Source organism: Equus asinus, chromosome 3 (genome assembly GCF_041296235.1).
Source record: "Equus asinus isolate D_3611 breed Donkey chromosome 3, EquAss-T2T_v2, whole genome shotgun sequence".
Lineage (NCBI taxonomy): Eukaryota > Metazoa > Chordata > Mammalia > Perissodactyla > Equidae > Equus > Equus asinus.
Genome location: NC_091792.1, coordinates 107,992,935 through 108,065,023, shown reverse-complemented (window position 1 = coordinate 108,065,023; position 72,089 = coordinate 107,992,935). Strand labels below are relative to the sequence as shown.

At 35.8% G+C, this 72,089-nt stretch overlaps 1 protein-coding gene across 2 annotated transcripts; it reads right to left on the bottom strand.

Annotated features, from left to right (window-relative positions):
- Positions 1-36,282: 36,282 nt before the first annotated feature.
- LOC106826098 (UDP-glucuronosyltransferase 2C1-like) lies at positions 36,283-66,251 on the bottom strand. Of its 2 annotated transcripts, XM_044766097.2 has the most exons (7): positions 65,981-66,251; positions 65,675-65,781; positions 57,699-57,847; positions 51,827-51,958; positions 45,106-45,193; positions 43,546-43,765; positions 36,283-39,092 (listed from the first exon to the last, which is right to left on the bottom strand). In XM_044766097.2, exons 3-7 carry the CDS (start codon positions 57,819-57,821, stop codon positions 38,813-38,815), a joined length of 843 nt encoding a protein of 280 aa, XP_044622032.2. In that variant the 5' UTR covers positions 57,822-57,847; positions 65,675-65,781; positions 65,981-66,251; the 3' UTR covers positions 36,283-38,812. The 2 variants fall into 2 exon arrangements, with proteins under 2 accessions (XP_044622032.2, XP_044622030.2); XM_044766095.2 differs by lacking the exons at positions 65,675-65,781; positions 65,981-66,251 and adding an exon at positions 64,237-65,039.
- Between the last annotated feature and the right edge of the window lie 5,838 nt (positions 66,252-72,089).

Genomic DNA, 72,089 nt, shown 5'->3' with positions numbered 1-72,089 from the left:
GCTTTTAAAAAAATACATAAGCTAAAAATATCAAGAAAATTTCATTCTAGGTTTAGGATGGACTCTAAACCCAATGGCAAGTCTCCTCATAAAAGGAAAGATGGAGGGAGATTAGAGACATATAAAAGGAAAAATGATATGAAGACAGAGATTAGAGGGAAGTCATAGCCAAGTAACACCAAGGATTGTCAGCAGCCACCAGAAGGTAGGAGAGAGGCATGGAATGTTTCATTGATCCCTTCTACTGCCCTTTTTGTTTCAATTTCATTTATTTCTGTGCTAATTTATATTATTTTCCTCCTTCTACTGACTTTGGGCTTTGTTTGTTCTTCTATTTCTAATTCTGTTGGGTGTTGTTTGAGATTGCTTATCTGAGATTTTTCTTGTTTATTGAGGTGAGCCTGCATTGCAATGAATTTCCCACTTATGACCGCTTTTGCTGCATCCCAAATGACTTGGTATGGCTTGTTTTCATTTTCATTTATCTCCATATACTATTCGATTTCTTCTTTAATTTCTTCAATGATCCATTGGTTGTTCAGTAGCATGTTGTTTAATCGCCACATTTTTGTCCCTCTCCCAGCTTTTTCCTTGTAGTTGGTTTCTAGTTTCATAGCATTATAGTTGGAAAAGATGCTTGTTGTTATTCCAACCCTCTTGAATTTATTGACGCTTGCTTTGTTTCCCAAGATATGGTATCCTTGAGAATGCTCCATGCATACTTGAGAAGAATGTGTAACCTACTGTTTTTGGATGGAGTGTTCTATATATATATATCTATTAAGTCCATTTGATCTAGTTTTTCATTTAATTCTACAATTTGACTTTCTGACTGGATGATCTATCTACTGGTGTTAGTGGGGTGTTGAGGTCCCTTACTATTATTGAATTGTTGATATCTCCTTTTAGTTTAGTTAATACTTGCTTTACATACTTTGGTGCTCCTGTGTTGGGTGCATATATATTTATGAGTGTTATATCTTCTTGGTGGAGTGTCCCTTTTATCATTATAAACTGCCCCTCTTTGTCTCTCTTTATCTGTTTTGCTTCAAAGTCTACTTTGTCTGATATAAGTATGGCAACATCTGCTTTCTCATGCTCATTATTAGCTTGGAGTATTGTATTCCATCCCTTCACTCTGAGTCTGTGTTTGTCTTTGGGGCTGAGGTGTGCTTCCTGGAGGCAGCATATTGTTGGGTCTTGTTCTTTAATCTATCCTGCTGCTAGGTGTCTTTTGATTGGAGAGTTCAATACATTTACATTTAGATTGATTATTGAAATGTGGGGGCCTAATGCTGCCATTTTATCTCTTGTTTTCTGGTTCTCTTGCATTTCCTTTGTTTCTCATCCCATGATTTTTGGACTACCAATTCAGGTAGGTAGTTTTGTATATTGCTTTTCTTCTTATTTATAATTTGTGTCTTTATTCTTGTTATTTGTTTAGTGGTTACCATGCGGTTTGTATAAAACATCTCATAGATGAGATAGTCCATTTTCTGGGAGCCTCTTATTTCCTTAGACTAAGACCTTCCATTCCTTTCCTCTTCCCTGTCTAGATTTTTATTGTCATACTTTGTTCTTCCTTCTTGTGTTGTGAGTTTGTGGTTAAAATGACAAGAATATATTTACTCTTGGTGTTTCCCTTCCTTTTATCTGTAATGTTATGCTTAGCCTTTGCTAACCTGTTCTGATGGAGAGCTGCAACTTTCTGATTTTGTCTTTATATTTATCTCCTTTGCTCTGGGTTTTGTAACCCCTTTCCTTTTTTTGTTTTTTCAGGTATGAGGGTCTTACTGAGCATTTCTTGTACGGGGAGTCTTGTGGCCATGAACTCCCTTAACTTTTGTTTATCTGGGAAAGTTTTTATTTCTCCATTACATTTGAAGGATATTTTCACTGGATAAAGTATTCTTGGCTGCAAGTTTTTGTCTTTCAGAGTTTTGAATACATCATTCCACTCTCTTCTAGCCTGTAAAGTATCTGCTGAGAAATCTGCTGACAGTCTTATGGGGGGTCCTTTGTAGGCTATTTTCTTCCACCTTACTGCCCTTAATATTTTCTCTTTTTCATTCACATTCAGCTTTCAGCAAGCTTCACTACTATATGCCTTAGGGTTGGTCTTTTTACATTGATAAAATTTGGAGATCTATTAGCTTCTGTCACATGGAGTTCCATCTCTCTCCCCAGGTTTGGGAAGTTCTGAGCCATCATTTCTTTGAAAAGGCTTTCTCCCCCTTTCTCCTTCTCTTCTCCCTCTTGGATATCTACAATTCTTATGTTGCATTTCCTAATTGAGTCAGATATTTCTCAGAGAATTTCTTCATTTCTTTTTAGTCTTAGTTCTCTCTCCTCCTCTGTCTGCAGCATTTCTATATTCCTCTCCTCCAAATTGCTAATTATGTCTTCTATGTTATCAATCCTACTGTTCAGAGAGTCCAGATTTTTCTTAATCTCCTCCATTATGTTCTTCATCTACAACATTTCTTATTGGTTCTTCCTTATAGTATCAAGCTCTTTTGTGACATAGCTCCTGAACTCATTGAGTTGTCTATCTGTATTCTCTTTTAACTCATTGAGTTTTTTAATGATGGCTATTTTGAATTCATTGTCATTTAGCTTATAGATTTCAGTGTCTTTGAGATTGTTTTCTGGGTACTTGTCATTTTCCTTCTGATCTGGAGATTTAATATATTTTTCATACTGCTTAATGGTGTGGATTTGTGCCTCCGCATAGACATAGAGATTGGTTACTGCTTCCACTTGCTTCTACTGGTGGAGGGTGGGCAGCAGCTGTGTAATCTGCACTGACCAAGATCCCTGTCAGCTGTTCCTCACCAAGCCTGGGCCCTCTTCATGATCACAGTGGCCCTGTGGGGTCTCTCGTCAGCTGTGGGGACATTTGCAAGGGGGCCTAAGGTTGCTGGGGCCTACTGTCACAGACCACCTAAACATGCTCCCTCCTTAGGGTCTGCAGTGGTGTTATGGGCTTTCATAGTGTCTGGGTGCAGGTTCACCTAGACTCGCAGTTCTGCCACCATCAGGTCCTGCAAGATCTCACTTGTCCACTATGGGCTGCTGCAGAGCTATGGGTATCTACTGCAGTCTGCGGTTAGCTCACCCAGCTGTGCCATTTCTGCCCCAGGGCCTTCCAGCCTTGTGAGTACTGGGAAGGGCTTCTCCACTAACACTGAGCAGAGCCTTCCCTGTGGCTGCTGTGGGACTGTGGATTTTTCCCCCTGGACGAGGGACCAGTCAGGCTGGGGCTCCAAATTGTCATTGCCCACTCACACAGTTGTGCTGGGTCTCCCTTGCCCCCTCCAGGCTGCAGCAGGGCTGTGTGTGTTAAATGCAGCCAAGGGTTGCTCAGCTGGAAGAGCCTCTTTTTGCCCCAGGGCTTCCCAGCATTCAGATTGCTGGGTGGGGCCTCTCCATTAAGGACCTAGTAGAGGATTTCCCTGTGGCTGCTGTGGGACTGTGGGTTTTCTCCCTGGGCCAGGGAGCCTTCACGTTGGGATCCAAATTGTCACCGCCCCCTCATGCGGTCCCACTGGGTCTCCCTTGTCTCCTTGGGGCCACAGCAGGGCTTTGTATATTAAATACAGCAGGTGGGTTGCTCATCAGCCAAGCCCCTTTTGCCCCAGGGCTTTCCAGTTAGTCTGATTGATGGGCAGGGCCTCTCCACTAAGACCAAGTAGAGGCTTTCCCTACAGCTGCTGTGGGACTGTGGATTTTCCCACTGGGCTAAGGAGCAATCGCAGGGGGTTTAGGGCTGTAGTCACCTGTTTCCACAGTCATGCTGCTGATGTACACGCCCACCCTTGATGCTGTGGCGATGCGACACTGTGGGCGTGTCAGCCAGTAGAAAGTCGCTTGCAGGTAGTAGGCTGTCTGGGGGTCAGAGAGTTTTCACCTGTCTCCACTTCCTCTTGGGGGGATGTCCATCCACCTTCCGATGTATAGCAGCACGGGTCTCTCAGGCATCCTAAGGTGCTGTGTGGATGTCCTTTGTTGTAGCTCAAAGGGGGAGAGACAAAGAAAAACTGCTCAGTCCACCATGTTGCTGGTGTCACTCTGGCAAATGAATATATTTATGCTGTGGCAATAATTTTACTCTTCAAAAATAAAAAATAAAACAGTACAATTGTCTGCCCTGAGAGGTCTCAAACTAAGATCTGTTTTCAACCCATATTTCCCTTCCCAAAGACTACTACTGCCATTGTGATCTTAAAGATTAATCTTTTTTCAAACCACAAATGTCACAAAAATTGCTTAAGAATAAAGTACACCTATGCTGGTTGGAAACTTTTCTCTAAATGCATTCTAGAACCTACCCTCATGACAGATAAGCTTCAAATTTCAATCATCAGCACTTATTTTCTTCATGATAGAAGCTGTATAACTCACTGATATTTTTCAGCTGAGATAAATTCTCACTCTAAATCTTGTTTGCTACAAGAAATATTGATCTGCAAAGAATTCTGTTTTTAAACGTAATTCTTGAATGTAGCATTTAAATGTGAATGTGATTCTGGAGATACAGTTTGTTTGATACAGAATAGAATCGGCTCTTGTTTGCCATATTAAGGTTTGATTCAAGAGACTTGATTCAAATTTATAGTTATCGAAATGCTTATAGGTAGGCAAGAAATGTCAGCAAGATGGCATAATAGGAGGTGTATCATGCATGTCCACCCACAGTAACGATAATTTGGCAGTCACCCATGGACAAAAGTGCTTTTGTGGGACTTTGAGATCATGATAGGAAGTTGTAAAATCCTGATGGAGCCCAAGACTAAGGATGACCATTTTAAAAAGTCAGGCCTGCACCCAGGTGGCAGGCTGGCTGATCATAGTCCCAGCTGCAGACCCAAAAACAGCCATATACTACTGTGGGCTTGTCTAGAGCCCTGAAATGCCTTGGTCCTGCCACTGGTACAATCTACCAAAGGGTCTGGGTGGAGCCACACCTGCTGCTGCCTTGAGTAACAAGCCTCTTGACCTTATTCCCTACTGCAGATCCTGAAACAGCCCTGTAACTCAGCTCCAGTCCTTCACAGCTATGATACGAGACCACTGCTGCCAACACAGAAACCAAATGGGAAACATGCCCATCTGTAACTTGGAGGCTTGTCCACTTGCCTCACCCCAAGTGTGGGTTCTAAAACAATGCTTTGATTTAGCTCTAACCCCTTCTAGTCATAGTCCAGGAGCTGCCTTGCCTTACCAGGGACCCAGTAGGAGAGGCACCTTTTTGTGCCCCTAGAGGCAGGCCTGCAGACCTTGGACCCAGCTATGGACATTAAAAGAATTCTCTGTCTTCTTCCAGCCATACTCAGCTGTGAACCAGGGCCACTACTGCCTTCCCATTGACCTGCCCAGTGACCTAGTGGGGGTCCTCCCAGAGACTTGGGGAGAGCTTCACCCATGCAGCTCCTGGTAACAGGCCTGCCTTATGTGGACCCCACTGCAGACACGTTAGAAAACAATAAGAATTAGGTGCACATGGTATCCGAGCAGGGACAAGCAGATTGAGCAATAGAGCCTAATATAGAGCCCAGAAAAACATTTATGCATGTGTGAGTATTTGCTGTATGATAAAGATGGTTAGAGACCTCAAAGGTGAAGAGTATAATTTTCATTATACTGCATTGGGACAATTGCTTATCTTTATAGAAAAAAAGAGAGACAGAGAGGGAAAGAGACTGGCCTCTTGTCTGCCAGCATACATGAAAATAAACACTAAGTTATTGAAGACCTAAATGTTAAAGGCAAAAGTATCAATTATTTTTAAAACATATTATAGAGTAGCATTTTCGTGGTCTTGAAACTGGGAAAAGTCTTTAAAAACAAGACGGTAACAACGCTAATTGTAGAAAAAAGAAATAATGATAAATTTAAGCATATGAAAACAAATAACTTCTACTCATTACAGACATAATGAAAAGAGTGAATAGATGAGGTACAGAGTGACCAGGGAAATTTGCAACGGATTGTATCAAATGTCCCATCACCCAAAATTAGGTGGTCCAACTGAAGTGTGGAATGGCTTACTGATGACTAAGTTATAGCAATACTTGGGAGGCAACACCCTGAAAGGATGAAGTTCTGTTTTATAAGAGGCAGTGCACGCTTTGATTTAGAGACCATTATATAGTGCTGTCTTCCTGTAGCCAGAATACTTCGGTGCAGGAAACAAAGAGTAGAAGTGGGATTACACTGTTACACCTGCAGATTTTTTGCTCTGCATTCCAGCAACTCATCTTAAACTTAACAGGGAATGCTTCCACCATAGGATACAATAATGGTTCCATTGAATTGGAAGATAAAACTACCATCTAGCTTTTGGGGCTTTTTATGCCACTGAAACAATAGACAAGAAAAAAATTAAAAAGTTTAATCTGCTGTATGAAGTGATTCATTCTAGTTACCAAGGCAAAGTTTGGTTGCTGCTCCACCACGGAGGTGAGTAAGACTGTGTCTGGACTTAGGGGATTCCCTGGAATGCTTCTTTTACTTCCACACAAATTTTAAATGTTAATAGAACAGTGATGCAATCAGAAAAAGGCAGGATGATTAAAGACACAGACCTTTCAGGAATGAAAATTTGGGTCACTTCACCAGGTAAAGAACCCAGAGAAGTTTATGGTTGAAGGCCAGGGAAAAATGAGGTGGAAACTAAAGAAGGAAGCCATACTTATCAACAAGGATATCATGAACAATCTACATGACCAGTCTACAGACTATAGTAGCCTTGATATTTTCCCTCTGCTTGTCACATGCATGTTTTATTTGTGTACACTATTTCTTCACTCCCCTTCACATTTTATTTCACATACAAGTTGTTAGAGGTTAACTCACAATTCCATCTGTGGATAACAGAATCTTTATTGGAACTGTAAATGAATTTGAAAACTGTTTTTTAAATATTTATTTTGGGGAAACAATATATACACAAATTCAATTATTTATATACAATTGAATGTAAAATTCGTGGGAATAGAAGTCAATTCACAGAATACATAGAATAGGATTGAAGTAAGAATATTATTATGTGCTGAATAAGTCTAATTTTATGGAACCATTACCTCTAATGATTAATTATCTTGGTCATATATCTCCATTCTGGAATCAGATGGCCAAGCAAGAGACAAGTTCTCTGATTTGGGGCAAGACACATTACTACCTATAAAATATGGATGGCTTAGTGCTGTTATGATTAAATAGTGAAATGATGTACACAAAGAACTCATTTCAGTTTAATTTGAAGACACTCAATAAATCTTATATTTTGTAAGCCATCTATTCATTTATTTATTCATTCAACTCACTTATCTCTCATTTACAATGGGACAGACAGTGTGGTAGGTAGTGATGGATGCCTGTTATCATGAAAACTAAATTCATTTGGGGGAGAGGATGACAGATATTAAACTCCCATTTCAACAATTTTTATGTAAAGTAATCTCACCTCTCCAATTCTGTGTGTTCCTTTTGCAGTACTTGTGATGATTTTTTCCTTGCTTTTATTTTTTTTTAAAGGTTGGCACCTGAGTTAACACCTGTTGCCAGTCCTTTTTTTTTCATTCTTCTCCTCAAAGCCCCCCAGGACATAGTTGTATATTCTAGTTCTAGGTCCTTCATTTTTGTTATGTGGGACGCCACCTCAGTATGGCTTGACGAGCGGTGCCATGTTGGCTCAGAGGATTCTAATGGTGGAAACCCTGGGCCACCGAATCGGAGTGCGTGAACTTAATCACCTAGTCACCAGGCAACCCCCTGTTTGTTTGTTTTTTCTATCTCCTCTTGTAGACTGTAACTCCTAAGAAGTAGGGGCCCTTTCTGACTAGTGTCTCTCTGTCACCAGTGCATAACACAGTATGTAACATCTGTCAATAATTTTTGCTAAAGATTTTTAAATAAATTATCATTCTATTGCACTTAGAAATTTGATAAGTACTCAAAAAGATAAGAACAAGAGACTCTAAAAAATAACTGAAAGAAGTAACAATTGAGGAGAAAGAAAGAAAAGATCCTAAACTTCCCAGTCTAAAGGGGAAGCCTGAGGAAATAGTTTTAGAGTTCAGAGCACCCAGACAAAGGATTACTCTATCCCTGGAAAAGCTAATGAGAAGTGTTTTTAAGGTTCACAAATGTGCTGTGTCCCGCTTCACCACAAAAGATCTCCTGCAGTTCTATGAGTACATCCTGCAGCACACATCCGACGGTTCTTCCTGCCAGAGCCCAAATGTGGCCTCTGTTATATGTCCCATGTCTCTCTGTCTAGGCACCTCTTCAGCGTACACAAGTGGAAGGAACCTCAGCCAGTGCCCGAGAAGAATGGGTCTGGGGAAGATGAGGAGGAGAACAAACCCAGGCACAAGGATAACTCATCTGATGATGTGTCAAACATAAAATGCAAAGTGTGCACAAAAATTTTTGTAGCTGAAGCTGCCATAAATATCCACACTTGGCGTGGCCTTCATTAAATCCAAAAGAATGAATTCCATGGAGAAATAGCTACAGACGTCCATAAGGAAAATCTCTGACCACACAGGAATGAAAAGGCATTTTTGTTACAAAACATTTGCAGCATAATAGAATTAATAGTACTGTCGGGTCTGTTGCAATATATTCTCTTTCAATGTGCTTTCTTCATGTCATATATGTCCTTGATGAGTATTAAAACAACATTTGAGTTTAAAAGAGTTTGCATATATCGAAATTAATAACTTTTTATAGTGTTGGTTACATGTTCATATCAGTATTTAGTGGAAAATATTTTGAATTTTTAGAGTTAATTCTTTTATTTTTTTAAATATTTTTTATGACAGATCTCTTAATAGCAGGAGCAGTTCCTAAATTCAAATAAACCATTTTGTATGTTACAAAAAGTAAGGAGTTAACTAATTCCAGGTTAAGATAATGCCTTTTTTAGTGTTTTTAATGTTTAGAACTTACTAGATAAATTACAAGTGATTGTGGGTTTCAAAAACACTAGGGACTTTTAATTATCTTAGCACTATCCTCAGCATGCCTGCTCTAAGTAAGAGCTTCCACATTTGAGACACAACTGTGGTCATGGGTTCATCACAGTGATTTTCAAGGCACAGAAGGCAGTGTTTAAAGCAGACTTGCAAGTAGTTTCTCTCCCTGTGGTGGATAAAAATTTAGGCTAAGAATCTAGTAAGAGATGTATATTTCCTTAATTTAATCTCGAGGAATGGGGAAGGATGTTATTATAAAGTAAAAGAGAGGACTGATTGTTTTCTGGGCAAATTTGCAAGCTTGATTTAAAGGGCATGAGGAGACAAAGTTATGAAAAGAATGGGACTACTGTAAAAGTTACAATTATGTAGTTAGATCAATAAATTTGTATAGGCAAGTTTTTGTCATGTAACTTACTTAATATTACAGGGAAACAATAAGCGACATCAAATATTCCTCTGACTCTTGACAGTAAAACAAGATAGAACTGACTTAACTGTTTAATGTTGAAAGAGTTGGCATTTCCTTTCTGGGTCCAACTGCCACACATTCTGGTACCTTGAGTTGGTGTGCACAACTTCAACAACTGACTTATGATGCCACAGTCTGAGTCTGACAATTGGTTGCTAGAGTAAGCACTGAGCCAGCTGGTTTTTGTTCAATATTTCGATAAGTGTACTTATTGTTTGTTTTGCTTTATTGAAGTGCAACAATGGTCCTCTTATGTCTCTTCCATTTGTAGTTCTCTAGGAGAGTTATAGTATATTTTAGGGGTTTTTCTGAATGTTTTTTATTTTACATTTTATATATTGTATTTATCCCTGAAACTGTTATGTACTTAAAAATAAGTTCTTTTGTATGTGCATAGATACTTGTGTGATATAATGTAGTCAACATTCAATGCCTCAAAAGGTCCTGCTGCCATTGGGCGTTATGCACTATGTCCATCATAATTATGTTATACATCTTTCATATGTAAATAAACATAGGACATTAGCCTCCAAAATAATAATAATAATAATAACGTAGAAAACTATATTAGATAGTAAGGTCGAGGAAAATCTGCCAAAGAAGATGAACTTTAAGGTGAATTTTGAAAGATGAGAAAGAGATCAAAACAGAAAAAAACAATTGCAAGGCTACTGAGAAAGGAAGAATTTCTCCCCCCCCACCTTTATTGAGGTATAGCTGACAAATAAAATTGTCTATATTTAAAGTGTAGGATGTGATGATTTGATAGATATACACCTTGTGAAGTATTGAGCACAATTTGATTAACTTATCACCTTTCATAGTTAGGTTTTTTTTGTGTGTGCAAAAGATCCCTTAAAATTGGTTTTAGAAGACTTACACTACACTACTGGGGGCTGAAACAATAGACACCTTAGGCACCTCTGTGCAATCCCTCCACCACATTGAACATAGTCTCAGTCTCAGAAACTTCGGGTGTGGCACAGGCCTCCAAAGTGAGTGGACAGAGAGAGAGAGAGGTACGGACAGAGAGTGAGAGAGAAGGAGACAGTGACAGAATGGATCACATTTTCTAACCAAGCTTGGAAGATAAGCTGCATCACTTCTACGGCATTCTTTTCGCTGAGACAGCTGAAAGATCTGACAAAGCTCAAAGGGAGGAGACATGATGGGAGATTGTAAAAGTATTTGTAGTCACATCTCAAATTACCACAAATATAACTCATTGCATTAAGCCACCAGAGGTCACTAAGCTGCTGTGAAATTTATTAAATATGACGTTAGAAACACAGTAAAGCTATTAGGAATTGTAAGAATTTAGAATTTTACAACTATTGAAATTTTAAACATTGTAATATATTTATCCCTAAATATTTTCAATAAAAAGTATTTGTCCTAAAAAAGGGTCCAATTCAATAAAATTGATACTATACCAAAGAAAAGTAGTGGTGTTTTCTTATATCATATTCAGAAAAAAACACTGATAGAAGCCAAGAATGTAGTCTGACATAGGAGAACACGGAGGTAAGAACACCAATCAAGAATCTGTTGAAAATTTGTAGGTGAGGCATAATTAACAACTGATACATGTAGTGATTTATTTATCAGTTCTCAACAAGAGATGACAGTAAAGAGAAAGTCTTCATTGAATAAACTGTCACCATTGTGGCAACACAGGTTTAATTTTCTTAAATGAGTACAAAAAAAGAGCATATATTCTATCTCATGTGTCAAACAACACCAGGACAATAAATTTTTCTCCTAGTCCTTTGTTATTTAATAGTGAGATGCAGCAAATATAGTTTAGTAATTTGTCCCAGAGTGACAAGATGTGACTATTTTATAGTGTGTTTATTAAAACATGTAGATTTCTCACTAAGACACGATTGAAGACTTCACCTCACTGTGTCAACAATCCAAAGTTTTGTCATAAACTTTGTTCAGTTACAACCAGTTGCCTTCTTTACAACGCTCTCCTTGATAACACCAACCCAGGCTCCAACACCTTAGAATCATCTTCCTCTGACTTCCCTTTTCTGAAACAGTGATAAAACCCTGTCAAGGAGCTATTCCCTATTCCCGTAATAAGACAAATAATCCTAGCTTTGTTTGATCCGCAGATTTTTTTTTTTGGTGTTATTTTGAGAAATAAACACATGAATTTAAGAATTTAAAAGGATCTAAACTCCGAACAGAATTCCTTCAAAGCAAAAAGCTTTCTTGAATTTAAATGTCACTCCGTGTCCTATATATTTGTTACTGAATTGATCCACTTTCCCTCTTGGCAGTTTTTCAGGAAGTCTCTTTTGGTGTGTAGACTTTCCTGATTGTGAAGGTTATGTGTAATATGACTGGATTATGAGGTTGCATATACTTGCTTTGGTAAAAGAAGGAAAGCGCTCCTATTAAATCATCTATATGTACAAAAAAAAGACCCTCAATTTATTTGCCACAACCTTTCCAGGTGTTTCAAATTCCCACTACCCTAATGCTCCCTAAATGAATCCTCAGATGAGACACTGATCTATTAACCTTTTTATCTGGCAATATTACATTAATTGAGTGAAAAAGACACACATTTATGAATTTACGAAATAATTTTCCTTTTCTTGAAGTCTCATATTCTTTTTCTTTCTGGCACATCCTCTGCTAGCATTCGGCATGTTACGCTAATCTCAGCTCTCATTAAGGAAATAACTTTTCAAAACTTCCTGTAGTTACTTTCTTTCTATTTTCATTCAAAGTCCTAATGAAAGCACAATGACATGTATTGATATTATTTTTGTACAGAAGGTTTCGAGCATAAGTACAAATTTGCTCTTGACTACAGGTGCTATCTTATCTGGGCCCAGATATCGCAAGAGAACTAAAGCCTTGACTGACAATGAACATGACAAATTTTGCTTGTAAACTAGTTATTTTGGGTAGATTTTACTCCTTGAGACTGATTTAATGGGTGAGACATCTGATCAGTGTGTGTGTGAAATAATTGGAGGCCACAGCATAAAATTACTGAAAACTTTCATTTATATTTCTAACTCTATGGTCTGTTGCGTAGGTGAATATTAAACTAGGCGTTTCCTCCCTAAGACGTTACTTACTATATTTGTTTTCTAGACAGCTAGTGAGATCAGACAATTTAAAAGTTTGAAATAGAATTATATCTGGTTTATGCACCACTGAATAATTTTTAATGCACCATTACCACTAATTACTAAGAGATGCTTATTTCCACAAATTTTATTATCAGGCTACAATTATCTCTGCTCTCTTTTGTGCTATGAAGTTCTTTGATCTCATATAGAACCAGACCAAATGCTGGAGTGCATTCATAAATATTTGCCAGTATCCACTTATATATATACATACTCATATATGTATCTCAGAAGGAATCCCTCCAGTCTAGATACAGGTGAGACTGCTTAAAACTTCAAGCAGATTTTAAAATTTTCATCTGCTTACCTTGTTTTCTAAAATTAATTTCTTTTGCTAAAAGGGTCAGTAGTTGAATTGAAATCACAATAGCTAATATTAATCATTATGTGCTTGGCACTGTGTAAGGGCTGTCCATATTTAGTCGATTCTTATTATTCCCAGCAGTTATGTTCTGTGAAGTTGCTGCAAACACATCATTAGTGAATACTGAATCATTGCTCCCAGCAGAAACACAAGCTTAGGCTCCTACAAGCCTCTCATTACAGGATTTTCATCAACTGATCAACACATAACCTTCTTTGATGTGTGCTTCTGCTGAAAGACACCTTGTTTAATATATGCTGTTGATTCATTAGCATTGAGATCATAGCCAACACTGCTACAACTCATGGAACTGAATGAAGCTTATCTAACAAACATATTTTCTCCCTAAGGCATGACATAGTCATCTTGCTTCTGCTGAGGAACATTACAAAGCACTACAGCACCATCCTTGCACGTCCTTCTAAACAGTGCAATCACCAAAAAAACCACAAAAATGCAAAAATGTGGCATTAAATAGATTGGGAAGGGACACCTCAGTCGTAGTTATCATATGATTTGTACTTCATTGTAAGTAATTTCATATATTTATTGAACAGTTATCATTTTTCTGACCAACTAGTCTATAAGCTCCTCATGGGGTGCAACTGTGTCTATCTCAATCACCTCTTCTTCTTCAGTGCAGAGTATAGAATCTAGCATCTAGTGGACAAAAAACACACATTTGTTGAAAAAACTACTCTTTCTTATGTGTTGGACTCTGAAATAATATTTTATAGTGGCTATATCCATATGATCCTGTATTTCTCTCATCCTTGTAACAACTGTTGTGTAGCCCAGAATCTTCAGTAATAATGAAACATGAAACACATAATATGTATGAGAATGGTGTGAAGAAATTTTAGGTATTGCCCCATGTATTTCTATAAGACAGTATCTGGATTGGGAAAGAAAAATTCTTTTCCAGAGGCCAATGTTTTATCTTAAGCAAGGGTTTAGTAGATTTGCACTGGAGTCCTCCAACAAATTCAAAATTAGGTAAGAGTGGATGAGAAAATTCAAAATCCCAATAGTTTCATATCAGCCATATATCAGCTTTCCCCATCAATACATACAAAGTAGTGAGTCTTCCTGAAAAGAAATTAGGAAAAGGAAAATACATAAATTCATGAATTGATATCTATTTAATTTAATTTTTTTTTTTTTTGAGGAAGTTTAGCCCTGAACTAACTACTGCCAGTCCTCCTCTTTTTTGTTGAGGAAGCCTGGCCCTGAGCTAACATCGTGCCCATCTTCCTCTACTTTTTATACGTGGGACACCTACCACAGCATGGCATGCCAAGCGGTGCCATGTCCGCATTTGGGATCCGAACCGGCGAATCCCAGGCCGCTGAGAAGTGGAACTGCGAACTTAACCTCTGCGCCACTGGGCCAACCCTGATATCCATTTTTCTTGGAAAAAATAAGAATAAAGTTTCAGGTCTCTTTAGGCCAAGATGTTCAAGATATGCCAGTGTTTTAAAATTTAAGCAAGCATTTAAATAACAACCACCCCCAAAATTGGAAAAAAAAAAAAAAAAACATGTTAAGTGAGAGAGTTAAATAGTTATCAAAGTATTCTCACCTCTACAGGCTGTCCAAGTTCAAAAATTTATAAATATTCATTCCTCTTTTCATGTATTATAAATTCAAGATAACTGATACATTATATTTCTAAGTGAGTATATCTCTGTAATCATTTAATTATACAGGATGGATACTACATTTTAAATGACCATATTCTCATTTTCCATCTTCATAGTATTAGGTTTATTCTTCTTTTCTGATATTTGTGACAGTTTTACCCAATCCTAGGGCATTTTAGACATGTTTTATTTTCTTTCCTAACTGATGATCCCCAGTCTCCATGGAAAACCCATGTGACAGGGTTTCACATGGGACATGTGCCAGGCTCAGAACCCATTTTATGCTCATTGAAATGAAGAAATGCCCTAAGGTCCACATAAGTGGTTGAATAAGAAATTGTTTTCTAAACACCATAATGATCTTCCACATAAAATATAGATCTCTAACATGAGGATTTACATTGTTCACACTTGTCTCAATCTCTTCTCCAGTTGCCCACAGAATAAACAGTTTACCCATGGGAAGCTGAATACCCTTTAGAAGTCCAGAGAAAGCAAGCAGAGAAACCCCAGTCACTCAAGAGTCCTCCTTAGTGATGCTGCTCTCACCAGGAAACAACAAGCCTTCCCTTCCATAGCTCAAAGACTCACTCTCCCTTGTGTATTTTATAGAAGAAACTACGTTGCAGGACCAAAGTCCTGGACCATCCGTGATCAGGAAAGTGCATGTTGAATCAGATGCACTAAGCGAAAGCATGTCTTTCACCTCCATCTCCATGTCATCTATTTTTTTTTCCTGAACAAACTTGAAACATTCTAACATGGATTCATTATTACAATTTAATGTAAAGGGGTTGCTGCTTGATAACTGCATGGAAAGCATGTGAGCATGAGGCACTATCCCATCATCCAGTCTATTAAATATTTTCCCATACCTAATTTGTGTCTCTAGTCTACAGACAAGTTATATATATGGAAAAACTAAAGTGAGTATTACCCAGCATGTAGGAATGGGCGGTAAGGGAGCTTCACCTGCAGAAAACCTGAAAATTGTCCCTTTTAAGTATTTAAAACTTAGCCAAGAAATCTCCTTTGTCAATTTCTATCCCTAGAATAAATCAACAGTACTGTGATGGGTGACCATTCAAGGAATGACACAAAATGTTTGGAAAGTCAGGATGGAAAATAGACTTTGTTGTAAAAGTCTATTTGTATCAATCGTTTGTACTTCTATCCCTTTATTTACCTAAAATGTTCCCTGAGCTTGTTTGTGCCTTTAGATTATTTGCTTATTCTTACCTCCCACAGACCCTCCAACCCACTCACCCACCGCATTCACTGTCCAGCTTTCTACTTTGATTGTTTGCCATTTTATGCCTTCTTTTCCTTCACATTACTGTGCATGCCCTTACTATGGAATCTCATCTAAGAGCATATTTTCTATGACTTATTATTTCTGATTAATTTTTAGCAGGTTAATCTTAGACATTTTGTTAGTTCAATTGTTTACTTAGTCTTTTATTGTGGGCAGACCTACCCACCCTCCCCCTACACTTACCAACCAGTTTTCTTCTCTGATTGTTTGCCATTTGATGCCTTGTTTTCCTTTGCATTGCTTTGTATCCCCTTGCTCTGGAATCTCATCTAAGAGTTTATTTGCTATAACCTGTGGTTCTTTAGTTTTTAGCAGATTTGTTTTTGAGTCTTCAGTCTTTGGTTTTATTCTCCAAGCCACTGCCTCCTGTGTCCTCATAAATTATGCATACAGTCAAAGGTTATGGTTTTAAAACTCAGATCTTTATTTCCTCTGTAATCTTTAATTGACTTTACATACCTTTGTCTATTGAGAATAATTGTTACAGTTACACTAATTATAGTCAAGTTCAATTAGAAAGGGATTTCTTTTTTCAGATTTCAAAATATTTTCCATAGTGCCAAACAAAAATATTCTTTACATATGTGAGTAAAACATGATGAGGGAGCACCTTTCTGGTAAAGCTAAGTTTGGCTAGTTGAAAGATGTGTACTGGCAATGGAAAATGTCTGTTAAATAGGCCACCTAGATCAAGAAAAACTAGCTTTCTTGATCTTCTGTGTTGTAGTATCTTTGGTGCTTAGCAATGTCTCTTTAAGTTATGTGTGGATTTTTGAAGTCAAAACGTCTCACTTTTCTTTCAGTTAATGCAGTACACCAAGGTGTTAGGTCCAGGGGCCAGACAGCTGTATTTGCATCCCATTCCCGACATCTCTTCCCCATGAGAACTTGGGTAAGTTATCTGAACTTTCTGTACTTCAATTTTCACATCTGTAAAATTGGGATAATAATAGTGTCTATAAAAAGGATTTCGATGTGTGTCTTCTATGAGTCAACAAATATAAAGGATCTAGAAGATTTCCTGGAAGAGAGTAAATTCTCAATAAATGTTGACTAATTTCCTTCTGCCTCTTGGAAGCAAAAATCATAGCAGAGCTCAGTAAATGTTGTGGTTGAATGAATGTGTTCAAAGAATCATTAGCTACCATTCAGATATGAAAAATATACTAAATCTCATATTTTGCTTTATTTTTTAAGCTGAGGGGAAGTAGTAACTGTTGAACAAGAAAACAGACATTAATAACTCTAAAGTAATTCCCAAAGTTTTAGGGTTGCTTAGCAGATGACTTTTAATCCATTGAGAAGGAAAGAGTAATACTACATAATACTCAGGGACAACTCATCCATAACTAAGGATTTTCCTCTCATCAGAGATATTATATGATTAGACGAAAGAGATAATTCAGATATAATAATAGAAAGATTAAATTTAGAAAGCAGATATCAGAGACATTGGTTCTGAAAGCTGAAAGGAAGCTGAGCTGTGAGCTCATAGAAATATTTAATTATGAAGACAAGTAAACATACAGCTTAAACAAGGTAGGCATACATTCTTATACATAAAGTAAACTTTTCACTAGAATCATATTGGTAAAATATATTTCCTCATGACTGACTTTCTATTGAGTTTTAAATATATTTAATGAAGTTTCTTACTGTAGTATATTAAAAATAGCTATTAATTCTTTGCAACTTCTCTTATCAAGAGGTGGAGGCTAATTTTCCATCCTTTGACTTTGGACTTACCTCATGACCTTTTTCAACAGTGGAAGGTGGAAGGGGCATTCATGTTCTAGGCTTAGAACATTCACACAATCAGTTCTGGAATTCTGCCATCCTCTGAAATAGCACAAGCTTGCCTATTAGAGAGGCTACATGGAGGAGACAAAGTATCCAGCTACTCTGCCAAACCCTAGCCATGTGAATGACACTTTCTTGGACAATTTTGCCCCAGCTAAGCTGATAGCCACCTGTAGCCTGATGAGTGAGCCAAAGCAAGGTACAAAGAAGCAAGAGTTCACTGAATCCAAAACAAATTGCTGGCCCACAGGATCATGAGGAAGTAATATGGTTGCTCTTTTAAACTCTAAGCTTTAGGATGGTTTGTTACACAGCAACAAATAATAGAGACATTATGATTTGTGAAAAAATGTTGTACATATGTAGCTCTTTAAATAAAGAAGCCCTGAGAATATTAATATGGTAGACCAGTGTAAAATGGAGTTATAGCTCTAGTGCCACAGAATTTGACAATAATTTGCACAAACTTTCTTGCAAGATTGATAGATTTTGACAGAAAAATATCTTATGTCCATTTTTACACTAAATCTAAGAAAATATAAATTCCTTTAAATTTTATATATATTTGTTTATATATACATATATACATATGTATATATACATGTGCATATATATATATATCCACACACACACAGATACACTCTAACACACACAAAGGAAGCAAAGTTTCTTTCCGCTTACTGGAGGGATAATGTAATAAACAAACCACTGACTTACCTAATACCTCACTGTAAAATTCATCCCACTTCTTCTTGTTAAAGATCTCAAATGCAAAGTTAAATTATAGGAAATATGACATATTGGCCACCCTTTCTATAAAAGTCATTTTGTTACTAAGTTCTGATATAGCAGCAGGTACATGGGAAGGAGGGAATGTAAGCCCTCCGCAGAGTTTTTGGTATGCATTGCCAGTGGTTAATCGAAGATTGCAGAGCAAGATAGGTTAAGTATTTCAGACAACAGCTCACCACAAGAAGAAAGACATTTTCAAGAAAAACATCAAATTTAGATTCTTGCAGTTCTTTCATTAGTTTCTTTTTCAAAACTATATCCTCGAAAGCTTTTGAATAGATCAGAATATTTATAATAGTTTTTTTCATCTTTGAATCATATGCCCGCAATGTGTTCTTCAGCAATTCATATGACGACATCTCGATCTATTTCATGAAAAGTAAATCAAGTTTGTTCTTAATAAAGGATGTAGGATAAACTTCAAAATTAAGAGCAGATTGTTTATTGGGATCCACACATTTGGATGATGAAGATAACAACACAGTCACTTCACGGCCCCCTGAACAAGTTCATCTAGGATCATCTTTAAATTCATCCAATGATTGTATCCCATTGGCTGCACCAGCACTTTTCCACAGAACCCACAGCTCAAATAACAATACAGTACAAGAAGAGAAGTCCATTTCTTAGACATCCTGGTAAAATTCAATCTCTCTATAAACTTCTTTTAAATTTGATGTGGCTCTCATTTATATCCAGGAAAGAATCAATTAAGGAGTTAAAATATAACTGGCACATATCAAGTTTACAATGATTAAAAGAACTCATAGTAGAGGTTTTGGAAAGCAAATAAAAGAAAAATTAAATGATCTTGTGCTTGTATGTGCTTGTAATAAATGCCAGGATCATTATAAACACTACTGTCTCTAGGTTAAGAGGACATTACCATTCATGTTCATGTAGGGAGTCTCCTGCTAAGACAGCAGCATTGTGTCAACACAAATCTATTCTAATTTACATTTACAGGCAGGCTTTCAGAATTTCCTCCTTCATATTTGCACACCAGTTATATTAACTCCATTTCATTTCTCTTGCCTTTATTTTTCTGACTGTAGATACTCCTTCCCTTTCATTTTCATTTGTATCCGAACATGGATGACTGTCGAGTGCAACTTTACTTTCTTTCGTTTATTTGAAAATATTGGCTCTGAATTATGACCTTTTTCTTTTCTGAACATTTGCAACATTCCTTATGTTACTCTTCCTTCCTCAGCTTTCCTTAGAAAACATTTTATCTTCTAAGTACCATCCTTTGAACTTTGTTTTTTGGATTGTCTTTGTAATCCAGGTTAATTTGTACGTAGAAAAAAAGTCTTACCAAGAATTCCCATCAAATGATAAGTAGGAAGGGAAAGATGGATGTCACGGGATAGATTTGATAGAATTAATAATTTATTAATTTCATGCTGTTAGTAATCTGTTGAGCTGAAGTGAGACCTGAATCTCTCTGAAAAAGAATTTGAGGGCTGGCCCAGTGTCGCAGTGGTTAAGTTCACACATTCCGCTTTGGTGGCCTGGGGTTTGCCAGTTCTGATCCCAGGTGCAGATCACTCACTGCTGGTCAAGTGATGCTGTGGCAGGTGTCCCACATATAAAGTAGAGGAAGATGGGCATGGATGTTAGCTCAGGGCCAGTCTTCCTCAGCAAAAAGAGGAGGATTGGCAGCTGATGTTAACTTGGGGCTAATCTTCCTTGAAAAGGAAAAAAAAAGGATTTGAACATAGATTCTAAGCAAGACCTTACCAGCAGAATTGAAATATCCTTCAATCTTGGTAATGCCTTTCGGTGGACGTTTCCTTGCATTACCCAGATTGTCCTCTTGGCAATGTAGAAATTATTCCCCAGCTGATGAGAAGATTGTCAGCCGACACCCCTCTTCTACCTGCTTTCTTTGAGGGCTGCCTGTGCTAAAGAGAATTATCTAGTCTAAAGTGATGTCTCCTTCCTAGGGAAGCCCATATCCAATACCTGGTCTCCTCATTTCAATTTGGGCCAGCTCTTAAACGAGATCTTAGCTTCCGAGCTCCCAGTGGGTTGGTTGAGACGTATGCTGAAAATTTATTATGTCCCTATTTTTTGCAATGTCCAATCTTATTTCCTACCCTTCAAATTCACAGACTTTGTTTCCAAGAACACCCCTTAGTAATCTTTCTTCAAGCTCATCTCCACCTCAGACTCTGCTCACTGGGAGCATTCAACCTTTGATAATGGATACCAAAGGTGGAATAAGAGAGTACACAATGAGATCGGATTTCAGATTTGGATCATTCACCACCAGTTGTAATGAGGAGTCTATCACTGATGGTAGGTGGGATATAAATAGCCTTGGAACTGTGGTAACTGTGAAATTTTTACTAGTTTCAGCGATGATGAATAGGGACCAAATAGAGTTGAAAGGGAAGTCTGCGATGGTTGTGATATATAAGGTATTTGATAAATATGGGAAAAGTAGAAATTGTGATGACAATGGAGCTGGATGTTTATTTATGCTGAATTCAAATTTTGAAGAATATAATGGAAAAGTGGCATCTTTTATCCTTCAAATTAAGGCTAATCATGAAAGCCAGAGAGGCCTTCTTTACAGCAAGAAAGAGATTCTCATCCTTTTCAGAAGTTAAAAAAATCTGTATCATTTGGAAAGCAAAACATGTCCAGGTCCACTGAAATTCCCAACCTAGTGTGATCTCTCACAAAGGTCAGGGCACTAACTGAGAAAGAGCAGAATCACAATACATCTGATAAATGGGTAATTGTACATGACAATTTTGAAATCCCAGCTTCCCATGAACCCTCTGAGTCCTTGGAAGTGGCCCACTTCTCTCTGTTAAAGCATAGCACTTCTCCATTATGTAAGGATGGTGTAGGGTCTTCTTCCCACAGGACATCATGTACCCCTCTCAGATCTGCTCTTATCTCCCATCTTGGCTATAGGCCAATAACTAGGGTATTGTCACATTGTGATTCAGCCCAGTATAGGCTGTTCTAACAAGGGAGGAAAGATATTATAACTCAAAGAACAGAATAATCTAGCCAATATTTAACAAGAAGAACTGGGAGATTATATAGGGAACTATATACTGAGCAAATGAATTATGAAAAATAGAACATAGACTTTCATAAGGAAGCATAGTTTTATTTTAGAGAAGTCTCTCAGGACATAGGATTTAATACCAGTGTTCAGACTCCATGAGCTGTTGGTAACTGAAGACTAGGATGTCCTTGAATTGTCAAGAAGTGATGGCCCACACAGAGTGAAACTGATGTTTGTGATGCCAGTGATGGCTGGAAGTGCGATGGCAAACAGTGGGAGAAAGAATCAAAAGGCTTAGCAGTGAATATGTTAAGATCTATATGTAGGTCTGGAAAATCCAACAAATGATTGTTTACTCAAGTTATAAGGAATGCTTAGTGTAGCTGTCCTCTGAGGGACAGGCTTTTAGGTAGTTAGAAAACTCAGCTCACTGATATTAACCATAATCAAATACAAAAATAAAAGAGACCAAATGATGGTGCTCAACCATCAGAAGTCAAGTGGTCACAACGATCAGAGTACAGTAAGATCAGATTTGCAGCCAGCAGGCCCAACCCGTGAAAAGCTATGGATATAGTTATAGAACAGGAAGCCCTAGGGAAAAAATAGGCCATGAAAAAGAGCATTACACAACATATACCAGCTGTGTGGAATCTCTGGCAAGCCTAATGGGAGAACGACAACACAGCAAGATGATGCTATATAGACTGAAGAATTACATGGATTTGGAAAAACAGATCCTGGCATGCTTCAGGGCCCTGTTAGAGATGGAACACTTGACCATGAAACATCATGTTAATGCTTCCCAGAGAACATCCATAAATAAGTGCTAAACAGTAAAATGGGAATAATAACTCAGCCAGGTGACATCAGTCAGCTTCTATCATCAGCCATCCCAGTCCACGCCCCAAGAGCAAATTAGCAATGTGGCTATAGCAGCAGAGAGTCAAGCTATGCAGGGGCACAAATATATATGTTCTTGTTTAACAAAGGTAATCTAACTACTCCCTAAACTAAATGTCAAGAGTGTCAAATCTGCTAGCAATAGAACCGAACACTGTGTCCCTTATACAGCATTATTGTTTGAGTAGAACAACTGGACACTTGGGGGCCAATTTCCCAAATTGGATCCTTCCATCTGGCTATATACTCTGACAGGATTAGCCAGATATACTCGGAATCTTGTTACCTTTCTTATGTGCATAAGTCATATATGTAGATAAGAAAGAAAACGTTGCATTACATTAACCTGGAATTTTAGCAGTTTGGACAGTTGACAATCCTGAGGGATATAAAATTGATCAAAAAATCAAGATAGTTTAAGGCCAGAGATGAAAATTGATTTTAGCAGGGCAAAACAAATGCTTCGCTGAGAAGTTAAATTTACGGTAGAAAATAGTTTGGGCTATTTTGAGTTTCCAAATTATGCACATTCAATACCAAATGTCTAGTTGCCTCAAATTGCATGTTATTTTCCCTTATGCAGTGATACCCCCAGTTTCTGTTGTAGATCCTGTTCCTTGTAATGTAATCTGGAAAGTGACTCTACTCAGAAAGCTGGAGTGATCTTAGGGTTCACCTTATCAATTTCCTGTCTCTTAGTTATATGTTCTTGTGATGCCTAATTTTAAATGTCTCAAAATAGTTGTTATATACAATTTGTCCAGCTTTCTACTTGTTTATGGTATAGAGCTAGACTGGTCACAGTTACTCCATGAGGGCCGAAAATGGAAGTCAATACCTAACTCTAAAGCAGTTCAAACATCTTGGAATATTTTTGAAAAGAAAAATTAAGGCAGAAACTGAAGAAGCTTGTGTCAAGAAGGGAATCTTCTTAATAGACATGTTTAATGCCTAACTGAACTTATATCTCAGAGAAACTGCACCCTCTTGTTTTTCCAATATTAAAATTAAGCTAATAAAATAAACATCTTTTCTTTCTAAGAAAGAGCAAAATGACTAACACTCAGGCCAGGAAGTACCCAATAACATTCAGAGACGTTTATTCATAATGGTTGAATTCACTTGCTGGGGGTCAAATGTCTTTTGCTCTTTTGTGGTTCATAAGAAATATAATTCAGAAAAATTTTTGATTTATGAAAATGCATGTCAAAAGAAAGACATTGCTTTTTTCTTCTTCATTACATATAAGTTTCAGATGGCACAAACTAAAACATATAAATGTGAAAGAAGGAAAAGATGATTTTTTCTTTGAATGGTTTTAGCACCTTTTCCTGATAGAGGAGGCAGTACTGTATATTAATAGAGAAATAGACTTTTTTCTGACAACAAAAAATTATGTGAGCAAAAGCACAAAGTGGGAAAAGTGAACTAGGTGATTTGAAATGCTTCACTTGATTATTAGAGTAACAATTACTTCACATTTTTGGCTCCAGTTTTAGGGAACTATGCTACAACATGTCAGATGTGGGCTGGGCAGTAGGATAGATAGTCACAGTCCTCTAGAGCTCTTCAGATAATCTGACTAAGACAAAGAAATGAAAACTACAATATCATGTAGTGACACGTGTGTGTGTGTGTGTAGCTTACCAGAGATAAGTAGGGTGCTTTATTTTTTCTGTGTTTTATGCCTATTTTGTTGTCTCCATTGTATGGAAAATCTTAGGTCAGTTACCTTTAAGTGTGAGCACATCTTTCATTAAATGTGCTCATTCCTTTGATTTTGGAGTGTATATTCTTTAATAAGGTAAATCATTTTGCATGTATGGCTCATTCAAAACAATTACTTAAAGCATAGAATTGGAATTTTGCCAGATGCTTGATCTCTTTGGAAAGACAAGAAGTGTTAAAAGATGACTGGTTAAGAAATAGCCAATGACAATTTGACATTTAGAAGACATTCTTAAGCATAATCCTTGGAAAGTCTTTAATGATCTTAATTGCAAAGAAAAATTAAGAAACTGTCCTCTATATTACGGATTTTATTTTAGTTTATGTTTAAACAATATCACTTTTACTGATAATTTTATTTAGGAAATGTATCATCACATTTTTCAGTTTACAGATGTTATTTTACTCTAAAATTATCCCATACTTTTTAGATGAAGTCATACAAATCCTGTTGTTAAGTTCCCAGTCAGAAACATCTCATTAGTGTTGTATTTTAAACGAATTGGGCTGTGAGATGAAGACAATTTTGTTAGTATAGATTTTAGATTAAAAACTTCTTGATCAATTGAGATATTTACATTTTTCTCTTTATAGATCTCTCTTATAATAAAATGATTTTTGTGAAGAATTGTTAAAACTTTGTGAGATGGTTTCTAAGTTTTCCCAATACTGGTAATCTTCATCTATAATTTTCTATTTTTTCATTGATTACAGATATTTGTTACCTAATCTTAAAACGTAGAGGAAAAGATATTGTTAATATCACCTCTCCTGAAGGACTCAATGTTTATGTATTAAAGTGATGAGAGAGAAGAAAGAAATGTCTTTGGGAAGATATAGAAAGTACAAGAAAAGATAATCTAAAGTTGTTTATGTGGAACAATAGCTTCATATATGTCTGTCTTTCTAAAACACTTTCAGTACAACAACCAATCTTAAAGAAGCTAGACATTTCTCTTGTTCCAGTATGGGAAGATATAAGTACACATATATTTTGAAAGAATAAGAATTCAAAGGCATTAACCTCATAAGATAAACCATTTCAGAACGTGCACAATCAAAGGTGATGGACAGAGGGAGAACATCAAAGTAAAGCCCTTTAAAGCCACAGGAAAAATTACTAAGTTGTGTAACAAATGACTTTCCCAGATAGCTCTATTTTGTTGTAAAAAGCAGTCATATATCATTAAAAAAAATCTATATATAAAATAAATAAATAAAATCTATAAAATAAAATAAAATGCAAAATCTAATATAAATTTTTGTAGGAGGTGATTTCTTCTTGAAATACAAAATTCTGGCCATTTCCTTTGAATTCAAATTCCTTTGAAGGAATTTGCCTGTATGAAGAGTGATTCTAAGGATGGATGTGGCAACATGAATCTCTCTAAACCTAATGGAAGCTGAACTCTAACACTCAAATATAGAAAATCTTCTATTTATAGATTCAATGAAACTATAGGAAGTAAAGCAAAATTGTTATCCCAAATATTTTCCAACTAAATAATTAAGACAAGTTCAGTGTTGATATCCTTCCATTTATTTATTTTTAATTAGTTTTTAATGCCCCAGGTGCCAATTGCCCACCTTTCCCAAATATACAATGAACTCCTTGTGCATGCCCCTGAAGGCAGCAGTGAGAGAGGTTTTTGGTAGACAAAATCTGTGCACCATAAACAGGCCAGGGCCTATGGGCAAAGGAGAAACCAAAAACTTGAACAATAGTACCAATTTCTGGAAAACAAAAGAGAAGTTTCACAAAGCTGGTCTTTTGAGTTTTAAGATCAATAAAACACATAGAAATCTCAGATTTCTGCCACAAAAGGGAGCAAAAAGTATGGAGCAGATGCATCTATACAAGCTTGAGAAAGCCCCAGATCTAAGTAGGACAAATGAAAAGTATTTCCCACCTGCAGGCAGCTGTATAGATTGGAGGAGGAGACTGAAACTTCAAATGCAAAAACAGCAATACAAAACTCCAAGAAACATGAAGAATCAGGGAAACATGAGATCACTAAAAAATAACAATAATCTCCCAGTAGCAAACCAAAGACTCATAATTCTGTGATTTACCCAATAAGGGATTCAAAATGGCTGTTTTGAGGAAACTCAGTGAGCTACAAGAATGGACAGAAAGATAATTCAGTGAAATTAGGAAAGCAAATCATGGACAAAATAATAAATTTAAGAAAGAGATAGAAATCATAACAAAGAACCAACTAGAAACTCTGGAGCTGAAGAATTCAATTCATGAAATGAAAGATGCAATAGAATCAAAAGTAGAATATATCCAACAGCACACAGAATCAGTGAGTTAGAGAAAAGAAATTTTGAAATAACCCCGTCTGAGGAGAAGAAAGAAAAAAAATTAAAAAGAGTGAAGAAAGTTTGTGTGATCCATGGGATATAATCAAAACAATATCCAAAACATCTGAGTTCCAGAAAGATCGGAGGGAAAAGGAGGAAGAAAGTTTATTTTAAGGAATAGTAGCCTACACCTTCCCAAACCTGGGGAGAAATTTGGATATCCAAATTAACAAAGCTAACAGATTACCCCAATACTGAAATTCAAAACAATCTACTCTAAGACATGTTTTAAAGAAACCACCAAAGATCAAGAACAAAGTGAGAATCCTAAAAGCATCAATGGAGAAGAAAACTGTAACCTACACAGAGACTCTCATTAGGCTCTTGGTAGATTTTTCAGCAGAAACTTTACAGTCCAGGAGAGAGTGGAATGATATATTCAGAGTGGTGACAGAAAAACATTGCCAGCCGACAATCCTCTCACTGGGAAAGTTATCCTGAAGGGGAAATAAAGACTTTCTTAGACAAATAAAAACTAAGTGCATTTATTACCCCAAACCTAACTTACAAGACATTCTGAAAGGATTTCTTTTGCTGAAATAGAAAAAGACTAATTAGGTGCCGGCCCAGTGGTGTAGTTGTTAAGTTGGTGTGCTCTGCTTCAGCTGCCTAGGGTTCATGGGCTCAGATCCTGGGAGTGCACCTACACACCGCTCATCAAACCACAATGTGGTGGCATGGTACATACAAAATAGGATTGGCACAGGTCTTAGCTCAGGGACAATCTTATGAAAGCAAAAAAAGGAAGATTGGAAACAGATGTTACCTCAGAGCCAATCTTCCTCAAAAAAAAGGCAAAAAAAATAAAAAAACAGAGTTGCTGGTCCAAGCCATTACAAAATCCACCTCGGAAAATGCCACTAGATTTCAAGAACTAAAGATGATCATTTGTACTTCATTGCTCTGCCCTGTAACCTTGTGACTCTCCCTTCTAGGCCACGTTGTCTTTTTCATGGAAGATAGCAAGTATTTGCAGCCAACTAGTTTTACTAGCCCATTTCCTGCTCACAGATATGTGGAGATCAGACAGCTGTTTTTCATTTTCTATTCTCTTTTGATTGAAGCTGAAGTGTCTCTGATGGTATAAAATCAATAACTCTGTGGATCTCCTGTGTATGTCATGGAGATACACACCCTTAGGTAAGAGGCTCATTCCTTCTTAGGTCTTTCTTAACTAATCCTCTCTATGTCGACTTTTACTGAGATGACTGAGGAGTATCTTCCTAGGTGCTCTCTAGATCGATTGAGATGTACGCCTTGATCTCTTCAGTCTTTTGTGTGACTGAATACTCTAACCTTTTGATTTTTCTGGAGTGTTAGTAAAATGTCTCAAAGCCACACACTTAGCTTTTCTTAGAGCGTTTTTTTCTCACAGTGAATCTCTTAATATAAGCTGCTTTAGCAATTTGGACAGACTATGAATTTTACAGACCTTCAAGCCCATTTTCCTTGTTGTTTTACAGTTCTTCCATCAATTTATCTCTCTTTTCACACTTTACTATAAGCAGAAGAAGAAATCCAAGTTAGTAGCTTGAGATTTTGCTGGGAAATATCCTCAAATAAACATATAAGTTCATCACTTGGAAATCCTGCTTACCATGTCATCATGGGACGCAATTCCCCAAAGCTTTCTGACTTTATAGACCAAGAATTCCTTTTCCTCCACTTTACAATAATATATTTTTCATTCCCTTGTGAGCCTTCACTGGCAGCAACATTGATGCCCATATTTCCATTTACAGTCTTTTTCATGGTTTAGGTATTCTGTAAGGCAATTTAGTTTTCTAAAACGCAACACTTGCTCCCATTTTTTTGAAGGAAATAAGGGATAATTTGCTTATATTTTATTATCCATAGATGTTTAGCTGAAGATTCATGTCATTCTATGTTATGCAATCAATAACATAATGGCAGTGACTTAGGAGTAGGAAATAACATGTATTCTTCTTAGAGAGACAGGAAAACTTAGTTTTTATTATATAGTAGGGGGAAACATTGTTTCCTAGAGTATTGTAGACAGAAATCATTGACTTGAGTCTAATATTTTTTTGCCACTAGATGCCTGGTCACTTCTTTTCTGTGGTTTTGATGTAGGAAGAAGAAAAGCCCATGAAATTGTCGTAAATCATAATATTATCATTGACATATCCACAAGAAAGAGGAGCTCACATTATAGTCAATTGACCATCATTAGCTAAAATGTAAAAATTATAAGGTTCTACTATTGGTGACCTAATCTCACTTTATAATACAGAAATATTGAATAGATCATGACTTTAACTAGAGCTTGATTCTGCAATCATATCCATGGAATGAATTCCAAGGAATCTCAGATTCTTTTTAAATGATTTGTCCTGAGATAACACCTGTTGCCAAACTTTTTTTTCTTCTCCGTGGCCCCACAGTCCCCAGTACATAGTTGTAGGTCCTTCTAGTTTCGCTGTGTGGGACACTGCCTCAGCATGGCTTGATGAGTGGTGCTGGGTCTGTATCCAGGATCCAAACAGGTGAAACTTGGGCCAGTAAAGCAGAGTACGTGAACTTAAACACTAGGCCATTGGGCTGGCCACTGGAATATTTTTCTTAATGGCAGGTTGCTATATGCTGGGTCAGTTCTCCAATAACATTGTAATAAATGTAGTGTAGATTGCTCAGAAGGAGTTCAGATGAGGCATGAACCTGGCCTGTAGCTCAAGGCAATGGCAGAGCTGATCATATAATTTTGGAAAAATAATAACATTTTTAAAGAAGGAGACATTTACTTTTTTCAAAGTTAGATTTGATTCTGCCTACTTTTTTCCCAAATTTATACTTGCCTGTTCATACCCCAACTGAGAAAGTTGGAGTTTTTTACCTCATTATTCAGAAACAATTACACTGATTAAGTCAGATTCTGAATGGGCAAATGAAGAATCATTAAATTTATTAACCCATGTCAAAACATTTCTGTTCCTGTTTCCAAATTGAAACTAGAAAAAGTAGTAGCTAGTTTTGGAATAATTTTGGTCTCTCTCTTCTGCTGCAGAAGCAGAGTAAAAGAGGATTCATGGTGGCCCATGCCATCTTTCTCGGGAGACACTGTAAGTATGCTATTCCCAAATTGTTCACTGTACTCAGTTGAGAAAAAGAGGGAATAAGAGCAGCGGTGGGAGTTGGAGTTCATTTTACACCTAGAGTCAGAGCTTGTCAACTCAACATTTTACCAATTCTACACTGAGTAACAAGTGTTTGGAATGATAACGTGACTCTATCTGATGCTGCTTCAGGTGCCACACCTTATTTAGAAAATTTAATGGAAAAAATCCTGGTTGAAGAATGAATCTAGAAGTTGCTTTCTCCTTGCCCATAATATCCAAATCTCATCCTTAATTTATATTCATATAACTTTCTGAAAGCAATGCAAAGCAAGATTTGCAAGATTTAAGTCAATGTAAAAAAATAATGCAAAATGGAAATAGGAAGATCTTTGGCTACACATGTATTTTGAAATTTTACCTCCTCTTTTGAAAAGTAATTACTAAATATGATGAACAGTTTAAAGTTCATACAACTCTCTGTGGGATGTGGGGAAGGGACACTGTGATCACGTTAGTGTATTTTTCTGTTAGATTTTTGATCATTGATCCCAATGAAACACCAGAATACCATATTCTCCAAAGCTGTGGACCAATTCTTCCATTTCCTGTAAAGAAAAAATTTGCTCATCCAAGTAAGAAATGCATTAGAGGGATTTCTTTTTAAATGGTTGCCTACAATTGAAAATAGAGGTAAATTGCTAATAAATTGCTGCCTTCTAACATGCCAAACCGTGAGACACCTTTGGTTGAAATGGCTGATATAAAATCTCTATCCCTTTAAATATAGATAAAGATGACTAGTGGAAAAGTTAGAAAAATGAACCAGATTCAACAGGAATTGATAACGATGAGTTCTAGGTGCTTAAAAGCAGGAAAAAGAGATTTTCCAAATTCTGGCCCCTAGATTCACTTATATACCCTTCTATGTCTGATAGAATTAGTATTACCAACTTATTTTTCTTCTGGGTAGACTGTCAGGATTCTTTTTAGTGAGTAGTTCTTATGTCTCTTTCCAAGTATCCAAAACCAGAGAATTTACATCGCTTTGCTTTGCTTTAAGAAGAGAAGTAGCTTTATTAAATCACTCTGATGCACATAAATAAGAACCTGATTCACAATGCTCTACCTTATGTTTCAAATTTCCACATTACTAGTGCATTAAACACCCTGAATTTCTGTCTGTTAAGAGTTCCGTTCGCTATTTCCTTATGACAAGACATCAATTGTCTTAGAGAGAAATACAATTTTGAAAATGATTTTTATGCAGGTGGAAGAGTTAAAAATGGATATGCTGTTTAATAACAGCTTCACATTTGGCAAACCTTTTTAACAATGCAGCAGTTTGTTTCAATCAGATCACTAATGAGATAACAACTTGACCATATATCTCAAGGCTGGTCTAATTATTACCTGGGAACTGAGCCCTTTGTTTGTGGATGATTGATGCATTTTGTCCCTAGATCATCAGGATGGTGCATTTTACTCCTTTGGTATCAATTATTGGGTAAATCATCTAGCCAACATTATCTGTGGACTAACATGAGTTTAGAAGACAAATTTAAAGGAAATCCACACTTTATTTCTCACTTAAGATCCACTTTTATAGACAATGTAATATTTAACTAGACATTTCCTCCACAAAGACTATAAACATTATATGTTTCCAAGTTTGACAGGTGAGATTGTGTAGGTTAAAGCTTAAAGAACTATTGTGGATTTTACAAGCATACATGGTAATAATTTTTAATTCATGCATTTTTTCTTTTTATCTTATCTTTGTTCAGTTACAATTTACAAACTATAAAATGCACCCATATGTGTCTACACCTAAATAACTACTAACAAACACGTTAATTGATGTTACCACAACCACAGATGTGTTCAGTACCTTGATCTCTGGTAGTCAATTTGGATGTATGTTGGGGAGTGTGAGAAGCAGTTACAGCTGGACTAAAGGCACTCATCATTTTCATAGAGAGCCGTGTATTTGGGTTTCTAAGTACAAAAACACCTGATGATCTTTCTTCTTTTTATTTTACTATTTTTTCTCATGCATATTGCCTTGACATTCCCTATGCTCACAGGGAGATATTTGTGGTTCAGGGTTAGATTTGGGGCTTGTTGCATTAACTTGTCATACTTGGGTCCTATTAGCATTAAACAGGGCACTAGACACATGATAATCTACAGTAGAGTTTTTAGCTATAGATACAAATTTTCTGTAAATGATACAAGCTCAGATAGTATAGTAATGTTTTCTTCAGTATTTTCTTCTTTTTATTACTCTGATTGAAAATGTACTTAATCAAAATTTAATATTAATTATGTACCTATTTCTGGACATAGAAGCAGGGTTTAGGGGAATCGTCAAGGAATAATTCAGGATTTTGGGGTCAGCAACAGAAAGTGCTATTACCAACCCAAATCTAAAGGTCAGGAGAAGGTTGTGGTTATCAGAGCCCCATTCTTAGTGATACTGTCCTTACTGGGTGCTGCAGCTTCCCATTGGCAAGTGCTGTTGGGCATGGTAGTATTAAGAGCTATCCACTGTATCTTCTGGATTTTCAAAATAGTGCTCCTTGTTCATTGCTAAGTATCATCCTAATTTCCCTTCTCTGTCTGTTAGTTCAGGCAGAAGACAGAGGACAGGCTCAGCTTTCAATTTCACAGAATTACTTCCTGATGAATGCATTCCTTCTTCAAGAAATAGGAAATGAGAACCCACTGATCCCTAATGTGATGGGAACTGGAAGCAAAAATTGCTAAAAGATATATTTTTCATAATAGTACTAGGGGCTACTTTCATATTCTTGTCTTGGAGGTAATAGCATCCTATACTGACCCAGGGAGTAAGGTCTCCACCACTTCCTGTATGACAGGCCTCCAGAAGATGCTATATCTCAGCTTTTAATTCACCTGTCCAAGAACGTATTGTCACTTGTTTTAAGGTAATGGACATATCATGGTATGTGCGTTTCAAAATATTGCAAAGACAACTTATGCTATTTACTTGTCATCATGTATTTATAACTGCCTTATGTGAAAGATTGCTTAGAATTCAACTTAACTGGATCTTAAGTTCATTTACTGATTTACATCACCCCAGGTGAATCTGACTATCCTGATAAGTAGATGACCACCTCTTACTGGACATTTAAGAATACGACAAGCACAGGTACATTTAAGAATAATGATTCAACTTTAATGAGGTAACCCAATTAAAAATTTGGAACCAAAGAATGTGAGATGTTACAACAACATCCAGTGCCTAACTAGTATGAGAAGCCAATCTGACACAATATCATCAACCTATTCCCATTGAGCGATCCGTGCACTTGGCTCCCTCTGTACCTCCAAGAACTATCAGTAAGCACAGGACATCTGGTGTCAGTCGACGCAGAGAGAGAAATTTGGAGATGATTCCTATACCCCTATCCTGTATTTTTCGTTTAGTTAACAACTTAGCTTTCTAAGGAAGTAAATTTCTAAACTGTTAGTGCTTATTATGTGGTTTGTGTGGTCACTTAGACCTGCTGCCTCAGGCAATTAATTGATTTTTTGCTGCAACCTGTGTAAAATTAAAATTGAAACCTCAATACAACACATATATTCAGATCATCTAGTCCATTTCCATGCTTCCTTTGTTGTAAATTGTGCTCCCTAATCAGTGGTGATGTGTGGTATAACATCACAAGGGAAAGGGTGGTCACTGATTTCATGAATAGTGGTCCTGGAAGAAAATCTGAAGGTAGAGAAGGACAAATATGTAGTCTGAATATGTGTCACCCTATGAGGACCAAAACCTGCACATTCCATAGTGGAAAGAGTCCTATGTATAATTTTGACACCAACTGTGTTGCTCAGAAAATGATGGTTGAAACTGGGCTCTCAATATTGATCTTAACTATTAGAATATTAGACATATCCAATGGCAGCAGCTTTTTCAGCCCTGAAAGGGGGAAGTACATATTATGCAGCCCATGCTTCCAAGGCCATTTTGTATGTGGACCTATTCACAAGAAACAAGGAGGATGGGGAAATAAGCTGGCTGAAATGCACAGGATGGGCTGTCATGTTGTAGTCACTGAGTTTCTCTTATAGTGGTTGCTCTCTGATAAGTGTATCATGGATCACAAATATCTTGAAACTCTGAATATTGTAAGGTATCTATTGCCACGGTAAATCCACTTATTCTCTTTGTTGGTAGGGATAGAGGAGAAAAGCATTTTCCAGATTAATAACTGAGTACGTGATGCAAGGGGATGTGTTGCTTCATTTAAGATATCATATCTGTGATTAGCTTTATAAATTAGTTTGTGATAAATTATAGTCATTTCTATGACCCACATTTTAGTACTCCAAACAGGTGTGTTAAATGAGGTTGTGATAGAAATCATCACCTCTGTATCTTCCAAGTCTTTGACAGTACGTGGATATCTGAAAATCACCCAGAGTTAAGACAGTTCTTGTGATGTATTATCTTGTTGGAAGGTGAGGAGCAGGCAATTTCAGTGGCTTCCACTTGGCCTGTTGTGAAGATCTTTAGCTTGGGTAATTGAAAGGATGCACAGACTCCATAGAGAATACTCATGAAATGATTTTAATACAGGAAAATTAGAGCTTGTGGAGTTAAAGTAGGATAAAGAGAGTAAAGGAGAGCACCAAGGGTCCAAAAGACTTCCAGGCACAGATTCCCAGGGTACTTTCTTGTTTGTACAGGACAGACTTTGTTTCAGGAAATGAATCATCGAGCTTTGTATGATGAATTTTGATTGGTTGTACAATATAAGAGTGATTAATGGGGGCCTTTCTGCTCCTCTATTCCTGTAACTAAGCCAGTCTGTCTTGTGGATTACAGCAGTTACAAGCCATCAATACACAAACTGGCCTTGGAGGCTAATGGGAAAAGGGGAGGAAGACTTTCAAACTTAAACACCAAATCTAAAAAATTACTTAGTCACACAGCCTTCTCTTGGCCCAGAATTAATACTAGACTCCAGACTTCCATGAAGATAATCATGGGCCTGTCACCATCCTGGGGAGGTGACTCAAATGGAAATTCTGTCAGTTACTAAGTGCATCTACATTTTGGTTTCACAGAAAGAAACAAGATGAGTCTGTGATCATACTGGATCCATTGCAAGAACTGAGGTCACATCTTTACCTATCACTTGAACTTTATGAACTCTAACTCTTACTTTTGTACCATAATGGTGTTTTGGGTCTCCAGAGATTAGTATAAGTTCAAAGCATTTTTAAATAACCTCTAGAAGATCTAAATATTTCTCTTTCTCCCGAATCCACTACTATTGTAAATACACTCTGTGTAATTTAATCTAATAAAGATATCTCATCTGGAATTGAAATTGGAAATATCTTCTGATTTAGGTTTGAGATAAATGGCTTCATCACAAAGGAGCTAAGCAATTAGAAGAACGGCATCAGAAAAAATGCTCAGAGGAAGAATTCAGAACTTGTGGGTCAAGATTGCATTATATTTTTGAGGAAGAAGAAAAAAATGAACAGCACCTCATAGCAACCTATCATCTGGACCCAGTAATGAGGAATAGGTCAATGATCAAGTTCATGTTCATAATTCTTCTGGGATGGTCATGATTGGGTAGTGGGACCACTGCTCTGTAATAAACTCTGGCAGATAATGTTCTCAACTAATTTCTGTGAGTCTCTAGGATTGGCAAATATAAAAAAGTAACAGGTGAACTCACATTTTGAATTTTAGGATTCTCCAGGTGTATGGCATTGGGTCTTGTGAAGATCTGGAATGGAAGCTCACCACTCATTACAAAGGGATGGTGCAGAAGTCATACTAACAGAGGTGGTTTCTTCTACCTTTCACACAAGCAATATAATACCATTAAGACACCTAGAAAGTGAGTCTTCCTTCAATTCCAACTAGTTATTGATGAAATGGCAGTTTTATATCAATAAAGGAAGAAAGATCTAGTTTATTCTAAACTCCCTAGGATTTTTAGGACCCCCACACTCATCATTACCTGGGTGATGAGACCTTATGTCTAGGAGTTCCTGGAAAAGAGAGAGGAATTCTAAGGAGGAATGCTGTTTAGGGCCAAGGATCTCCAGGAAAGTGGGGTTGTTTCTTTTCATGGTACAATCATGATTTTATGAAATGGCAATTGCTTTAAGAGTGAAAGACAGGTGGCTGCATGTCGTGGTGTCATACGGATTAATTGGTATCCTATATGAGGGATTTCATCTGAATTGATGAAAGGTCCATCTCTGAATGGGGGAAATGAATGGCAGAAAATGAGAGTGAGAGATTAGGATTTCAGCATTTTTACATGGGATTCCACCCAGAATCCAGAACAATGACAGAACTGGAGTGGGATTTATAAGTCAAGAGTCAGGGGAGAAAATGAAAGTAGGAGTAGAAGGCAAGTAGTGATTCAGTGTGCAGTGCAGAACTTAGGTTCTCTGTTCCAAAGGCAGCAGACTCTTCTCAGTCCCAGCCGCATAACAGTTTAAATATCATGGATACTGTTCCATTAATTTCTGGAGTGTGGTAGATCTGGGTCTACAGGTGAATCATTATTTTTGGTAAAATATGTACAATTTAACAGAAACAAATATTTCTCTCATTGTAAAAGGCAAGCAAGTTGCAGAATCAAAGCATACAGCAATATGAATCACTTTTTATTTATAACATATAGAACATAGTATTTTGTTCACATATATATAGATGTGAACATGTACAAAATATTTGCATCTACCTATTAGATTTTCTTTTAAGGTATAGTCCAGAAGAAAATTGAGCAGATTTTTATTGCATAGTCACAGATGACTTGTAAATAGTTTTAAAATAAAATATTTTAAAATGTTATTTTAACTAACTAACAAAGCCAGAGTCATTAAACTCCTGAAAAACGTATTCTTATTGAAACTTAAACTGGAAAAAATACAGAAAATTACATGTGTTTAGCCCCTGCAAACTGAAAATTATTACCAGAATGTTAATATTCTTAATATAATTATATAATGATCTATAGGTCATTTAAATAGATAAATCTTTGTTTTTAAGAAAAGCATTTGTCTCTACGAGATACAATATATTCATCTATTTGTCAGGGTAATTCTTTTGAATAAATAGAAATTGCTAACAAAGTATCAAATCTTGAGCGTACTTTAACAACTCATGTTATATAATAATGAAAAATGAAGAGATATCTTGACTTTGACATAAAATGATCAAAGATTAAACTATGCTTTTAAAGACTATACTAGGAAAGAGCACCATCTTATTGCCAGAATCAGTAAATCAGCATCATTGCAAATTAGTGCTCTGATTACATTAAGTAGATCTTAACCCAAGCAGCTTTAGTATTTACATTTTTAAACTCTACACCTTAAATCATTATCATTAATTATTTCAAAATCTTATAAAATTGAGATAATAACCTATTTTTCTCCTATATTTCTTTAAAATTGATTTCCCGTCTAAGGATTAATTGCTTACCTTCCTCTTATTTGTGTCACTATTCCTGTAAAAAACAGAAATCCCATTATGCTGAATGAAATAAGTCAGAGGGAGAAAGTCAAATACCATATGATCTCAATCATAAGTAGCAGATAAAAACAATGACCAAAAAACCACATAGCATTGGAGAGTAGATTGTTGGTTACCATAGGGGAAGGGGGGAGGGGGGAGAGCAAAGTGGTGATAAGGCTCACATGTGAGGTGATGGACTATAATTAGTTTTCGGGTGGTGAATAAGATGTAATGTACACAGAATTCGAAATATAATGTACATACAAAAATAAATTAATTTAAAAAAATTAAAAAATAAAAAGACAAAAACTGTAAAAAAAAAAACCCAAAACAACCCAAAAGTCCCTGTAATGATTTGTATTGTTCTCAGACATAGCCATAATTTTAGGCCTCTTAAGCTTGGGTTATAATATCAAACTCTGTGCTGAATCATTTACTGAACTTGCTTAATAGACAAAGTTATCACAGTTAGATTGAATAATTCTTTGACCTTAATGACAAGGAATTAGCAAATATGTTAGAAGAGAGACATTTTAGAAAGGAAAGGAAGAGAAAGCCTTATTTCTATGAAAATTCAACCTACATCTTCAAGTTTACTGCAGAGTTCTGGCCAGTGCTAAGTAACAAGAATCTTAAGTACTTGTGCCTACTATAGTCATAAGGGTACAGTTTATGAGAGGACCAGGAGAAGTGATGGAGGAAAGGAAGAAGAAGAAATGGGCAAACTGATTGAGTTTCTGGGTAGATGGAGAATTCACCCCCAAAGCAAATAGCATTTCTGAGAAATGCATTGTTCCCCCAAAGTATCTGAAGTGTAGTAAATAGATTTGCCTCTTATTTCCAAATATGGATAAGTAAAATTAACGTAGGAAAGGAATTTAAAAAAACATTTGAGTTACTTAAAGGGGTAGGTATGCAATTCCAATCATTTACTTTTCTCCACCATATCACCAATCATGCAAACTTGCCAAAATAAAGTTCTCCAACTAGTTCTCTGAAGCCAGAATATTACAATACAAATAGGTGCTATCATTATTAATTTCCAAAACAAGACAACCTTCAAATCAGACACAAAAAATAGTGTTTTGTATTGCAAGGAGGAGAAAGTCAGACGTGTCACATGAAAGGAAACGAATGGTATAAACATGCTTCACAGAAGTGTAGAAATCCTGACAGTCTCCTGATATTTCTAATTGAAAGGGAAGCTCTGGCTATAGCATGTTCCATCCTACTTCTTGTCTAGTCACTTTAGAGGATGTGCAGTAATTATAAGATACAGGAACCAAAATGATGTCAAATATTTATAAAACATTCCATATGATTGACACTGAATATAGAATTAATCATTATGTTCCTAAAGCCTCAAGCAGCATCTCAATTTGTTGAACTGAAACAAATAAATCAACTAGAGCACTAAGATTTCAATAGTAGCAACTTCCATGTTCTTATAAATTTGTCTTTTCTTTTTAAAGACTAGATTACTTAACACCTTAATTCTAAATCATGTGGCCAACTCCATGGAAGAATTTTAATCTCTCACTTGATAAGCTGAGGGAGGCACAAGAGCTTGGAAGAGTAGGAGAAGAGTCTCTTCAAATCAGTAGCTGGATTAATTAGGTGGACCCTATCAAGATTTCCAGCCAAACACAAAGAAAATTATTCTCTCTTTTTCTTCTTTCCTGTCTTCCCAAACTTCCAGCAACAGAACAGGCAACATTTTGTGACCAGAAAGATGATAGTTGCCACACAGGCTAGCAGGAACCCAATCACATCCAAAGAATGGTACTGGTACCAGGTGAGATCGTAGGAGGCTGGCCGCAGGTGTTTGGCTCCTTTGTGGCGCATGACAAACTCAATCCAGAAGACTGCTCGATCCAGGGGCTTCATGGGCTGATCATGGTGAATTCTTGATAATTTCATAGCATTCTCTTTATATCTAAAGATTGGATACATAGATAGCAACTTGAAAAATTCATGAAGAACACGATATGCTTAATTATGTTATGTTATTAAAAGTTACTAGGTAATTATATAATAAACATGTCGTTGATGATATCACCAAGAGCCCAGAATGCATATGATAATTGATTTCCTCATGAGAAACTTCTAGATATGGTGGCCTAACACTTGGAATTATTCAATATTTTGAATTCTAAGTAATAATGGGAGGTAGGGGAGAAAATAATTTCTGATGGAAACAGCATTTGAAAAATTTAGAAATAAGAATGCAGACTATGTCTGTTAAGAATACAGAATTTTCATCTAATTTGCTAAGTGTGGTTTTAGGAACAAGATAGTGACAGAAAGGATCACTGAGGGGCAGATCTGTGATGAAGAGACTCTTTTCTCCCCCTATATGTTTGGTCTGGATTGTAAGTGTTGACAAAAAGTGTCTTCCACAGTGGCAGGTAATAGATTCTGTCTATGATCCTCCTGCCTCTGACATTTCAGACTGAACCAAAAAGCTTAATGTGACCCTATGGGCAAAATGTAGGGCCTGAGAGTGAGTGGAGACTGGAATCTTTGCTTCAAGCTACAGTGGGATGCAAGTGTCAGTGTTGTGAAGAGACAACAGCAATAGTGAGAACACTAACCCTTCTAACTTCACTCAAGGAACAAAAGACTAGGCCAGAGTTTCAGTTTGAGATTTGGATGGCTGACCTAGAAGAAGGATTTCCTTGAATTTGTGAAGGGGTTGAAGGAGGTAATTCTTCCACGCTGAAGTGCAATCATCATTTGAGGAGAAAATATAACATTACCTTGTAGAAAACAGTGGAACTACATGTAGAAAGTTCTAATGAAGAGAACAGGAAGTCAGGAAAATTATAAAAAGCCCTGCTGCTCTTTGCTTTTTAAACAACAGGCAGGCTTTTCTTAAAATGCAAGAATTTAAGAAATAATTTCCTCTGGATATATGTCAGGAAAGAAAAGAAACAACAACAAAATCTCCAAGACATGAAAGTAAAATATTTGTTAGAGAACAAATTAAGAAAACTGAAATAACTCAGGAATAGAAACTCTAAGGTAAAACACGAATGAGATCATTAAAGCCATATCAATACCAAACTAAGGTTAAATAATAGTGGAAATTGTGGGCATAGACAAGATGTATATGTTGTAAGCCTTAGCGATGAAGTAATGATAATACATCAAACAAAAATTAAGATGTGAGACTTAAGAGACAAGCATGAGAGGTTGAGAAGTGACTTTAGAGTGAGAAGTCATTCTATATTGACCAAATTGGAAACATTGTGCAAACATTTTCCCTAATCTTTAATGTCAATATTACTTCATAGGTTTACATGTAATTTTAAAGATTTATGTATTAAAGAATATTTATCCAAATCCTGGCCATTCTTTTAATTTGATTATGGTTTCTTTCACTCTCTGAATATATTTACTGGATTTATTTCAAATAAAACAACATGATTAATGTAATCATTTATTGCTGAGAAATTATGTGTCTATTTATGAGCACAGTTACGTTTATTTGAAATTAAATAATATTACCAAGAAACATCAAAATGAAAGGATTTTTTCAGCTTTACTTAGATATAATTGAAATACAACAATGTATAAGTTGAAGGTGTATGACGTGTATCTTCACACAGTGATACATTGCAACATGTTCACCACTGTAGCATTAGCTAATAACTCCATCACATCATATAGTTACCATGCTTTTGTGTGTGTGTGTGTGTGTGTGTGTGGTGAGAACATTTAGGATCTACTCACTTAGCCACTCTCAAGTATGTAATATGGTATTATTAACTATAATTACCACGCTTTACAAAGATCCCTGGTACATATTCATTCTTTACACGTAAGTTTGTACCCTTTAACCTATATATCTCCACCCTCTGAATCCCTAGGCCCTGGTAAACACCAGTGTCTACTCTCTGTTTCTGTTAGTTTGGCTTTTTAGGTTACACATATAAGTGATTCCATAAATTATCAGCCTTTCTCTGTCTGACATGTCACTTAGCATAATGCCTTGAAGATCATCCATGTTGTCACCAATGGCAGAATTCCCTTCTTTCCCATGGTTGAATAATATTCCATTGTATACATACACAACATCTGCTTTATCCATTCATCCATTCACAGCCATTTAGGTTGCATCCATATCTTGGCCATTGTGAATAATGCTGCAAAGAACATGGGAGTGCAGATAACTTTTCCATATCCTTTTTCATTTCAGTTGGATGTATACAAGGAGTGGGATTGCTGAATCATGCAGTAATTCTATTTTTCATAGTTTGAGGAAACTCCTTACTGTCTTCCATAGTGGCTGTACCAATTTACATTCCCAGCAAAAGTGAGTGTATGTTCCCTTTTCTCCACATCGTCACCAGCACTTCTTCTACCTTGCCTTTTCATGACAGCCATTCTGTCAGGTGTGAGGTGATATCTCATTGTGGTTTTGATTGCATTTCCTGATAATTAGTGATGTTGAGCCACTTTTCATGTACCTCTTGGCCATTTGTATGTCTTCTTTGGAAAAATGTCCATTCAATACTACTGATCACTTTTTTATCTAGTTGGTTTTGTTTGTTTCTTTGTTTTCCTCCTAGGTTATATGAGTTCTTTATATATTTTGTATATTAACTCATTATAAAATATATAGTTTGCAAATATTTTCTCCCATTCCATAAGTTGCCTTCCATTTTGGTGATCCTTTCTTTTGCATGTAGAGTCCTTTAAGTTTGATGTACTCCCACTTTGCCTTTGTTCCTTGTGCTGTTGTTGTTGTATCCAAAAACTCAGTGGCAAGACTTATATAAAGGGACCTTTCCTCTAGGTTTTCTTCTATGAATTTTATGGTTTCAGGTCTTACATTTAAGTCATTAATTCAATTCTAATTAATTTTTTTGAGTGGTGTAAGATAGAGGTACTGTTTCATTCTCCTGCATGTGATATCCAGTTTTCCCAGCACCATTTATTGAGGAGCCTGTTCTTTTGCCATTGAATCTTCTTGGCTACTTTATCAAAATTAGTAGACCATATATGCAAGGATTTATTTCTGGGCTCTCAATTCTATCCATTTGTATTTTTTTTCCAGTATCTTTCCTTATTTTTTTATTACTATATATTTGTAGTATACTTTGACATCAGGAAGTGTGATGCCTCCAGCTTTGTTCTTCCTCAGGACTGCTTTGACTATTTGGGGTGTTTTGTGGCTCCATATCAGTTTAGGAGTTTTTTTTCATTTCTGCGCCCCAAAAGGCTTGAGAAACTTATTGCTAATCCTGCTCCTCACCTTTCCTGGTGAGGCACTATTTCTGGTTGAGAAGTTCCCTCCTGGCACTGAGCAATGTTTGGGGATGGGATGATGCTGGCAGAAAGAAGCTATCGTCCCTCTCTTCTTGTGCAATTGTTCTTAGTTTTTTTGTTTCACCGTGTTGCTAAAATTGGTTGAGCAGAATCTTGAGGTCTCCCAAAGCTGATTTTGTTCATGGATAACTATCTAATTATTGATCTTTGTTAGGAGACAGAGAAGCTGGTACTTCTATGTTGCCATTTGAACCTCTCAATTTTACTTTATTTTCTTAGGCTTTCATTTATTTATTTATTTTATTTATTTATTTTTGGAGGGAGGGAGATTAGCACTGAGCTAACATCTGTTGCCAATCTTCCTCTTTTTTTTTTCTTTTTCTCCGGAAGCCCCAGCACCTACTTACATATCCTAGTCATAAGTGATTCTAGCTCTTCTGTGTGGGCTGCTGCCACAGCATGGCTTGATGAGTGTTTTGTAGGTCCAAGCCCAGGATTTGAATAACTGAATTCTGGGCTGCTGAAGAGGAGTGCATGAACTTAACCAGTCGACCATGGGGGTGACCCCTATTTTATTTCTCTTGTTCTAAATTAAAATATTTCAATGTAGAATATTGTTTTTGTTAAAAACTAGCAGGATGCAACTTTATAAAATAATTTCTCTTTTTCTTTATCCTTTATAAATTAGCAAAAGAGAATGTCTGAAGTAATACAGCTCTATTTGTAATTAGAGCTGCATGAGGGGAGTTCAGTGATTTGTAATTTTTGTTTCTCTATTTTTTGCTATATTACCTAAATTCTTTATAATAGTAATATCTGCAATTTGTGAGAAATTAACAATAATTATTGTAAATAAAAATAAAGATTTGTATCTCTTTAACAAGCTTATTTTCTTTACATTGACTTAGTGTTTCTTTGAGGTTGTAATCTATTACCCATTAACTGTAGGTGAATCAAAATGCCACCATAGAATTTGAGTGGTATAAGATAATTGTATTTGATATTAATTATGTGCTGGGGGTTATTTAAAAGTAACCAATTTAAAAGTGAATAAAACAATTTACTGCTTTTAAAACCCTAGATGCTTGTCAGTAAAGAATATATTCTATACTCACGAAGGGTTGTTAACAACTGCCTTCAAAGCGTTAAGCAGATCGGAAGTGGTCATCGCATGCAAATCTACTTCAACAGCTGCCCCTTTGGCCTTCACACGAGCAATATTGCCAAACTGATCACTGAATACGGGAATTCCCACCATTGGTACCCCGTGGTAAATAGCTTCATAGATTCCATTTGTTCCACAGTGAGTGATAAAAGCTCTGGTTTTGGGATGACCTAACAGGAAAAAAATATGCCATTATTCTAATTTGAGATAGTTTCAGAAACAGAAAATCATCTTATGTGTAAAAAAATTGATTCAATTAGGCAACATCTTCTCTACAATTCTGTGCTATGAGGCCATATATAAATTCCTATAAACTCTAAAGAAGGTAGCAATTAGTTATTCCAGCAATTAATCCATTCCATATACCTCTGAGAAGACTTCTGTGGAGTTTAAATGATGGAGAATAGTTGCCAGGTCAAAAATTTGGGGGCTAAGGAATACATCAACAAAAACAATGGAAAGATTGAAAAAATGAAACTCGTGTGTGCATGGGGAAGTAGGATGTGCAGGGTTTCAATGGGAGAATGTTGGCATAACAGGCTAGAAAGGTAGGGCAAGTTCATAAAGCAGTCTGTTTAAGATAATGAGATTTTTCACTTGACTTTATAGTAATGTGGAGCCATCTATAATGTTAGAAATGGTGAATAGAATTACCAGAATTTTATTTTCAAATAGTTATAGCGGGGAAGAGAGAAGAGAGGTTGTTGAAAACGGATACAGAGACTCAGGAGATACTGCAATATTCTATGTCAAAGTTAATGAGACCCTGATTTAAAGGTGTGTTGACTCTGATTCTGAGGATGGAGAGATTGTGTCATAAATGGGAGAATTATAACTTCCATATTTATGTTGAAACCTGACAAAGACTCTCCTTGACCAAACTCTAGTCAGGCTCTTCTGAACTTTCTTTTCAACTAGACCCTGAATTTTGGGCTTCTGTATGTTGTCTCTGCATTGTCTAATTTTAGCAAGAATCCAGCTAAGTCAGTTTAGTAAGACTCTCCCAGACTCAATATCTGGTCACCATTTATATCTGATCAGTTTCATAATCCATCAGCACACCACAGGTGATGTCTGATCACCCTGACCTGCCTTCAGCAAGAATCTGGGTAGGTCAGTTTAGCCAGGGTCTCCCCATGCCCTTGAGGTTTCCCAAGTGTAATTTTCCATCCAGTGACACCCCCACCCCTCCCCAACCACCCTGCTACTCTGTTCCTTGGCTATAAAATCCCTACTTTTCCTTTTTGTTCTCAGAGCTGAGTCCAGTCTCTCTGTCTCACTGCAAAAGTCCACACAGTGATGGTCTTCAGCAAAGTGTGCCTTACAGTCCTTAGCAAGTATCATGGAAAATTGTTTCTTTAAGAAACTTCAGAAAAAACGTAAAGAAGACATGAAGTGGGGTTTTTTTGCTTGTTTTGAATCAAAATTTGTTGTATATACTTGTTGTTGAGTAATCATTCAGATTATCCCTCATTCAACTTTGTTTAGTTTTGCTTCTCTTTGATCTTACCAAGAAGATCATTCTGTGGAATCCAGTCATATAGCCGTGTGTTGGGTCCTAATGTATCCGGTTTCTTTCCTGTGTATCTCCACAGAACCTGTTAAGAAAAATGCCTTTATTAGATTTTCAGAATCACGTTATTCAGGTCTTAGGATCAATCTAGTTCAATGCTTCCAGATAAAAAATGAGCAAACTCAGGTCCTAAGTGATTAAGTAATGGTGTTTCTAAACCCTTGAAACTGGAACTATCCTTCAAATGCTTGCAATAGTCCTAACAGATAGGCTGCCATCAACAGGACACTTCTCATTTGGTAGATGAGAAAAACAAAACAATCTGTATCTGAAATAATTATATATTGGTATTACTAGGCCATTCTGGTAAAGGGAATTTTTTTTTTTTTTTAATTTTATTTTTCTCCTTTTTCTCCCCAAAGCCTCCCGGTACATAGTTGTATATTTCGTTGTGGGTCCTTCTAGTTGTGGCATGTGGGATGCTGCCTCAGCGTGGTCTGATGAGCAGTGCCATGTCCGCGCCCAGGATTCGAACCAACGAAACACTGGGCCGCCTGCAGTAGAGCGTGTGAACTTAACCACTCGGCCACGGGGCCAGCCCCTGGTAAAGGGAATTTTTAAATGGAGTTTTATGAAGCAAAGGGAAGGGATGTTACTTAAATTCACTTTAAGAATTTTTTCGTGTTTTGAGCTTTTCTTATTTGGCAGTAACTAGAAGGGGCAATTGTCTTTTTTATTATGGTAAAATATGCATAACAATATTTATTATATTAACCTATTGCAGGTATATAATTTGGTGGCATTAATTAATTTGGTGGCATTAATTATATCCACAATGTTGTGTAACTATCACCACTATCTACACCTCCACAGTTTTCATCATGCCACACTTAAACACTGCTTAATTAAACAGTAACTCCCTCTTGCCCTACTCTCCAGTCCCTGATGACGTCTATTTCACTTTCTGTCTCTAAGAATGTGATTACTCCAGGTACCTCATAAAAGTGAAATCATACAGTATTTGTCTTGTTCTGACTGGTTTATTTCAACCAGCATTGTGTCCTCATGGTTCATCCATGTTACGATGTATTCGAATTTCCTTCCTTTTTAAGACTTAATAATATTGCATTGTGTGGACTTACTACATTTTGTTTATCCATTCATTTGGTTATCGTGAATGATGTTGTTATGACTATTGTGTTGAAAAACCTATTCAAGTTCATGCTTTCAATTCTTTTGGATATATAGCTAAAATTGGTGCTATTGGGTCATAAGGTAGTTCTATGCTGTAACATTTTGAGGAACTGCAAAACTGTTTTCCACAGTGGCTGCATCATTTTTCACTCCTACCAGCAATGCATAACAGTTCCAATTTCTCCACATCCTTCTCACACTTGTTATTTTCTATTTTTTCATAATAATCATCCTAATGAGTGTGGAGTGGTATCTCATTGAGCTTTTGATTTGTATTTCCCTAATGATTAATGATGTTGAGTATCTCTTTATAGACTTATTGGCCATTTGTATATCTTCTATGAACATATGTCTATTCAAGTTCATTCTAATTTTTTAACTGGGTTTTTGTTGTTTTGTTGAGTTACAGGAGTTATTTATGTATTGTGGACATTAATCCCTTATCAGACACATGATTTGCAAATATTTTTACCAATCTGTAGGCATTCTGTTTTGCTATCTTAATAGGATCTTTTGATGCACATACATTCTCAAGTAGTTGAAGTCCAGTTTATCTACTTTTTCTTTTCTTGCCTGTGCTTTTGGTGTCATTATCTGTGAAATAATAGCCAAACTCAATGTGAGAAAGATTTTCTCTAATACTTTCTTTTGACAGTTTCATAGTTTTACGTCTACAGTTTAGGTCTTTGGCTCATTTTGAGTTAATTTTCGTATCTAGTATAAACTAAGGGTCCAATTTCATTCTTTTGCATGTGGCTATCAAGATTTAGCCAGCACTACTTTGAAGAGATTGTTCTTTCTCCATTGAATCGTCTTAAATCTTTGTTGAAAATCAACTGACTACATGTGTGAGGGTTGATTTCTAACTCTGTCTTGTATTTCTTTGGTTTATATATCTGTTTGTGTGCCAGCACTACACTGTATAACTTTTTGTAGTTTCATAGTCAATTTCAAAGTTAGAAAATGTGAATCATCTAAATTTATTCATTTTCAAGATTATTTTTTCTCTATTTGTGGCTCTTGCAGTTCCATATGATGTTGAGGAATATATTTTCCATTTCTGCAAAAATTCTGTTGTATTTTTCATAGGCATTGTATTGAGTCTGAAGATTTCTTTGTTCAGTGTTGACATCTTATCCATGTTAAGTATTCCTATCCATGAACATGTGATGGCTTTTCATTTATTTAGGTCTTCTTTAATTTCATGCAGTAATATTATTTTGTAATTTTCAACATACAAATATTTCACCTTCTTGTTTAGATTTATTCTTAAGCATTTAATTCATCTAGTTGCTCTTTTAAATGGAATTGCTTTCTTAATTTCATGTTCAGATTGTTCATTGATGGTGTATATAAGCACAACTGATTTTTGTGTGTGGATCTTGTATCTTGCAACTTTGTTGAATTTGGTTACTGGTTCTGATAGCATTTTGTGGATTCTTGGAAATTTTCTCGATATAGTCTTATGATATCTTCAAATAGAAAAAGGTTTAGCTTTTCTTTTCTAGTTTGGATGGCTTTTATTTCTTTTTCTTGTGTAATATCATGAGCTAGAATTTCTGGGCCAATGCTAAATAGCAACAGTAAAAACAGACATTATTGTGTTGTTCCTTACCTTAGGAGGAAAGCTTTAGGTTTCCACCACAGAGTAAAATTTAGGTGTGGGTTTTACAAAAATATCATTTATCACATTGAGGAATTTTCCCTCTATTTCTAGTCTTATCAAGAAAGAATATTGGATTTCGTCAAATGCTGTTTTTGTGTGTAAGTGGAAATGATCATTTTTCTTTTTTACTTCATTCTATTAATGTAACATGTTACACTAATTTCATATGTTGAACCACTCTTGAACTCCTGGGATAAATTGCATTTTATTATGGTGGATGCTCCTTTCAATATTATGTTGGATTTGATGTGCTAATATTTTGTTGACGTTTTTTACATCTATATTTACAAAGGAGCTTGTACTGTAATTTCTTTTTCTTGTGAAGCCCTTATCTGGCATCTGTATCAGGGTAAATGGGGCCTCACAGAAAAATTTAGGAAATGCTCCCTCTCCTACAAGTTTTTGGAAGACTTTCGAAAGGGTTAGTTTAATTCTTTAATTCTTGTTTAAATGTTTAATACAATTTACCAGTGAAACTATCTGATTCAGGACATTTCCTTGTTGAGAGATTTTTCTTTGTAATTCAATCCCTTATTTTGTTGTAGGTCTGTTGAAATGTTCTATTTCTTTGCCAATCAGATTACAAATCTTATCTGTTTGAAGGAACGTATCTATTTCTCTAGGTTGTCTAATTGTTTGGAGTACAATTGTTCATCATATCCTCCTTATAATCCCTTTAATCTCTGTAAAGTGAGCAGTGTTCTCTCCATGTTCTACTGATTTTAGTCATTTACATCCACTTTTTTTTCTTTGCCATTCGGTCTAAAGGTTTGATAATTTTGTTGATCTTTTCCAAGAACTAACTTTTGGTTTCATTAATTTTCTCTATTGTTTTCCTATTGTGTGTTTTATTTGTCTTTTCTCTAGTCTTCATTATTTCCTTCTTTCTGCTTGCTTTGGATTTATTTTGCCTTCTTTTTCTAGTTCTTCAAGATATAAATTAGGTAGTTGATTTTATATCTTTCTTCCTTTCCAGCTATAAATTGCCCTCTGAGAACTACTTTCACTGCATCTCATCAGTTTCAGTCTGTTCCGTTTTCATTGATTTTAAAGTATTTTTCAATTGTCCTTGTGATTTATTCTTTGACCCTCTGGTTCTTAACTTCAGTAGGAAACAAAAACTCTACTCCTTTTATCGCCATCCCTCCTTCTGTTAATGATGTCACAAATTACATATTTATACATTGTGTTCCTAATAATGCCAATTAATAATGGTTTTTATGCCTTTTTCTTTTCAATCAGTGAGAAAGTAAAAACATAGAGTTACTTCCAAAAGTGCAATAATATTACTTTTTATAATTGGCTGTGTAGTTACCTTTACTATAGATCTTTAGTTCTTATGTTTTAGTGTTACAGTCTAGCAGCCTTTAATTCCAACCTGAAAGACTCCTTTTTTCATTTCTTGCAAGGCAGGTCTAGTGCTAATGATCTCTCCAACTTTTGTTTACCTGGGAATGTTTTAATTTATGCTTCACTTTTGAGGAAAGTCTTCCATGATATAAGATTCTCAGTTGAGAATTTTTTTGTTTCAGCACTTTGTGACTACCATCCTACTGCCTTCTGGCCTCCAAGGTTTCTGATGAGCAATTGGCTGATCGTCTTATTGAATATCATTTATGTGATGAATGGTTTCTCTCTTGCTGTTTTCAAGATTCTCTCATTGTCTTTGCTCTTCCACAGCTTGAATACAATGTGTCCTGTTGAGGGTCCCTGAGTTTATCCTGCTTAAAGTTTGTTAATCATCTTGGACTTTTAGATTCATTTCTCCCTTTAAATTTAGGAAAGTTGTATCCTTTATTACTTCAAATATAATTTTGCTCCATTTTTCTCTTTCTGGGACTGCCATAGTATATATTTTTCTCCACTTGATGATGTCTCACAAGTCTCTTAGGCTTTGTTCACTTTTCTTCAATGATTTTTCTTCCTGTTCCTCTGACTCAATAATGTCAATCATCCTTTCTTCAAGTTTGCCAGTTCTGTCTTCTGCCTATTCCTATCTGCTTTTCAGTCCCTGAGATGAATTTTTTGTCTCAGCTATGGTACTCCTCAGCTCCAGATTTCTTTTGTTCTTTTTATAATTTCTTTCTCTTTATTCATATTTTCATTTTTATCTTTTATTGTGTCTTCTCTTTATCAGTATCTTCCTTTATTTCTTTGATAATCCTTAAGACAATTGTTCTAAAGTTTTTGTCTAGTAATTTCAACCTCTAAGCTTCCTCAGGGATACTTTCTCTCAATTTATTTTGATCCTTTGAATGAGCCATACTTTCATATATCTTTGCATGCCTTGTGATTTTTTTAGAGAACTGGATATTTGATTCTCATAATATATTAACCCTGCAATTCAGATTCTCCTCTTTCCTTGTGGTTTTCCTTTTTTTTTTTTGGTTGTCTAACGGTGTCTGTTTGCCAAGAATCAAGCTGACGTGAAACTTTAAATCTGCTCAAATCTTTTCTGAGCCTGGCTGTATCTCTCCCTAGATATGGACATGGTTTTATAAATTCCAATGTATGTGCAGATGCTTTAAAGTGGACTATTTCTTCCAAGTGGAGAAAATGGATAAATGAAAAAAAAGAGAAAGTGTTGCTCCTTCAAATCTCCTGAAACTTCTTTTTCTAGTGAGAGTTGAAACAATTGTGGCCAACTTCCATGTCTCTTCCTCGGTGATTAAGCCAGCAGTCAAGAATTAGAATACAGAAGCCCAATGTTTGTAGGATATGGTCATTATTGCCAACTCTGGCTGTACAGAGTTGTAGCGGGAATACAGGCATTTTACCTGACAGGGGTCTGGAAGATGGAGGATTTGAAGCTGCTGCTCTGCTAAAGACTGAAATTGACCAATTTTTATTAATCACTATGTACCAGCCAAGCTTTCCCTGGAAGTTGTGAGTGCTGTGATGGACTTCAGAGTTCTGGTATGGTGACTTCAGACAGTTTCTGCCAGTACAGTTGTTTTAGGTTAAAAGGCACATCCTTGGTGTTTTCTACACCCTCCTGATGCCACTGTTAAGCATTTTATTTTAATGAAATATTTTTAGCATGATCATTTTGATTAAATATTTAAATGTATACTGCTGCCACAAACGACTTTTCAAAGAAATTTGGTTATAAATACAAGTATTGTTATGATCATTTAGAACTTAATATGACTTTTATTTGTCTATTTTATCTAAAGCTAGAAAGGAAAAGTATTCCTGGCAGTATAAGAACAAAATTACTCAATTATAATCCAGAATGATGTTAATAAATAACATCACATTCTGTAGTAACATCATAGAGTGAACTGCACAAATCTTTTACTATATTACTAACAATTTTAACTGTTTAAATAGAAGAATCATTATTTAGAAGTACTCCAGGAATCGCAGCTGTCAGCTCCAGGTGCAACCTGGGTCTGATCCAAAACCATAAATTATAAGGAAATATAGTCCCAAGGGACCTTGTGAATTGAGGTCGTGTTTTTGAATATCTTTTCCTTTATGTTAGTTGTACCTGATATGCATGCCTCAGATTTAAAAAACAAAGAAACACCACAAAACAGGATTAGCTTACCTGGAAGACTTAAAACCTACCCATAAAGTTGACAGATTGTTTAAGACCAGTGAATGATTTAGTTTTAGTTCATTATTTAAAATAAGTACAGCAAAATACTTTCCTGAAATTAATGCCAGTTTTAAAGCAAGAAAGCAGTCACATGTTTGTAGCTAACCTCTTCTAACATTTAATACTTCTTTAAGGCTCAGTTAAATTGACAATAACAGTACCAATAGCTTTTTCTACATTTGTAAAGTACACTTTCAACGAGACTTTCATGGACTTTAAAATAGCTATCCTTCAAAAAAATAAGACTGTCAGACCTTCTGTGGAATCTGGGCGAGGGCTGATGCAATCATGTTAGACTTTTCTTCTGTGAGGTTTTGGATCATTGACCCCAGAGTAAATATCACAACTCCATCTTTGCCTGAACTCTGGACAAACTCTTCTAACTCCTGTAAAGAAAACAGTCTTTGTAATATGAAAGTCTAGAGTTTGAAGAATAAAACAGTCACATACATTTCTCAATGTGTCTGAATTATTAAAACAGTTCTGACTTTTCATACATAAACCATTTTACAGTATGAAATATAACCCGAAATCACTGGTTATTAGGAACATTAGAATGATTTAAATTGTAGGTTTCCATCTGAATTGTTCTAAACATTTCTGAGATGTGTTTGTGTGTGTGTTTGTTTTAACAAATTTTTGATTACTTGCTATCTTCTGCAAGGTGCTCAGCTCTTTACAGGTCTAATTTAGCTTAAGTATATGATGATCGGAAGAGATATGTATACATATGCAGATGAGAAAGCTGTCTCAGAGAGATTAAGTACTTTGTTCAAGGCTACACAGCATTAGGTGGCAGAACCAAATTTCTAAACTAAGCTTGTAGATTGCAAAGCCAATGACCACATTTAATGCTCTCTACTGCCTTCCAAGATCCTCTCCACAATGCTCCAAAGGAGGAAGATTTGACTCTTTCCCTAAAACAAATAGCTCTGGTACTTCACTTCATATTTAGTCTTGGATACCTTGAAGATTGTCCTTCAGTCAGCATAATGGCATGCTAATGGTTTATTTACTTTGTTTTACTGTTTTTTAAATTTTCTTTTATTTTGGTTCCATTTGTACTTTATATAAGCTTCCGCAAACACATTTAGGAATGAGGTAGCCATATAACTTTCTGACCAAATAGGTAATATAGAAACACCTGTAATGCATGCTCTGTAGAGAACAGTAATATGGAAATGTACAGCTTTTCATTAAAAATAAAAACAGCATATTTAATCATGTTGAAGTAAAAAGAAATCTTTACACTCTATGATTAAGTACTAACCAAAATAAACCAGCCAAATAAGACAAGAAAAAAATGTGTGAGGATTTAAAGGAGAAGATATAAATTTTGTAAACATGTACATGACAATATTGGTGAAGTGAAAATAAGCAATATGCAAACCACTATAAATAATAGTTAATCAGATTCATAATTTTCACACAAAAATCACTAATATTTCTTCACAACAGCAATAACCAACCTGAACTTTTAAAATGAATCATTTTTCACTATTGTAATTGAAAATATAAACTGTTTAAGAGTAGTAATTCATGTGCTTTTATTGAAAGAAGTTTCAAATTCTAGTAAATGAGATAGAAAAAGACCCTAATAGATAGATGTATTGTATTAGTGTTCTCCAGAGAAGCAGAACGAATAAGATGTGTATCTGTATCTATGTATGTATATCAATCTATCTATCTATCTATCTATCTATCTATCTATCTATCTGTAGAGACAGATTTATTTTAAGGAATTGGATCATGAGATTATGGAGCCTGGCAATTCCAAAATCTGCAGCTTAGGCCATCAGGCTGGAGATCCAGAGAAGAGCCAATGTTGTTCAAGTGTGAAGGCCTTCTGCTGTCAGACTTTGCTTTTACTTGGCAGAGGTAAGTCTTTTGTTTTATTCATGCTTTCCTCTAACTGAGTGAGGCTCATGCACATAATCCAAAGCCATTTGCTTTACTCAGAGTCCATTATTTGAATGTTAATCTAATCCAAAAATAACTTTGGAGGAACATTCAGAAATTTTTGACTAAATGTCTGGGTACATAGCCCATGCAAGTTGACACATAAAATTAACCATCACATTGTGGTTATAGATGGATTGATTTAATATGTAAAAGCTATCAATCTCTTTAAATTAATTTTCAATTATGATATAATTTTCTTGAGAAATTGACAAATATTTTTAAATTTATATAGAACACTCTTTTTATAAATAATTAATTAACTTTTTGAAAAAGAAAAGGAAATATTGGGAGTTTCTTAAACCAGATAATAATATGTAATACAAAATGTGTGCAACTAGCCTCCTAACAGACAAAGTGAACAACAGAACAAAACAGTGAGACCAGAAAAAGAAGCACAAGTATGTAAAAGCTTGCCTTATATAAAGGTGGTATCACAAGTCATTGATACAAGAAGAAAGAAAAATTCACAATGAGTAGATTATTTACTATTAGATGGTACTATAAAAATATATTCGCTACCTAGATAAAAAAGAAAAGTGAATCCTTACCTCATACTATACATTATTATGAAATTTAAGTGGATTAAATGAATCCATATTAAAGTAAAATATTATAACTTTTAAAATAAAATATAAAAGAATAGCTTTATAATCAGAAATGAGAAAATATGTTAAATGAGACTGGAAATTACAAACCGTAAGGTAGAAAAGGATAGATTTGATTGCATCAAATTTAGTATTTTGTGTTTAAAGAAGGAAATCATGGAAAATGTTAACAGATATATGAATTCACAGAGGAAGATATTTCCAATAGCTTAAACAAGGATTAAACCCCAGATATTCTAGATTATGGAAAAAATTTATATCACTTGGCAAAAAAAAAAAAAAAAAGAGAGATTATCCAAAAGAACAATATACTAAGTATATGAGTTTAACAGGGAGAAAATGAGAATAACTGGTAAGTTTCTGAAAAGATGTTGAACTTTGCTGTTAATTTAGATTACCAAAAAATACAATGATATGATACAACTTTACCTTTATGAAACTGACACATATTAGAAAATAGAATACTATCGAGGGCTAGAGACGATGTGGAAGATGGCATCATTTAAGCATTCCTGGTTAAACTATATTTGTACAGATTTTCAATGAGAGTAAGTGCACAATGAAATAAAGCATGCATCTACCCCCATGACCCTACAATCCCACTGTTAGATATATAACACAAATTTATGCAAAGGTCCATAAGGAACATGTTTCAAATTTTTCTTCACAATATTCTTTGTTGTAGGATAGAGCTGGAGACAACTAATTGTCCTTTGTGAAATAAATAAACAAAATATGGTAAATACATACACCAAAATTCTCCACAACTGTCAGAATGAATGAAATATATTTAGAAATAGAAACTTGGACACATATTAAAAAACAAAGTAATAAATGAAAGAAAATGTGAATTATAGCATAACTCCATTTACATAATTAAATTCAAATCAATGCTATATGTTGTTCAAAGATCCAGATATCTGTGTAAATAGGAATGAAAGCACGAATATTATGAGCACTTGACTAGGTGTCTACTGGTTGTCGGGTAATGGCAGAGAAGAGGATAAAGGAAATATGTAATAACATGGCCTGATTATGGAATGATGTGAGTTGAGATTATGATTAACACATTCTGAGGACTTGAGGTTCAAACAAAGCAAACAAAAACAATACATAAATTCCATATTTCCACAAGCATATGTTTTAGCATTCAAAATTAAATTGACATTTTTTATCATGTAATAAGAGGGCAATTTTTCCCTCCTCCTCTCAACCTTTTCCTATTTCTTCCTTAGAAGGAAGAGATTAAGGTCTGTTTGAGTCTTTCTTCAGAACCCTGATTGGGTCACATTTACTGGGAGATTACTTTACTGAGTGTGATAAGAACACATAGACATGGGTTAGTGTGGCTCTTTCCTTCCAGCTTCTGTAGATGAGGTTAAAGTTTAAAAAGAAAAAAACCTGTTCCAAAGATAGGCCTTGTATACTGTTTTATTCTTTTCATGTTTAAATTGATATTACTCTGACATAGCCTCCTGATTATTGGTAGGGTTTTGACTCAAAGGAAGCAGAAGCTATGGACAGCTGAGTCTAAACAAATGATCCAGACTAATTTACTGCATAGAGAGTAAGGCACAAATGCAATGAACAAAAGGGCTTCCAAGTATTAGTCATTTGCCATTGTACGTACACTAGCTCCAACACAGCAGACAAATATGTTTATTGTTTGTGGAAAGATTCAAGTTTTAGCAGGTCCTCCCATCATGTATCTGTCTAATAAAGCCTCAAACCTCATGATTATTTTAATTTTCACCCTCACTATGGGTTACTTTGCACATTCACTTTGCCTCTTGAGGTTGTACCTAACATGTAGATTTAGTGTTCTTAATCAGATTTTTATAATTAGGAATATCATTGAAAATCCTGAAATATTCTGATACCAAAATTTAACATGAACTATTCAAAAACTTAAATGTCGTGAAAGAATTGGCTATATTAGAGAATCCTTACTGCCATCATAGATGCAGGAATCAATTTTTTCATGAGCACGAGAGCCTGTGCATTATTTGAATAAAGATTGTGATTGTGTTTTTGTAGTGTCCCCAAGGCCCTACTGTGGTTTGGCGGGAGGAGACAGGGGAAATAAGATTCCATGGTAAATACTATACAATTCTGACCCTTTCTGAGTATTCTTAAAGGTCATTAAAAAAAACATCAGATCGATACTTCATGACACACTGTTGGTAAAACAAATAAATACATAAATGTACAAATACATATAAGGGTGCTATTGGATCAATAATACAATAGGAGGGTTCCAAATATATTTGAATTATTAAAATATATCAACTATGCATATAAGTAAGTCTTACACTGTCCCAATTGTTGACTTGTATGTTTTTAGAATTGAATCTTTACAGTGCATAGATCTTTTATCCAAAAAGTATGAAATAATATGAAGAAGGCTCAGAATATTTAAGTGACTACATTCTGAGCAGAAGCAATGGTTTAAAAATATATAGAATGGATTTCCAGTGTTATTTAACTTGTCAAAATTAAATTCCATTACAAGGAAACAATAAAGACATACAAAGAAACAAAAAGCCAAGCATTCACTCTTGAAGTCTCTCCCTTAACCTCCACCTCCAGCCAATCAACAAATACTATTGACTTTCTTTATAAATACCTCTTAAATCTCTGCACTTCTGCTCACAATCACTAACATACTGTACTTTGATCTCTGTAATCTCTTGCAGGAACTGTTGCAACTGTATTATCTCATTTCCCTGCTCTAAATCCTGCTCCATTATAAAAAATTCAATAGCCAAGATTTATGAAATGGTAAGCTGTATCACATTACTGCTTAAAAATCACACATTGATCCTTCATTGACCTTAAATTTGGAGTAAATACTTAGTATTACCCATTTGGTTTTTCTTAACCCACCCCACCATTATCTCTCTAATCTAATTTCTCTATTCAAATCAAACAGTTCATCATTATTGAACTTCTGCCAAATTTTTTTTGATAGACCATCATATCTCTGTTGGATACATTTCAAATTATTATAATTTTCTCACTATTGTACATTTCTATGATGAGGTGATGCTACATAACATGCATCTACAAAATCTCAGTGGATTAAAACCCCAGTTTCTTTCTTTCTTATGCTATAATTCCATCTATTGAGCAGCAGTTCCTACATATATTCTTTAAGCCAGAATTCACGTTGGCAGAGTAGCCAATATTTGGAACACAGTCTGTTGACATAACAAAGGAAAAGAGAATTCTGGAGTCTCTGGACTTGATAATTAAGTGTTCGGCCTGGAAGTGCTCCATGACACTTTAGCTCATAGTCGTTGCCCGGTGAATACTTCATGATTCCACTAACTCAGGGCTAGGGATTTCATTGCTATCAAATATACTTGATGAACATCACTAATGATTGCCAGGATAATGTTACAAGTTACCTATAATAGTATAATAGTCTAAGAGGATGAAGTCCATTAATTCCTGTCTCCACGTTTTCACTTTAATGGCTAGACATTATAAATAATAAAAAAGAAATCATTCCAAAAGAGAAATACTCAAGGAAGAAAACATGAAGACATTTAATTACCTTCGGGAGGGGCTTTGCAGGCTTGCAGTGTAGTCCTCCAACAAATTCAAAGTGAGGTAAATAAGGGTAAGGAAATTCAAATTCCCAGGAAGTTCGAATCAACCACATTTCAGCTTTCCTCATAATCTCACATATTGTGGTAGGTTTTCCTGAGGAAAAATGAAGGGTGACAGTGGAAAAGCAAAGATACAGTAAATGAAAAATATTTTACCATCCAATTTTCTAAGAAAAATCCTTAAAGAACCAATATTGGACCTATGTAACCCATGTGAAATCCATTGGTCTCCCCTCAACCAAGAGTATACCATAGTCAGATTATGAATAACCAAACAAGGATTTCAGTCCAGAACAAGGCAAAAACCTGCTGACAGTACAGTCTCTCTGCTTGAGCTAAGCCTGAACCCTAGACCCTGCTCAGAATTGGCAAATGCTCCCAGCAGTAACAGGAACCTCAGGCAGTGATCCTCACCTCCCTGTGGTCTTGCCTCCTCCTCTTCTCCAATTCCAATTTATCTCACCCTTGTTCCTCTGAAAGCCTTTTGATATCTTTGAAAAATGACTTTTGTAATTTTCCCATCTTTTTCTAATATTTTCAAATCTGCTTCCATAATTAATTTCATCCTACCAGGAAACCTTTTAATAAATTTTTGAAAGGTGATTATTTCCTTTGCTATACAAAATGAAAGTTCCTGTTTCACAAGACTTTGTCCTCTTTGGTGAAGATATAGCACTGCATAACAATCTGGGGGCAAAATATTTGCTATTCTGACATTTTTAGTTGGCACACAGTACAAAACGGGTACCTTTCAAGTGAAGTGGTAGCCATTAAACATTAACAGTAAAAGAACTCAAATTAGTGACTCTGAATTAAATCTTTTTCCCTTAGTTTGGAGACAGAGCCTCTTTTTTAAATTCCTTTTAGTTATTGTGATGTAAGAAAGCTTACCCAGACGTTTGGTGTCGTTCGAAATATCCATTCAGTGCTACCGATATATGAAAACATAACTACTACATAGTTTCCCATATTTAGACTTTTTGTATATGCTCCTTGATGTTCTAAACACACTAAAGTTTGAGGGATTTTTTGAGGAAGATTAGCCCTAAGCTAACATCTACTACCAATCCTCCTCTTTTTGCTGAGGAAGACTTGCCCTTAGCTAAGGTCCATGCCCATCTTCCTCTATTTGATTAGGACACTTGCCACAGCATGGCTTGGCAAGCAGTAGGTATGTCCGCACCCAGGATCACAACTGGCAAACCCAGGGCTGCAGAAGCAGCTCGTGCAACTTAACCGCCGCACCACCAGGTCGCCCTCTAAATGCACTAAGGGTTTGATCAGAAAATATGAGGGATTTTGAACTGACCAGCACATTTTATCTGTATAAGACATCACAAGCAAATATCAATACTTTATGAGTTTGAATCAGGTAATGACAATGACATTCAATTCCCAGTTTTATATGCAGAACATATCCCATTTTGGTGTCTTATAGGTGCCAGCAATGAGTATAATCTTGTTCTCTTTGTGTGATGCTTCACTCCCTCTTCATTTTGATGGGAATTTATTAAGATATAATTTACATACCACACACATCTTCCTTTGAAATACACAGTTTAGTAGTTTTTAGTATATTGGTGAAGTAGTGCAACCATCATTACTATTTAATATTAGATAATTTTTATTACTCCCAGAAGAAATCCCATATCCATTGACAGTCATTCTCCATTTCTCCCTCTTCCCAGCACCTGACAAGCAGCAATCTACTTTATTTTTCTATTTGCCTATTCCAACATAATCTTATTTCATTTCTTATAAATGAAATTATACACTATATGGTCTTATGTGCTACCTTCTTTCACTTAGAACAAGATTTTTAAAGTTCATCTGTGTTGTAATAAATATCAGTAATTCATTAGTTTTTATTGGTGTTTTTTTTTTTGAGAAAGATTAGTCCTGAGCTACTCCTATCCTATCCTCCACTGATCCTCCTCTTTTTGCCGAGGAAGATTGGCCCTGAGCTGACATCTGTGCCCATCTTCCCCCATTTTATATGTGGGATGCCTGCTACAGCATGGCATGATAAGCAGAGTGTAGGTCTGCATCCAGGATCCGAGCCAGTGAATTCAGGGCTGCAGAAGCAGCATGGTCGAGCTTAACTTTTATGCCTCTGGGCCAGCCCCAGTACTTCGTTACTTTTTATTGCTGAATAATATTTCTTTGTATGGATACACTTCATTTTGTTTAGCCATTCATCAGTTAATGAACATTTGGGTCGCATCCATTTCTTGGCCACTATGAATAATGCTCCTATGAGCATGCACGTACATATTTGTGTATACATATATTTTCACTTATCTTCGACATATACCTAAGAGTAGAATTACAGAGTCATATAGTTTATTCACTCTCGTTTATAACAAGATAATATATTTATCCTGTTAAATCTCTCCTCAGATAATAATCTAGTATGTTTAATGCACCTTATTGAAATGAAGACAATATAGTCCAAGAAGAGTGAAAAATAATGGATTTGCATAGAGATTATGAGAAAATGTTCCAAATTTGGAAGTCAAAATAAACTACAGCATGCTCTTTTGATAGCATACTGGGTTATAGTGGAATAACGAATGAAGGATTACTTAATTCTTTAGGAGAATGTGCCTGTGTTTTCCCCCCTTATTTATTACTGATTTACCATGAACTTTTGAGTCTAAATACAATGATATTAAGTGTCAACTTGAATATTTCTGTCTGGTAGAAAAGATCGCTCCCCAAATAATGATTTTATGGCCCTATAAGACATTAATCAATATTGTGTCTGCCTAGTAGTATAACCTGAACATTACTGTTTTTCCCCAAAATGTTTATAAGTAGTTCCTCCAAATATTTTTTGAACTAGATTTGCAATCTTACTGATTTCCTCCTGGATGATTTGAATTTTTCTATGACATATTTCACTTTCTGATTCTATAAGAGCTATGAGTTGTATTTTTAAAAATTTGGAAAATATACTAGAGCACATTATAAAATGAAGATCCTAAATTCTGAATAGCCAAATGACAATCTATAGCTAAAAGCACTTTTAAATTTATGAGAGTTAAAATAAATGTTTTCCTTCTATTTATCAAGACTTAATTTGTCCCAGATTATTGATATATTCCCAGAAAGAATATTCTAGAGTCCTAAGAGTGAAGAAAGACTCAGAGACAGATTCATATCCTATCACTAATGCTTCACTATGTAAGAGTTTCCCAAAGACACTATGAAACTGCAGGAATCAGAAGTAAATAGACAATTTAGATCCAGTGGGAGAAGAGTCACAGCCTAATCCTTGACTCAGAAAATGTCTCCAAGATGAAATTCTAAGTTATCTTTTCTCAGTTTTTCCTTTGCTGCTTGAACTCTGACCATGGATAAGTGATAGGTGCAGCAATTTCTGCCCACTTTTTTTTAGGGTCAAGTCTAGAAGAAATAAGCACCTGCTTCTGTCACAGAAAATCCAGAAAAAGTCTCAATGCAATGTTTTGGCATTGATTAGGTCATATGCCTCCCTTAACATCTGGGATCTTGGTAGGCAGCATACTTCATTATAAACACTCATATTTTTTGTGAGTTGGTGAGGAAATAATTTCTCATAAAAAATTTAGAACAGATACCAGAAAAAAGGAAATAGGATGCTTCTTCTTTTAAAATAAGAGATCACAAGTATAAAGGGAAGTTTGATTTATTTATTTTCTTTATGGGGGACATTTGCCCTGAGCTAACATCCATTGACAGTCTTCCTCTTTTTTTTTTCCTCCCTAAAGCCCCAGTACATAGTTGTATGTTCTAGTTGCAAGACCTTCTAGTTCTTCCTTGTGAGCCGCCACCATAGCATGGCTAGTACAGAGGGGTGGTGTGGTTCCAAGCCAGGAACTGAACCTGGGCCAGCGAAGCACAGTGCAGTCAGCTTTAACCACTAGGCCATCAGGGCTGACTCTTTAATACTTTTTAGGAATGCACTTAAACTTTAGTAATGATAAAGTATTAGAGATACTTGTGTTAAATAGTAGCAAGGAAAATAATCCTAAAATTCATAGGAAACCACAAAGACTCTGAATTGCCAGAGCCATACTGAGAAAGAGGAATAAAGCTGCAGGAATCACACTTCCTGATCTCAACTATATTATAACACTATAGTAATCAAAACCATATGATACAGGCATAAAAACAGACACAGTCCAATGGAACAGAATCCAGAGCCCCCAAGTAAATGCATGTATATACAGTTAAGTAATAATTCACAAGTGAACCAAGAATACTCAATGGGAAAAACATAGTCTCTTCAGTAAGTAGTGTTGGGAAAATTAGATATTCACATGCAAAAGAATGAAACTAGACACCAATCTTACTCCACTCACAAAAATTAATTCAAAATAGATTAAAGACTTAAATGTAAGTCTTGAACCTGTAAAATTCCTAGAAGAAAACATAGAGAAAAGTCTTCTTGATGTTGCTCTTGACAATAATTATTTGGATATGTTGCATAAAGCAGAAGAAACAAAAATAAAAATCAATAAGCATGACTACCTCAAACTAAAAACCTTCTGCATAGCAAAAGAAGTGATCAACAAAATGAAAAGACATCTTAAGAAATGGGAGATAATATTTGCAAACCATATATCTGATAAGTAGTTAATATTCAAAATATATTAGAAACTCATACAACTCAACAGCAAAAGACCAAGTGAAAAATGAGGAAAAAACCTGAATAGGTATTTATCCAAAGAAGATATTCAAATGACCAACAAGTACATGAAAAGATGCTCAAAGTTATTAATCATCAGTGAAAAGCAAACCAAAACCGCAATGAGGTATCATATCACACCTGTTAGGATGGCTATCAGCAAAAAAGACAAAATATAACAAACGATGAGTAGAATGAGAAGAAAAAGAAAACTTTGTGCACTGTTGGTTGGAATGAAAATTAGTACAAAAACTGTGGAAAACAGTATGGAACTTCCTCATAAAATTAAGAATAGAACTACCATATGACCCAGCAATTCCATTTCTGAGTATATATCCAAAGAAAAGGAAATCACTATCCTGAAGAATTTTCTGCACTCTCATATTCATTGCAGCATTATTTACAATAACCAAGACAAGGAAACAACCAAAGTGTACGTCAATAGATGAATGGATAAAGAAAATATGGTTATATATATAATGGAATGTTATTCAGCCATGATAAAAAGGGAAATCCTGCCATTTGCCTCAATATGGATGAACCTTGATGGAATTATGGTAAGTACAGTAAATAAGAAAGAGAAAGACAATTACTGCATGATATCACTTATGTGTGAAATCTAAATAAAATAATATAAGCCACCCAAATTGGCAGATACAGAGAAGAGATTGGTGGTTGCCGGATGTAGGGGTTGGAGTCTGGGCACAATAGATGAAGTTGTTCAAAAGATACAAACTTTCAGTTCTAAAATCGGTAAGTCCTGGGGATGTAAGGTACAGCATGGTGACTACTTGAAAGTGGCTAAGAAAGTCGATCTTAAAAGTTCTCATATCAAGAAAAAAACATTGTAACTCTGTGTTGATGAACGTTAACTAGACTTATTGCAGTGATTATTTCACAACATATGCAAGTATCAAATTACTATGTTGTACACCTGAAATTAATGTAATGTTACATGTCAATTATATCTCAAAAAAACCCTCTCAATAATGTAATCAGGGTACTGCTTACTCAAGATAAATAATATCTTATGCAAAATAATTCTTAAGATAATTATATGCACATATTTTTAAATAAAAAATTCAATCATGCAAAAGGAAAAAAGAAGGAATAAACAGACTTGCTGAAATAGTAAGACACATTACACTTGAGGTTAAAGCTCATTAGTTCACATTTATTGCATTTTTGATTAGAACAAGAACAACAAAAGGTGAGATAAGTTAAAAAATCAGGAAACAAGGTCGTTCACAGAAAAATCTTCCATTTCTTTTCCTCTTTGGGAGACAAGAGCAGAGGAAATCAAGATATATTTATTTTCTAGTTTTGTGCTCACCATATGACAAGCCCTGCAACCATGCAACTAAGCCTAGGTAGGATGCAAACAGAAAGCCTAAGAAATAGCAAGTTAATCAGAAAGAAAACAGGGTGTATAAAAGAAGTAAACGAGAAGTAAAAGAAGTAAAAGAAGTAAAAGAGAAAGAGTCCAAGTTGTTGGAAATGAAACACACTGTTAGATGCGGGTTTTCCAGATACTCAAAAAAATTAGTAGCAGCAAGCAGGTTTTATGTATAAAGAGTATTCCTTCTCTGATATGTTGCAAGTACTCAATCATCTAAAACAAACACAAAAGGATCATTTTTTTCCACTTACAATAGGTAAGACACTGTTGAGTCACAATTTCGCTACTCCAGGATGCACAGGAATTTGGGTCCTCACTTAAAAATACCGTTTTAAAGTTTTTATATACTCAGATAAATATTTACATTTTACATGTGAAATAAGAATCTGTATTGCAAGCAGATTTTTCTTACCTAAAACCTTGCTATAATAGTCATCCCATTCCGGAAATAGAAAATATAAAAACATCATATCATTCATTGTGTAAAATAACCAATTCTCCAGCCTCTGTACAAAAGTCATGTTGTCTGTCAGTCCTGTCGTGCTGCCAGGAACATAAGAAGAAGGAGAGGGAAGCCCAGCACACACTCTCTCAATGACATTCCCCTCAGAAAACCGAAAAGAGTATATAAATGGAATATTGAGAAGCTCAGCCAAGAGCTCCCCACAAAAGCTTAAAGGATCAGCAACACAGATATCAAACTTAGCTGCCCGTAGCCTGCTGAGTAACTCCGTATTTGTGATAGCACTGTCACATACTCTTTTGAGCGTCCTTAAAAAACTCTCGTTAATTTCTGCCAGTTTTGGTAGCGTGTCCCACCATGAAAGTCTCGGCAGTTCAAAAATCATTGTATATAGAAGGGCATTGAGCTCTTCTATTACAGTTTCTTTAGTTACTGAAAGTTGAAGGATTTCTACATTAAAGGGAAGCTTGGTATCATCCATCATAAGGCTTGGTGAAGGTACCAGGATGGTTATTTCGTGCCCACGAAGATGGAGTTCTTCCAGAATAATTTTCAAATTAATCCAATGACTAAAATCCATGGGCCATACAAGTACTTTCCCAGTCCTTCCAGAGTCAAAGAAACACAGATGCAGCAAGAAAAGCACACAGAAGCCTTTCACAGTCTTCATGATCAGCTCCTGCTCTAAGAAAATCTGGGCTTAAACCAAGTGCGTGAAGTTCACAGTCCAAAGGCCTCTTCTTTGACTCTCTCAACCAATTTATAGTAGATTGGGCTGAACTATGAACAGCGTACTTTGTTTATTCACTACAATGAAAAGCAACTGCTTTGATAAAGAAAAGATTGATAATGTCAATAAAATGAGTTAGGAAGGAAATATTCATAATCAGAGTTTCATAACTTCTTTTAGAGGAGAGGAAAATAAAGAGGCTTAAAGTTAAACACAAATCTAAAATAATTTCTAAAGGATGTTAAGAAAAATCACCATGATATATGCATATTCAGTTAAGATTGTGCTTTTTGAATCTTTTTCTCTGGTTTTATTTGAGGTTCACTTGAACAGAATTTTCTCTCTAGTATGTCTCTTACTCATAAATTTGCTAGATATTTTAGACATGAAGGAGGCTATCATCTACTGCCAAAAGGAGAGAATATGAGCCCTGTAAGAGGTGTTAGGCAGAGACAAGTTTTAAATCCGAATATTCTACTGCTAAATGGGGTACTCTTTGTGCTAAGTCACATTTATCTTACAGAGAAAAAGAAGAATTTTTTAAATTACTGCAGGTATGAGTTCAAGCTCTGATTCTAGCTTCAATTAATGCTATGTTGAGAAGAGATATCTTAGAATAGAAAAAGCAAGACACGAAGAAGTTAACAATAATCTTACCCTTTTTTCCAGCACATCCATTCTATTTTCTTTGCTTTCTAAATTGAAGAGCCTCTTCATAATGTAAAATTCTTTTATTTCGCTTTGATCCCCACACCTGAAAGCCACTGTCACATGCAGAAATGGATCCAAATATATTTAGTACAATGACTTCATCTATAAATGTTTGCTTAAAAAGTTGATTTTTTCCTCAAGTGATTAATCAATAGGAATATATCATAATAATAACACTATCATTTTTATCATTATAAGAATAACTGGATAATAAAATATAGGATTGAGCAATTATTCAATTGATCATCATACCTATAAATTCTATCCCCAAAGAAAAATCAATCTGTTCTCCTTCCTCAGTCTTCACTATCATTAATCTAATGCTGGCTGTTTTTTCTCCACCTAGACTAACGGCAACAGCCTTCTGATCATCCTGCTTTCACTTTTGCACACCTGCAACCCACTTTCCACATATGAACTTTTCTGATTTTTGAAACAGTCTACTTCAAAGAATGATATTCTTGAGAAAAATACTCTAGTAACTTTCTTTTTCAGTACATTAAAATCTACACTGTCTGACTTGGACCTCAAGATCTTGACTCATTTTCTACTCTTATGTTGTTCCAATTTCCTCCACTAATCATTAACAGGTCTCTTTGAGCTTTTTGATCATAAGAAATTCTTTTCTGGAGTGACATCAGCAGATTTCAGACTAGCAGTTCTCTACTGTCATCAGCCCCAAAGAAAATTGATTTTGACAGTCACCCAGAGATGAGAGTACCTTTAGGAATCTGGGAGTCCAATGGGAAAGATTCTACTGACCATGGGAAAATAATTCCAAGAATACATACATCAAAGAGGGTAAAAGGAACAGTTTCACTTTGTCTGTGTTCCTCCTCCTCCAACACAGGTTGACTCAGTGCCAGGAGAGAACAAAGTGACCTGTGATTTCTGCTATGGCAGGAAGAGTGATCATGTAACTGAGCATCTCGCTTCTCCACTCATGCAGGATGCTGCCCAAGAGGCCCATTTCTTTCTGCTTTACTCAGATTACTGAGGAGATCTGTGAGGCTGAGGGGCTAGAAGAACCTAGGATCACAGCCAGAGCTCAGAACTCATCAAAGTGTTGCTACAAACCACTTCAAGGTTCTTCCTACTAAACAGTTTGAGTATTCCAGTAGAAAGCTTTGCCACAAGCCACTGAGGACACTTTGCCTGCAGACCACCCCCAGTGGCAGAAAGATGCCCCACGCTACAGGCACTTCACTCTCATTACCCTGATGGCTCCAGATGTGTACTCCCATTCATGGTGAGAGTGATCCTTTGCAGACAGCTATTGGGCAAGTGCAAAATGCTGGGCCTAATCTGTGAGTTTAGCAGAATTATCATAAACTGGCACATTTCAAGCTTCTGCCCTAGGGAAAGCAAATGGGAGGCTCTCAAAACTTAGTCTGTTTTTGTGAGCTTGACAGAAGACGTAATCTGAATAAATCTCCCTCAAGTGGGAACAAGATGTGCAAAGCAGGGATATCCTTAAAAAAATTCTGAGAAGGCTCAGAATTCCTAGTCAGACTGACAGACAAAGCTCTCTCTCTCCCAAAGCCATTCAGTAAAGGCGGAAGGAGGTGATTGCTTCTTTAAACGTGAACACCAATGCAAGACTTCAAGGAACATGAAAAATCAAGGAAATATGACACCACAAAAGCAACAAAATAACTTTCTATTAACCAACAGCAAAGAAGTGAAAATCTGTGAATTGCCTGAAAAGGATTTAAATTGTTTACGGAAGCTGAGTGAGCTATCACAGAACAAAGACAGTGAAATCAGGAAAATAATATATGTACAAAATGTGAGATTCCACACATACAGAAATCATGAAAAGAATCAAACATAAAGCTGAAAAAAAAATTAAAGAAACTGTTTTGTTTAGATGAGGAAAAAAAAGAAAAAGAATTCTTAGAGCTAAAGAATACAGTGAACTAAATAAAAAATGAACGAAGATCATCAACAGCAGACTCAATCATGCAGGAGAAAGAACTTGTGAACTCCAAGACAAGTCATTTGAAATCATTCAGTCAGTGGAGAAAAGAAAACTACAGACCAATATCCCTCAACTACAGCAGCAAAATTCTCAACAAAATATTAGCAAACCAAATTCAATAGCATTTTAAAAGGATCACACACTATGATCAGGTGAGTTTTGTTTCTGGGATACAAGTATCATTCATCATAAGCAAATCAATAAATTTGATACATCACATTAATAGAATGAAAGTCAAGAATCATATGATCATCTCAATAGATGCAGAAAACGCATTTGAAAAATACAACATCCTGATAAAAATAGTCAACAAATTGAGTATAAAAGGAGCATTTTTCAACATAGTAAAGGCCAAATCCAAGAAGCCCAAGGGTAATGCCATACTCATTGCTGAAAAGCTGAAAGCTTTCCCTCTAAAATCAAGAAAAATGCAACTACCCAGTCTTGCTACTTTTTTTTGAGGAAGACTAACTGTGAACTAACATCTGCCACCAATCCTCCTCTTTTTGCTGAGGAAGACTGCCCTGAGCTAACATCTGTGTCCATCTTCCTCTACTTTATGTGTGGGATGCCTGACACACCACGGCTTGACAAGTGTTGTGTAGGTCCACACCCAGTATCTAAACCTGTGAACCCTGGGATGCTGAAATGGAACGTGCAAACTTAACTGTTGCACCACCGGCCCGGCCCCACACTCTCCCCACTTTTATTTAATGTAGTGTTGGATGTCCTAGTCAGGGCAATCAGGAAAGATGAAGAAATAATAGACATTCGAATTGGAAAGAAAGAAGTAAAATTTTCTTTATTTGCAGGTGATGTGACTTACGTATAGAAAATCCTAAATGCACCACCAAAATGTTGTTAGAACTAACCAGTGGATTCAGCAAGTTTCCAAAATACTAAATCAGCATACATAAATGAGTTACATTTCTGTACACTAAAAATGAAAATCTGAAAAAGAAACAAGGAAAATATTTCTATTCACAATAGCAGCAAAAACAATAAAATGCTTAGGAATTAATTTAACGAAAAACATGAACTCTCTATATAGTCATGTGCCACATAACAACATTTCGGACAGTGATGGACTGCATATACAATGATGGTCACAGAAAATTACTACCATGCAGCTTAGGTGTGTACTAGGATATACCATCTATGTTTGTGTAAGAATACTGCATGATATTCACACAATGACAAAATTGCCTAATGATGCACTTCTCAGAATGTATCTCCATCATTAAGTGACACTTGGCTGTACTTAAACATAAGATTTTTGGCCAGAAGTGGCCTATTGTTTAAGTTTGGCACAGTGTTCTTTGGCAGCCTGGGTTTGCAGCTTCATATCAGGGGCACAGGAATACACCACTCGTAAGCCCTGCTGTGGAGGTGATCCACATATAAAGTGGAGGAAGACTGGCACAGATGTTAGCTCAGGGATAATCCACCTCAAGCCAAAAAGAGGAAGATTGGAAATGGACGTTAGCTCAGGACATTCCTCAGGACAAAAAAGAATTAAAAACAAATACAAGACTTTAATGAAAGAAATGGTAGAACACACAATAGATGAAAGGTTATTACATATATACGGAACAGTAGAGTTAATATTGTTAGAATGTCCATACTACCCAAATCATCTGTAATAAATATAATCCCCATAAAAATTCCAAGGTATTTTGACAGAGATGGAAATAACAAAGCTAAAATTTGTATGGGAACAAAAAACGCCTCAAATAGCCATAGGAATCCTGAGAAACAAGAACAAAGCTGAAGGCATCACAATTCCTGATTTCAAACTACACTACAAAATTATGGTGATCCAAAAATATGGTACTAGCATAAAAGATCCACATAAGCCAATGTGGAGCAGAGTACACAACCCAGAAAAAATGTCTCAAATATATAGTCAACTAATATTTGGCAAGGGAGCCAAGAATAGTCCATGGGGAAAGGGTAGTATCTTTAGTAAATGGAGTTGGAAAACTGGATAAACACATGCAAAACAAGGCAACGGGACACTTATACTACACCACTCCCAAAAATTAACACAAAATGAATACAAATTTAAATGTAACACTAGGACCTGTAAGCCTCCTAATGAATACACAGAAAAAATCTCCTTGATATTTGTCTTGCCCATAAATTTTTGGATATGACACCAAAAGCACAAGCAAAAGAAGCAAAAACAAACAAGTGGAAGTACATAATACTAAGTTCTGCACAGCAAAAGAAATAATCAACAAAATGAAAAGGCAGCCTATCGATTAGGAGAAAATATTTGCAAATCATTATCTCAGAAGGTGTTAATATCCAAAATATGCAAATAATTCATACAACTCAACAGGAAAAAAATAAAATCCGATTAAAAGGTGGGCTGAGGAACAGGTAGATATTTTTGAAGGAACTTTTAAAAATGGCCATTTGTAAAAATTAAAATGTGGTTGACACTACTAATCACCACAGAAATGTAAGTCAAAATCACAATGATATATCACCTCACACCTGTTAAAATGGCCATCATCAAAGGACAAGATATAGCAAGTGTTAGTGTGGATGTGGAGAAAAGCAAACACTTATGCACTGTTCTTGGGAAACATGGAAAACTGTGTATAGGTCCCTTGAAAAGCTAGAAATAGAGCTACCATATGATTCAGCAATCCCGCTTCTGGCTATTTATCCAAAGGAAATGAAAACAGGATGTAGAAGAGATATCTGCACTCCCATGTTCATTGCAGCATTATTCACAAGGGCCAAGATATAGAAACAACCTAAGTGTCCATTGTCACATGAATCGGTACACTTGACGTGGTATATTTATACAATAGAATATTAAACAGCCATGACAAAGATGAAAATCTGGCCATTTGCCACAACATGGCTGGCCCCTGAGGACATTAGGGTTAGTGAAATAAGTCAGACAAAAAAAGATGAATACTGTATGATCTCACATATATGTGGAATCTAAAAAAGCCCAACTCATAGGAACAGAGATAGGATAATGGTTTCCAGGGACTGGGCTTTGAGGGAAATGAGATGTTGGTTAAAGGGGACAAAGTTTCAGTTGTAAGATGAATAAATTCTAAGGATCAAAAGTACACATGACAGTTATTTTTAATAATACTGAATTATACTTGAAAGTTGCTAAGTGAATAGATTTTAGATTTTCTCACCACAAAAAGAAATGGTATTTATGTGACATTATAGTGGCATTAACTAATAATGTGTTAATTATTTGCAATCTAAAAGTGTAATAACTTTATAATACAATGTTGTTTGCAATTACATTTTCATAAAGCTGGAAAAAATTTGAAATTTTAAAATAATGCTAGAATAGTATTTTAAAAATCCACTAAATCAAGTAGTCTTCTGAATTATATTGGTATTAAATGCAGAAGAGTTAAAGACATTTGACCCACAGCAATGAATTCATCTTTTGTCAGTATTCCTCTCTCAACGTTATTGGGTACATTCTGGCCTGAGTGTCAACCATTTTGTTAGGTATATTTTTTTTAAAAAGTGCTTATTTTTGTTCTGGTAATCTTGGTAAGTCTAGAAAACTGTGATGGTTTACTGTCTCTAAGGTTTGAATACGTTAGTCACTGCATGTCTACATTATGAAAATTCCTCTATTTTTACAATACTTCCCTAGAATTTGCTTTAATTTGTCTACTCAGATAATGTTCCAAGTCATCTGAACTGCTTAAGAATTAAGGTATTGACTTCCATTGCTGGCCATGATAGTGTAACTGGAGCCAGACTAACCCTCTGCCATAAACAACTAAAAAAATAGACAAATTATATGCAACAATTATTTTTAAATAATGAAAAGTAGATATCAAATAAATATAATAATGAAGAGAAAGGAAGATAATGATGTGAACCCTTAGATGGCTCCACCTTTCTGACTGTAGCCAGTTTTCAAATTACATTGCAAGGAACAGGATCTCTTTCACAAACTAGGGGTATCACTGCATGAGTAAAAGAAAGTGGAGTTTGAGGAAACTATACATCGGGAATAGGATCTGCCTAATTTAGAAATTAAAATAGCCCACACTATTTTCTAATGAAAAATTAAGCTACACAGAGGGGGCTTTGTTTTGACATGTTGAAAGTCTGATTTCACACATGGCCTTAAACTATCGTCACTGTAATACTGCTTTTATACCCCTCAGGCTTGTCAACTCTCTAAACAGCTAAAATTCCAGGTTGGTGGAAGGTGACCTTTTCACAGAGCCCATGTAGATAATAAGATAAGTCACTCCCAGTATATGTGTCTATTCCTGTCAGGGTAAATAGCCAGAGTGAAAGGGATCCAATTTAGGAGACTGGGCCCCAAGTGTCCATTTGGTTTACTCAAACAATGGTGTGGTGCCATATCAA

Excerpts from the sequence above, each read along its gene's own strand:
- LOC106826098 (XM_044766095.2), bottom strand. The coding sequence starts at position 64,957 with ATGAAGACTGTGAAAGGCTTCTGTGTGCTTTTCTTGCTGCATCTGTGT. Across the intron at positions 51,959-57,698 it reads CTGCAAAGCCCCTCCCGAAG|GAGTTAGAAGAGTTTGTCCA; the intron begins GTAATTAAATGT and ends TTTTCTTTACAG. Across the intron at positions 39,093-43,545 it reads GCAGTTGTTAACAACCCTTC|ATATAAAGAGAATGCTATGA; the intron begins GTGAGTATAGAA and ends TCCAATCTTTAG.